The sequence below is a fragment of the Solanum verrucosum genome, unplaced genomic scaffold, assembly GCF_900185275.1.
Source record: "Solanum verrucosum unplaced genomic scaffold, falcon-dt-bn FXZP01000003.1, whole genome shotgun sequence".
NCBI classification, from domain to species: Eukaryota; Viridiplantae; Streptophyta; class Magnoliopsida; order Solanales; family Solanaceae; genus Solanum; species Solanum verrucosum.
In genome coordinates this window covers 1821125-1893213 of record NW_026020120.1, presented here as the reverse complement: position 1 = coordinate 1893213, position 72089 = coordinate 1821125, and the positions used below count along the sequence as shown (strand labels likewise).

General features: G+C 37.5%; 2 protein-coding genes across 4 annotated transcripts; one reads left to right on the top strand and one right to left on the bottom strand.

The window, feature by feature from the left end:
* Positions 1–36690: 36690 nt before the first annotated feature.
* Positions 36691–45043, bottom strand: LOC125825718 (SNF1-related protein kinase regulatory subunit beta-3). 3 transcript variants are annotated; one of them, XM_049505030.1, is made up of 4 exons: positions 44873–45043; positions 44623–44741; positions 37338–37446; positions 36691–37265 (listed from the first exon to the last, which is right to left on the bottom strand). In XM_049505030.1, exons 3-4 carry the CDS (start codon positions 37368–37370, stop codon positions 36942–36944), a joined length of 357 nt encoding a protein of 118 aa, XP_049360987.1. In that variant the 5' UTR covers positions 37371–37446; positions 44623–44741; positions 44873–45043; the 3' UTR covers positions 36691–36941. The 3 variants fall into 3 exon arrangements, with proteins under 3 accessions (XP_049360987.1, XP_049360988.1, XP_049360989.1); XM_049505031.1 differs by having other exon boundaries at positions 44863–44880; XM_049505032.1 differs by lacking the exon at positions 44873–45043 and having other exon boundaries at positions 36691–37253; positions 44623–44844.
* On the top strand, positions 40077–41384 carry LOC125825747 (uncharacterized). Its single transcript, XM_049505058.1, has 4 exons — positions 40077–40099; positions 40691–40940; positions 41058–41192; positions 41295–41384. Exons 1-4 carry the CDS (start codon positions 40077–40079, stop codon positions 41382–41384), a joined length of 498 nt encoding a protein of 165 aa, XP_049361015.1.
* Positions 45044–72089: the final 27046 nt, after the last annotated feature.

Sequence of the window (72089 nt, the reverse complement as noted above, 5' to 3'; positions counted from 1 at the left end):
AAGGCAGAAAGTAAATTGACACGAGAGTTTTATACTGGTTTGAAACACTGGTGTGGTGCCTACGTCCAGTTCCCTTGGGTTTCAAGGATTTCCTTAAGAACAGTTGAAAACTTGTGAGATTACAGAGTGTTACGGATAAGTTCCCTGTCTGATATGCAAATCAGATGTTCTATTTGACACAACCTCTACCTGTAAAATCTACACTCAACTTTTTCTTTTTCTTTTCTTTTTCAGTTGTATACTCTCAAGAATACAATGCTTTTATGAAAGATAATAGAAGACAATCGTACAAGTTCAAGTGAAGTGTGTGCTTCACAACTATGGCTGATAGAGGTTTATATAGCTTTGCTTTTTACAGAAACCTAAGGGTGTTTTAAATCAAGGATCATTAATTTTATCCTTGATTCGATTCTGATTGATTTGCTGAGTCATGTCCATATCAGATATGTGCATGAGAAAATCGAATCCTTCCTTGTATGATGATCTCTTTCTAAACTTGATTCTTGGCTGATCTTATCATCTGGACTTCATTCCTTGATTTCGATTCTCCTTAGAGGTCTTGGATTGTAACACCCCTCAAAATGAAGTAGGATAAAGTAGAGCCTCGCATGGGTTTTATGCATTAATAACTTGTTAAAATAATGAAGAATAGCCTTTTTAGTCAGTTTAAAGAGTTTGGAAGTCAAACGTCAAGGGACGACCAAGACGTTCGAAAACTAGTCTTTTACATGTTGGTGTGTTCTAGTATGTTGTTCATGTTTTTATGTGTTGTTTGGAGTCTAAAATCAGTGGAGGTGACTCTAGTGTCTTAATAAATGTTTTTAGGGTCAAAACGTTCGGATACGACGCCCCGAGGGCCACCCTAAGGGTCCCCGAGGAGGACCCCAACCTTGGCCAAACAAGCTGCCAAGGCAGCTTGAAGTTGTTCTTGGAGGGAGCATGTCCGCGTCGCGGACTAGCTCCACCAAGGGCCAAATGTTTGGTCCACGTCGCGGACTCTTCTGTGTCGAAATTTAATTTTCAGAAACTTGTGGGAACACCTCCACATCGCGGACTTATTTCCCGACGAAAGCTGCCAAAATAAAACTCAAGTTAGACTTGTTTAAAAAGGTCCAACTAAGTGAGGAGTAGTTTGGGTAATATGTGGGTTATTGTTTTAAGTGTTTTTAAGTATTTTAAAGGTATTTAAACTTGTATATTGTATTTTAGAATTCATTATTCCAAATCAAACCCCTTCTCTCCCCAAAAGTTCTCTCTAGAACTCCATTGGAGGCTAGGTCAAGTTAAAGCTAGGGTTGAAGGTTTCAAGTGTTTTCTTCTCAAATTTCGTGGGACTCATGAAGGTTAAGGTATGGGGATCCTTTATCCTTGATTCCTCTTCCATTCAAGGAGCCAAATCAAAGTGTTTTCAAAGTTCTCTCAAAATCCTAATTTCAATTCTAGCATGGGTTCTTGCATGGAAACCTTTTAAATGGTGTTTTATGTTGTTATTAATGATTATTGATGGTTTTAAGAAAGAAATCTTCATGAACCCATGTCTTCTTAAATTCTCTAAATTTGGTCTAAAGTGGGTCTATTGATTTTGAGTAATTGATGAAGGATTTTTGAGTGGTTTGATGTGGGCTGTTCTTATATGATATTAGCTATGTTGAATTGTTATTGAATTGTATAATGTGAGGTAGTAGCCTTGAATGGTCATAAATTGGGACTTAGCCTTTATGTTGGTTATTGGATATTGTTTAGCTTAGCTTGTATAGTTGAATGTTGTTATTATCATTGTTATTGTATTGTTAATTGTTGGAATATGAGGATGATGAAGATAGCCATGGAAAGAGGGTAAGTTGACCTAACTTGATGAATATTGTATAAGTGACATGGAATTGAGTATTGTGCCTTATGGCCTTGGAAAGGTGGTAAGATGACTTGATCTCTTAATATTGCTGTAATTGCTTCTTAGGTTGGATCCACCTTTGGTGGAAGTGTTGCTTGTTGCTTTTGAATTATGATTGTGGCCATGAAAGGCATTATATGAGTATTGTTGTATTATTGTGTTCATATATAAATGAAGCTATATGTAAAGTTCTATATGAAGCTACTATGTAAAGTTCTATATGAAGCTATATGTAAAGTTGTATGTGAAGCTATATGTGAAGATATGATGTGAATGAGTTTATGTGATCTTGAGATGATCCTATGTAAAATGGATAGCATTGTGATTTAAAGTATGATTTCTCATGATGTTGGATTATGAAGTGTCCTCAAATGATAATGTTATGACTTGATTAGTAGACTAAAGTGTCTCTTCTTGTTACTTAAAGTCTTGAATGCATGAATGTGTGAAGTGGGCTAGAACTAAGAAATGACGCCCTTTCTATAAATGCTAAAAGAAGAATTCTAGGCCCAAACTTGAATCGGCAGAACTAAGAAATGGTGCCCTTTCATAAGTCTAGCTTTCCTAAGTAAATGTATAACCTTGAAGGATGGGCCTTAGGGCGATGTTCCCTTCTTGAGTGAAATGATAGACTTAGAGATGGATGGAGCCAAAAGGGCATGAGAATCCTTATCTAAGAAAGTTAAATGAGCTATCCTTATGAACCTTGATTGGCTATGAATAAGAAATGGGGCCTTTTTTGGGAAGGGGTACTATGAGTTGGTTGAACTAGAAAAGGAACCCTCTTTAGTACATACGTGATTGAATATTCTATGGGAAACAAGGCTAGCACCGTGTGGATGTGGTTAGAAAGGTGGCCTAGTTGAGTATGGGATTAGGCACAATGAACTTCCTTAGACATCCCCCAAACCATGTGCCTACATGGGTTGCTTACTAGTTCTACCCTTGGCAAGTAGAACAACCTCGACGGAGTAGGATAGACTTCAAATTCCATGCCTAACTAGTATGGTCTATGTCGGTTATGCATATTCCCATCATGTGGGATGTGCACTATAATTATTGGATAGGTTCTACAACGTGTAGGTAGTAGTATGGGATGCTATCTACACATGGCACGAGTAGGCTTTGAAAATACTAAAGTGAGTTCCCTAAGTCTAACGACTATTATGTGAAAGTCCCCTTATGTGCTTGAAGGTCTCCTAAGTGGTTTCTTAAAGAATGTTGGTCTATTGATGTTATGTTGTAAAGGAAATGTCCTTATCTAAGGTAATCTTGAGAAACACTTAAGTGTGCTTGAAGAGGTTGTATGGGTGGTCACTTCTTGTCTCACTCAAGCATGTCTTAAGGTTATATTAGGTAGAGGTCCTATGGTAATGAAATGGCACGTGTTCTTCTAAAGTTAAGCATGGGTTGGATATGGATATGTTGACTATGTGTATGGTTGGCTATGGTCTTATATGCGAATGTTGACTTGTATTATATCTCTTATACTTGTGAAGTGAAGGTTTTATCAAAAATGATATGAAAGCATATATTCCTTGTAAATATCTGTTGAAGCATGTTTTTGCATGGTCTCCATACTTAGTACTTAATTGTGCTGACCCCTTTCTTTCCCTTTTTGACTAAAGTGTAGGGATTGGGAGATGGTGACATGTCATGGCTACTTGATAGGTTTCTAAGTGTTGACGATGAAGACTTTGTGAGTCCTCATAGATTCGAGGACAACACCCTACATGTTCCTTTTGATGTATTTCTAGTATTGTGTTTAAGTCTTGTATGGGCTTAGTCCCATTGTTGTATTCAAGTATTAGATGGTTTTGAGACATCATGTATAAAGTCTAGAAAGTCTTCCGCTTGCTATTTTTAATGAAATGTCTTCTTTGTAAGGAAAGTTTTAAATTCTTAGTGACTTTTATGATCTATGCGATGAATGAATGCTAAGGCTTGTATGAGACCTCCGAGAGGTTGAATACACATGTAACGGCTAGGGGGTGCTCTCGGGTCGTTACATGGATTTTGATCGATTTTACTTCCTTGAGTGTGTCCTTTGATTGATGCATATTGTCCTCCTAGATTGATTGAGAGTGTAACACCCCAGAAAAGTTTTGAACTAAGACTCGAACCATCATTCGTTGTGAGTAGGATTTTACCGAGGAATTAAAATTTTCTTGAGTGTTAAGGCCACTAGATGTAGCACCTTGAGTTCCAAAAAGAACTAAAGAGAATTCATTCAAGCCATTCCTAGGTTCCTTTAAGGTTTGGGTCAACTTCAAACGACCATAGCCTTCAGTACATGATGAGTTAGGTGGCCCATAAGATATCAAATGAAATATCTTTGAATAATCTTTCTAACGCCACCGAGTTTTCTAAGTTTCAAGTTCGTATGAGTAAGATATGCCCTTTTGAAGTTAGGTTGTCCAAATAAGGAAGTTACCCAAAAATAGTAAGGGGTAGTTTGGTCTTTTCCTTACCCAATCAGATTTAATTCATTTTTAGTAAGATTTTAAGGGTCTAATCCTATTGGGTTCAGTTTTATAATCCTAATATACGCCTAGGGTTTTAGTTGAGAGTTCAAGAAGAGAAGAGAAGAGAAAAGAGGAGAAAAGAGGAAAGGATCAAGGCGTTCGTCGAGGTTTTTGAGTTTTGTTGTGGATTTTCTCCATGGGTTTAATTCCTAAGAGGTATGTAAGCTTTCATAGTGCTGGGTTTGTCCACCCACACGCCAATCATGTTAATTTCAGCGAAATTCGTTCTAGAAGTTGAAGGTTTGGTGTTCTTGAAATTGGCTTTCGTTCTTGAGTTTAGATGAGATTGATGAGTTCTTGGGGAAATCATGTCGATTTTAGAGTTGTGTTTGATTAGATTCTTGTGTACATATAGTGGGTATCTGAATCTAAAGAGAAATTAAGAAAAAGAATCAAATTTAGGCGAATTGGGGTTAGAAAACGAGGAAGAAAAAGTCAGACATGAAACAGGTACCAAGTCCACGTCGCGGACCTGTTCCTTTAGAGTGAACTTTATCCTCGCGTCGTGGAGAGATTGCGAACCCCACTGGCTTAAAAATTATTTCGACCAAACATTAGAATTCATCTCCGCCTCGCGGACTTGCTCCCTAGACAATGTTTTTTTAAAACTATTTCTCATGATTAACTATCTAAAACACTTTTAATCATCGCGATATCTTTCCTATCACAAATCATAACCTTGAATTCATAATTCAAATTCAAGGTAGAGCTAAGAGTTAAGTCTTGGGATTTCTTTCGAACATTTTGAGAAAATCCCTTTGAGTCTTTTGAGGAATCTTCTACAATTTTTAATGGTATGAGAATGAGGAGAATGTATTCATGAGTCTACTTTATCATCACGAGATCCTTTATATCATAAATCATAACTCTTGAATTCATAATTCACATTCAAGAGAGAGTTAAGAGTAAAGGTCAAGGAAGTCTTTGAGTTCAATTGTGAATCCTTTGAGATCAACTATCGATTTGAGCTAAGTTTTGAGAAAGTAAGTATGACAATGAAAAGAGTCGTATACATGAGTTTCATATTGTTATGTAGACCCTCGAGTCGAGTTGTTTCATTTCCATAATTCTGCATGAACTTCATAAGTTGAGCATCTTTGAGATGAGTAGTATCTTCAAGTTCTAAGTCTTGAGTATTGAGTTCCTAATCCCTTTTGAGATTATATTCCTAATCACGGGACTATTACATATTACTGATGATGAAGTCCTTGAGTTGAGTAGTTCATGCCCATAATTCCGCATGAACCCTATAAGTCGAGTAGTCTGGAGATGAGAAGTATCTTTGAGTCCTTGAGTTGAGTAGTTCATGCCCATAATTCCACATAAACTCTCTGAGTCAAGCATTCTTGAAACGAGTATTACCATTAAAGTTCTTGAGTTCTGAATATTGAGTTCTATATATATGGTTATTGAAAACCTTGAATTGAATCGTTCACGTCCATAATTCGGCATGAACTTTATTCTGAGAAGTTTTTTACAAATTTTTCTAAACCTATTTTACGACTTGAGCACTTGAGTTGAGAAAAAGTAGAGTCGAGTCATTTTCTTTAAAATGATATATGGGAACTAAGTATTCCCAAAAGTAAATGTTTTCACATTTAAATGAGGAGGAAACTGAGATTTCCAAAAGAGTTTTGAGCAGTTTGAGTAATATCTCTTTTTAGAGAAAGATTCTGAGTAATAATCTCAAACCACAGAAAGAGTTATATTTTTAAACATATGAGCTGAGTATATTTTGGTAGTAGTATTGAGCACCGATATGGGGGAGAGTTCATACAACTCACAGCCCCCATAAACCATGTAGCCAACGTGGGTAGAAAGGGTCATACTTTTTAGATGATTCCTTAATGCTTTTTAACATAGACTAGTGGATCCACTTAGTTGAGAGGTCTTATGCCCTGGCAAAGTATAGGACAGCTCTGGCAGCGTGGGCGAGACGATGTATCATCACATAGCTCATAGTGATGGTTGTCAGTTAGAGAAACTTCCACAGAGTTATATTAAATTTTATTATATACAAATTGAGTTGTTATTGTATTCTTCAATACATTGAGTTGTTGTCTACTTTTGAAAAAGATTTCCATATATTACATTTTTTATTGTTGCTTTAATCTTGATTATATTGAGTTGAGCACCTTTGAGTTGAGTATCATATCATTGAGTTGAGTATTTAATCTTTGAGTTAAGTATCTTATCATTGAGTTGAGTATCTAATCTTTGAGTTGAGTATCTTATCATTGAGTTGAGTATCTAATCTATGGGTTGAGTATCTTATCCTTGAGTACTTCTAAGTTGAGTATCTTATCCTTGACTACTTCTGAGTTGAGTAAGTTTAGTAGTTTAGAGTATCCTTGAGTTGAGTAAGTTTGAGAAGAGGTAAGTATGTTCCTTTTTATTAAGTTCAAGCTTATGCTTATGTTTTAGAATTCCCCTTACATACTTGTACATTCCACGTACTGAACCATTTGGCCTGCATCGTTTCATGATGCAGATACAGGTATTCAGGGTCATCAACAGGAGCTTCGTTGATACCACATGGAGTTCGAGTTAGCTATGGTGAGCCTCCTCGCTTCCAGAGGGTTCCACTTTTACTTTAAGTTATATCAGTTGTCAGGATGTCGTGGGTCTTGTCCCGACTTCCATCTTTTTCATTTAGAGGCTTCATAGATAGGTAATAAAGTTTGAGGAGTCTGTTTCATTTATCTTGTTAAATGTTTTAAAGATTTGAGTTGCCTAGTTTTAGCTAGTTTAATATGCGATTATATTCTGAGTTAATTATTTGAGTTTCAATGAATTTTATTCTGTTTTAAGCTTTGTATGCTTGAGTTAGTCTTTCGCTTGTAGTCAGCCAGGATGAGGGTTCACTTGGGGACAAACAATTGTTCTCGACTGCCGACCACGTCCAGGGTGTAGGCTCGGGTCGTGACAGAGAGGATATTTTCTTCTTTGGCTAATCTTGTTTCCTTGAGTATATCCTTTGATTGCTGCAAAATGTTTCCCTTGATTGATTGAGCAAATATTCCCTTTCCTTTCTTAGGTGCTTTGTGCTTGACTCATTCAACAAATTATCTATTTCCATCTTTAAGTATTTTGTGCTTGAGTCGTTTCTCTTTCTTTTCCTTCACCAAGTAACAAGTCAGTTAAGTGTTTTCATTACTAAAACTTATCGATTATATGAATCTAACAATCTCTCCCTTTTTGATAATGACAACTAACTTCATAAGCTTAAAGATATAATGAGACTTCCATGATATGTTGAGTGTTCGTTGAAGCTCCCCCTGAATTGATTGCATCTTGTTTAAGTGAGGAACATTCTCCCCCTTTGACATAATAAAAAATAAAGCGACAACACAAACTATATAACAAGCATTAACAGAACCAAAGAAAAGCAAAGTAGGAAGGCAGAGAGCCTTCAAAATACAGTCCAAAAGACACATACACAGGGACAGACCCCTGTTAGAAATTGTTGAGAAAGTTGCAAAACAAACAAAGAGCTAACGATTTTGACCCCAAAAGTACTTCAGAGTATTGATAGCCTTTTCACTGAAGGAGTTGTAGGAGCGTTCCACATTCTTGGACAAACTGGAGTAGGAATTCTGGACAGAGATGGCAAGCTCTTGTTGGAAGAGTCAACTCCACTCTTGAGAGAATCGACTTTCCTGATTAGCTTGTTGACTGTTGTGATACCTTCCTGTTTTATCCTAGTCATTGCAATTTGTAGCTTACCTACATTAGTACTGGTATCTTTCTGAAGCCGGAATACCTTCTTAACAGCATCGTGATGAGTTTCCAGCCCACGTTCCATAGTAAGGATGCGAGTTTTCAGTTCATCAGATTCTTGAAGCAGGAGAGTAGATGACTCTGCAGAGATCTTAGTTGGCTTGGCAGTATCATCCCTTTCTTGTACAGATTCCTTTTTAACCCATATGTTTCCCACCTCCACATACCCCATGCCGGAGAATGTACGAGTATCGTAAGTAGCACTAATTTCAGTGGGTTTGAACATGGAGAGGTCGACTAGTCTATCCACCAAGATTTTGTGAAATGAGCAAACCATAGGGTAAACTGGCAGAAGGATTAGATTCCTCAGAGCTTTCCCACATGTACTCCTTAAACCAGATAGCCGAGTTAATTCGATATTTCTTAAGCAAACAATAGAGTACAAACACATCTTTGTTGGAAATGTTGCTCAGAGAACCTTTCCTGGGTAAAAGAGTAGCAGTAATAATATGTGCTAAAATACGATGTTCAAAACATAGAGATAAAGGACCGAAATCAGACAACTTTGCACCGGGTTCATCCACGGTTGACTTGGCACCTTCAAGGGATACCTCAAAATCATCAGGCCAGGAGCCATTCATGAATGGAATTACACCAACAAATTTAGTACCAAAGAAAGACATCCTCAAACAACAATTCATTGACAATAATACGATTTCCCATAACAAGAGTTTCCAACTCACCACTGTCGCTCGACATATGGAGATTTGCATAGAATAAACGAACAACCTCCTCAAACAATTCAAGTCGACAAAGGCTAAGTAGCAATGATAATTTTTGAGCCTTGAGAAAAGAACTTACCGGACAATGAGAGTCTCGCAACTGACTCAGATTGACCACCCTGCCAGGAATGTTGGGTCGAGACTTAAACCTTTCATACCTGATCTTTTGTTCCATGCCTCAGAAGCGATGCATGTCCTCAAGAGAGGGAGTTCTAGATGTACTAGGTTTTGCTTTCTTCTGACCCTTCTTCATTGTTGCAGTAGCCTTACGCTTAGAAGACAGAGACGGGGAAGCAAGTTATTCATTAGATGAATTAGATGAAAAAGAGAGAACAACTGGAGAATTGGAGGAAAGAAGATCAGAGATTTTAAGAGAAGCCATCGATCAAGTCTTAGGCATGGTGAGAAAGAGGAGAAGAGAAGAGAGGGAAGAAAGAATAAATAGGAAAAAGAAGGAAGAGGAGGGGTTTTTTACGGAGAGAAGGAAAAGTCAGAGAGAGAACAGAAAAGGAAAAGATTTGAAAGGATGGAAAGGAAAAGACATTTAAGGGGAGAGGAAAAGGCGGGGCACAATAAACAAGGAAGAAAAATAAAAGACAGAATAATAATAATTAATACACGAACAAGAAAGAGAGCAAGTACGGGTAAAGATTAACAATAAAAATAGCTTTAAATAAGGAAAAAGTCAATTTATGCAGCAAATACGGTAATACCCAAACAATTTCGAAGGAAACAAAATCTTTCTTCAAGCAGGGGTTTTGTCAAAATATCAGCTAACTGATTTTCAGAATCAACAAATTCTAACAAAAAATCACCACTTTCAACATGATCTCGAATAAAATGATGATTAATGTCAATATGCTTAGCCCTGGAAGGATGCACATTATATTTAGACAGACTAATAGAACTGGTATTATCGCCAAAAATAGGAACAACTTCAAAGCATAAATGATAATTAAGTAATTGATGCATGATCCATAATAATTGGGTACCACAGCTCCCCACCGCAAGATATTTTGATTCTGTGGTACATAGAACGATGGAGGTTTGTTTTTTGTTGTGCCAGGAAATTAAGGATTAACCCAGAATTTGGCATGTTCCACTAGTGTTTTTTCTATCATTTTGTCACCTGCAAAGTCAGCATCTGAATAGACAATTAAATCAAAATGAGAAAAGTGAGGGTACCATAACCCTAATTCAGTAGTTCCGATCAGATAGCGAATGATTCGCTTTACTGTAGTGAGATACGATTCTTTTGGAGCAGCTTGAAATTGTGCACATTTGCATACACTAAACATGATGTCTGGTCAGCTTGCAGTGAGATAAAGTAGTGATCCAACCATTCCTCGATACATTTTTACATCCACATATTTTCTTGGTGCGTCTGTTTCGAGACACGTCACGTGGAAGCACTCATTGGAGTTCCAAGGGCTTTTCCCTTTTCAAGTCCAAATTTTTTAATAAGCTCTTTGGTATACTTGGCTTGACTGATAAAAGTTCCATTAGTTGACTGCTTGATTTGTAATCCAAGGAAGAATGTGAGTTCTCCCATTAGGCTCATTTCAAATTCACCTTTCATAAGATTTGCAAAATTCTCACACAAAGAGGGGTTAGAGCTTCCAAAGATAATATCATCCACATAAATTTGAACTATAAGGATATATAAACCAGATCTTTAAATGAAAAGAGTTGTGTCGATTTTCTCCCTTTTGAAATTATTTTGAAGTAAAAAGGTACTCTATCTCTCATACCAAGCTTTTGGAGCCTGTTTGATACCGTAAAGCGCTTTAGAAAGTTTATAAACAAAATCGGGGAAAGAAGGATTTTCAAACCCAGGGGGCTGTTTGACAAATACTTTTTCTTTTATGAACCCGTTTAAAAAGGCACGTTTTACCTCCATTTGAAAAAGTTTAAAGCGCTTAAACGATGCGTCTGCAAGTAAAATGCCAATGGATTCTAACCTTTCCATAGGAGCAAAAATTTCATCATAATCAATACCTTCCTGTTGGGAGTAACCTTGAGCAACCAACCTTGCTTTGTTACGAATGACTTTTCCATTTTCATCCAACTTGTTACGAAACACCCAATTGGTTTCGATTACCGAGCAATTCTTTGGTCTTTCGATGAGAGTCCACACTTGATTTCTTTCGAATTAATCAAGTTCTTCTTTCATTGCCTGTATCCATGACTCATCTTCCATAGCTTTATTTATTTGTTTGGGTTCCATTTGAGATACGAGAGACAAGGAAGCTTGTTTTCTGAAGGAAGACCTTATCTGGATTTTGTCATCAGGCTTCCCGAGAATAAAGTTTTCAGGGTAGTTGGCATTATGTCTGCATTCTCTAGGAATATTTGCTTTGTCAGCTGGGGTAGTCGACTCCACCTCTGTAATAGCTGACTCATCAGTGTTAAGTTCAAGAGTGACTTTTGAGATCTCTTCAGTTGGTTTAAGTGAAGTAATTTCATCGTCACCAGCTTCAGTTTCCTGTACTCTTGGATTAATGTCATGAAAAACTACATGAACAGATTCTTCGACACTTAAGGTTCTTTTGTTAAAAACTCTAAAAGCTCTGCCAAGAGGTGCATAACCCAAGAAAATACCTTTGTCACTTCTTGGATGAAACTTACCAAGATTGTTCTTACCATTATTGTGGATGAAACATTTACAACCAAAAGGATGAAACTAGCTAATGTTAGGTTTCTTTCCTCTCCAGAGTTCATAAGGAGTCTTCTTTAGTATGGGCCTGATAAGACACCTGTTAAGAATATGACAAGCAGTACTTACAGCTTCTGCCCAAAAATGACCAGGAAGATTTCGATCTAGTAGCATGGTTCTGGTTGTATCCCGTAATGAACAATTTTTCCTTTCTACCACTCAGTTTTGTTGAGGTGATCTGGGTGAAGAGAAGTTTTGAGTGAATCCATTTTGAGCACAGAATTCTTCGAACGCTTTATTTTCAAATTCGCCACCATGATCACTGTGAATGGTTGTGATGAAATAACCTGCTTCTCTTTGCACTTTTCTACAAAACACTTTAAAGTTTGCAAAGGCTTCACTTTTGCGAGTGAGAGAGATACCATGTAAATCTTGAAAAGTTATCAACAATTAAGAAAGAAAATCGTTTACCTCCGATGCTAGAAATTCGAGTTGGACCAAAAAGGTCGATATGAAGAAGCTGAAGAGGTTTAGAAGTACTTACAATATCATTTCCCTTGAAGGATGAACGAGTTTGCTTACCCATTTGACACGCATCACAAATGTGATTTTTCTCAAAATTTAATTTTGGTAATTATTAACGTTTCAAGGACACTTCATCCAATTCTAAGTGTTAACGATATCTAGTCAGTATAAAGCCCAACTAATGGAATGCCGGACACCCCATTTCTTTTGCAATTTTCACAACTTTATTTCACAACTTTTTCATTCTTTTTTTTTCTTTTTTTTTTTCTCTTTTTGTTTTGTATGGAGGGGTTCCATCTTTTTCAAGACCATGGATAAAGGGGACTTCTTCACACTTTTTGATTTACCTTCTCTTTTCACCACACCCCCAACTTAGGCTTTTGGCCTAAGTTGGTTATTCAAACAAACCACACTTCATAAGGATTATGGGTGAATTGATAAAGAGGGGTTACAATTGCATCAAGTTTCTTCCAAGAAAAGGGTAAGGCTCAAAGGGGTTCAAGTAAAGTTCACACATCTCACAAGGTTGGCCACAAAAGAGGTATATTATCAAATTATTTCACTCTTCAAATTTGTTGCCTAAGATCATTTCAGGGGCTTGCATCACTTAGTCAACCAGACCAACGGGGCAAATTCTAAGTGTCATCACACAAGGTTCACGGGAAGCTCATCACACAAGGCATTGATACCAATATCAAACAAGACTCCACACTTTCACTAGTGTTCAATATTCATCACAAGAGACTCATTCGATAATCGGCTAGTCACAACGAGATGCAAAAAGTTCACATATTGTCTATGCAACTTCATTTGGCCTTATCGCAGCTGCACATTCATTTTTGTTCGATTAAGAGCACTATTCAAGTCATCGGTATTGATCATGACCGATACTCAAATTTAGACAAGAACAGCCACATTCAAACACAATAAGAGGTGGCAAAATTTTTCAAAAGGGTAAAAAACGTTTTGCATTCATAATGAGGAGCCATAAGCTCAAACATCCACAACACAATATCAAAACACAATTTAAACACAAAAACCCAATAATATATACAAAAGATGTAGTCATAAGAGGTAGGTATGAAAATACCTCACCCCACCACAAATAAAAAGGTAGTTGTCCTCATATGCAACAAAATAGTAAAAGTAAATAAAAATGACAGAGAGAGGTAAAGAAAGGTCATGTCTACACAGTCGCTCCATCTGTCAGGGCATCAGTTCCCGGTGCAACAGCTGCACTAGCTCCACTAGAGCCTGCCATAGACGTCTCTGTCAGCGATGTCTGCATAACCGACTGTTCAATAGTCTCCTCCAAATCTGGCAGGTCTCCATAGATGGTCTCCTTCTGAGCATCCAGCTGCTCCTCATCCATCTCAGCCTCTGACTCATCAGCAACAACTTTCTTCATAGGTACATCTCCGGTGGTAGCTGGAGGTAACTCAGAACTGCCTGGGGCACCCTCAGTTTCAGCTGCCTCAAATAAAGAAGTGAAGTCTGTAAACTTTAGATAGTCCACATCCTTCCTCGAGTCTGCCACCTCGGCTTTCAAAGTCGTCATCTCTGAAGTAGCCCTATGTCGACTCTCACAAGTCTCTACTCTCACCGTGAGAGCGTCAATAGATGTCCGGAGGGGTGTCAATGCAGCTAGGATGGCCTGTTTGATCATCCAAGGTACCGCGGCCTCTAATCTGGTAGCCCGCACATCAGCAGAATGGGCTAAGTGCCCTATCTTCAGGATCATGACCTGAGTAATAGTGGTGGAATGGGATGTAGTGGATGAACCAGGAACCTGGGATGAAGTGGAAGCGGGAGTACCTGAAAGCCCGGAGATCGGAGTAGGCTAAGATGCCTCTGCAGGTATCAAATCAACATCAACCTCCGGGTATGTATCCATTGGAGCTGCTCTCCTCCTGTCTACCTCCTCCTGAGTGTACTCAGCCTCTATGCGCCGGATGTCTATGGAGGATATAGGGGTGACCTCGATGTCCCTCTTCTTGTCACGAGAAACTCCAGCATACCGACACAACTCTGTAATTAGGATCGGGAATGGAAGGGACATCTGGCACTGCTTGGTGCTTATGTCCATCTCCTTCTCAATGATGAATCCTAAGTCAATGCTCCTCCAGGCTATTATTAACCCAAGGCAGGCCACCTTTGGATGGACTCATTCTGTGAAGACATAATGGAGTTGCTGATGAATCCAAACCAGTACTGTGCAGCTACATTCAAGTCCTTCTTCTCGATTTGGACTCCTGCCTTAACCCACCTCGAGGTGGTCTTAGAACTGAGGGGGGGCAAGTGATGCTTTTCATGACTAACGACACTAACCTAAGGTACGAGTGTCTACGACTACGATCGTCGATAATATAGTAACCCAACCAAGGGTTGGGGTCGTGTCCCAAGGGAGTGGTTTTGAGAATTAATAGAAAAATAAAATTTAGTTCTAATTAGTTGTAGCTAAAGACATTAACGAGTAAAAACATAGTAAATTAAAGGGGTGACACAAATGTGTCAAATATCTAATGGGGTTTGTCACAAGTGTAATAAAAACAACAAAATTTAAAAGGGAGAGCAAGTATGGGGAGAAGTTCTTGGGGTGTGACCGTAATATAAATTGATATAAATCGTTGAGTACATGCTTTCAATAGGAAATTTGCAAGCTAATAGTGACTAGGCTAATATGGAAATAAATTCTCTCTCGGGCAACTTACCCCCTTTCAAATGAGTTCCTCTCGGACACCCATCTGCCACATGAAGGCTAGCCTTTACCCCACTCACTCTCTCGATCTGAGTGTTAGGATATGGGACTAGGGCTCACCCTTTTGGGTTGAACCTCATGTTGACCCACTCCTTAGGCCATCAATCTAGCAGTCTTGGTTTCGCGACCTCACTTTCTTGAGCAAGCCGAAAACACATGGGTGGTTTTGTATTTGCAACTACAAACCCATTAAATTAAAACACAACCCCTAGGTGAAATCACTATTAAAATACATCTAACTTATCAGCAAACAAGATCCAACAGTAATATCAACACATATTTGCTAAACCACACCCCAAGAATGGGGGTTTTAGCTAGACATGAACAAGAGATAGAACTTTATACCTAAATGAGTTTGCATTGAAATGGGTATGAATATTTAAGTCTTGTTACAGGCAAAGAATGAAGAATCCAAGAGACCCAACTCCAAATCTTGAAGATGAAAACCCTCTTCTCCTTCAAGTCTCCAAAACCCTCTCAAGCTTATAACAAAAATATCAAAAAAGTACTATTCTATTGTGAAAATTATAATAATGGTCCGACTCTCTAAAAATTAATAAAATTTTTAGTATTTATAGACTTCAGAAAATAGTGCTGGCGGATCGCTCGACAAGGTTAGTCAGAATCGCCGATAACTTGGCGATTCGCCCTTTGGTTTAGTTCGTCGCCGTCTTGCACTAGCCTTCAGCATCGTCGTGCTCTGTGTCATTGAGCGACATAGTACTGCTTCGCGAAACTATTCGGCGAAATGTCGACTGCTCCTTTCATCGCTTTTTTTTATCCTGCTCCTTCAGGGCTTCGCGTACTGGAAGAAAAGGCGGAGTGCGTCCCATCGGCGAATCGCCAAGCGTACTTGGCGATGCTCAGGCTTCAGCTTCTTTGTTCTTTTCAGCCTTTTTGTTCCTTTTTGCGCCGAAGTGTCCATGCTTCCACTAAACCTTCAAATACCTGAAACATAAGTGTTTTCATCAGATATTTAGAATAAATAAGCATTTAAGGACACTATTTCTAATAAAATAAAGCCCTAAATGAGTCCAATTTGTGGACTCATCAACACCCCCAACTTAAACTTTGCTTGTCCTCAAGTAAAACTCAAGTTCAGCAGTTCAAATAGGATGTCTCAAATAGTGCTACACAAGACTGAATCATGAACATACACAATAAAACTCAAATTACTCGTGCAAAGATCAACTATGTACTCAAAGATTCAAGTTGTGACACACTATTACCAAAGATTCTTATGTTCGCAATACTTGCTACTTATGCAAGTTCAAGCTCAACAAAAAGTATCTAAATACAGTCACATAAAGAATGATTCCTTATTCACACAAAGAGGTTAATCAATTAAATATCAGGAGTCAGATGCAACGCTCACACTAAAAAAAAAGGAACACAATGCATGTTTTCACCCATAGGCTTGCCCTTATTTTCCAATTGATCTTCGGTTCGGCTCACTCAAGATCAAAAAGGTCTTTGTAAGGCTTGTAATGGGCTGAGTGCAAAGGTATGGTTGTTTAGGCTGAGTGAAATTTCATCCTCGTGAGATGTGGTGTTCTCAAGGAATTCCCTTATTTTTCTTTATCAATTGTTTTTCTAGTACTTCTAAGTCACCTTTTTATTCACCTTCATGGATTGCTTGGAAACTAGATTTCTTCTGTATTTATCCCACAACTGTTTTTTTTTTTTTTAAGGGTTTCCATTATTATGCAACACCATGGGTTAAGGGAGACTTTTCTTGCACTTCTTGACTCCTTCTTTTCCTTTTTACCACACCCCCAACTTGGGCTTTTGTCCTAAGTTGGCTATTTGCTAAACCACAAATCAAGAGGATTTTAGGTAGTGGCTCAAGTAAGGTTTAGGGTGAATCAAGGTTCTTTCAAAGAAAGGTAAGGCTCAAAGGGTGTTCAAGAGAGTTTCATACGCTCACGGGTAGGCCACAAAAGAGGTATATGTCAAATTTGGCTCACAATCTTCAAAAGTTTCCTAAGATCATTTCAAGAGCACACCTTACTAAATTAAGTAGACTAATAGGGTAAATTCTAGGTTTATTCATGCAAGGTTCAAAGTAAGCTCATCACACAAGGCATCGACACTTAAGTCAAACAAGACCACACACTTTCACTAGTGTGCAACGGTCATTACAAGAGAATCAATTCGATAAATGGCTAATCACAATGAGATGCAAGGAGTTCATGTATTGTCTATGCAACTTCATTTGGATTCATCGTAGCCGTACATTTATGTTCGTTCAATTGTAAGCACTATTTAAGTCATCGGCCTTGACCGAAACGAGACTCAAATTTTTGCAAAAGAATAGCCATATTCAACACATGAGAGGTGGCAAAAATGTGTGAAAAATTCAAAATTAACAAAATTATTTTGAACTTTAAAATAAAGGAAGCCAGGAGCTCAAACATCTACAGAAAAGCAGTGTTTAACACAATTTAAAACAGAACAACCCAAATCTATACACAAAACACAACTACTAGCACAAAAGGTGTGGGCCTCACCCCACCACAAAAAAAGTATTTGTCCTCAAATGCAAATAAAAGTATCAAAAGTAAATAATATAATAAGACAGAGAGAGGGTGAAGAAAGGTCCTGTCTATGCAGTCTCTCTCTGTCGGGGTCTCAGTGGCAGATGGAACAGTCTGTATATGGCCATTAGTACCTGGAGTAGCCTCAGACTGAATAGCAGTGCCAGATCCGCTAGAAGCTACTATGGATGTCTCAGTCGGCAATGTCTGGATCACCGACTGCACAATCGTCTCTATAAGATCTGGCAAGTCTCTGAATATGCCCTCATCTCTGCTCTCTTGTGTCTCCTCAACATACACTGATATCAACTCATCATCGGTCTTTGCATTCGACTCTACATGTGCTGTGCCATCCCCCTGCACATCTTCGGTGGTCTCAGGAGCATCCTCATCATCTACCCTCTCTATTAGTGAAGTGAAGTCAGTAGGCTTAAGGTAGTCTACGTCCTTCCTCAAACTCACAATCTCAGCTTTTAAAGATGCCACCTCAGAGGCCCATGTCTGCTCTTGCAAGCAATGACTCTCATTGTCAAGGCATCAACAGAAGTTTGAAGTGGGTAAGTGCTGATAGTATGGCCCTGTCGATCATCCCTTGAACAGACCTTTCCAGTCGGGTAACTCTCACATCAGCTGAATAGGCCAACTACCCCATCTTCAGGATCATGGCCTGAGTGATCCTGGCAGGCTGGAAGGATGACGAAACACCTGGAGTCTGTCAGGAAGAGGGAGAAGGAGCGGGCGTACCTGAGGGCTCTGAGGCCAGAGTGGGCGAAGGTGTCTCTACTAATAATGAGTCAACATTGACCTCTGGCGAAGTATTTGCTGGGGCTGATCTTCTCCTATCAACCTCCTCTCGTGTGAATTAGGCCTTTATACGCCTGATATTGGTGGAGGAAGATGGGGTGACCTCTATATCGCTGGCAGGATCTCGGGGTATTCCAGCACGCCGGCATAAGATTGTGAGTTTGAGGAAGGTAGAGACGTCAGCGTCTGTTTGACACTCACAGCCATCTCCTGTGAAACCAACAGTCTAGGTCGATCTGCCTCCTAGCCATGATAGAACCAAGGAAAGTCGCCTTAGGATGACGCAAAATGGACTCGTTCTGGGATGGCATGATAGTGCTGCTGATGAAATCAAACCAGTACCGAGAGGCAATGTTCATATCCCTCTTCTCAATAGGATCTCCCGTGTCCATCCACCTCGGGGTGATATCAGAAATCATTGGAGCTAACCAACCCTTCAAATCAGCCAGGGACGGAACAATAGGCAAACCCTGGTAGGGCAGTACCGAGTGCAACGGTCGACCCAATACAACATTAATATGCTCGTTGTGATACTCCACCTCCTTGCCTCTAACCATAACCGACTTCACTGATCGGAACTCACTAGCCTTTTTCTTATTTTTCGGGACCAACTCCCCATAGGCTAAGTAAAATTCCCGGATCCAGGAAGGATTGTAAGGGCCCCGTGGCCTAGTGAACTGCTCAAACTCATGATACTTGAGCTTGTCAAGCACCTCAACATGCTTACCTTCCAAACCCTCCACAGATAGTAACTTTTCTTCTAGAATGGTTCGTAAACCATCTCCTTTCAATCTGTTCAGCAATTTGGGTGGAGGTGGAGCTACTGGGAGTGCAGGGGCCACTAAAGGTGGTACCGAGGCTGGCACTAATTCAGTAATCGGAGGAGTTGCAACTAATATAACTCTGGTAGGTGTTGATTGAGGTCTGTCTCTGAGCCTATTCTGTCGGTGAATCAAGGGTTGTTCATCTTTCGGCTAAAAAAAAATCTGTTTCAATAGCTGACCCCATTCTAGCGATATGCTTCTTTCGTTTGCCTTTATCTCCTGGTGGGAGATCTTGCTTTCTTTTCTGTGAAGGACGTGATCTTCCTTCATTGATCGTAATTCCCTTTGACTTTTTCTGAGGTGGCTCGTTTAAGTTTGTGTGTACCATATCTGCAAAAGATCAAGAGATTAGGTGAAACTCAACACAAACACACAGAATCTTATTGCAACAAGACTCGCCGATCCAGTCGGCGAATTGCCGAACTTCTTTGGCGAACTAGATCGCACTCGCCAAAGGGTTCAGCTTGCAAATTTTGGCTATTCCGTGATAGGTGAACCTGGTCGGCGAATCGCCAAATACTTTCGGCTAGCAAATGATTATCCACCGAAAATAATAGTGCAACACAGACTCAGGAGTGCAAACAAAGGGCGACAAGAATACTTTCGGTGAGTCACCGAGTGCTTTCGGCGCCCGATGATTCCTCGTCAAAAGTTACCGTATCAAATATCAATCAAAGCGCCAACTTATCAGCGAGATGGGGACATTAGGCGATCCGCCGAGTCGTTTGGCGAGCTCAACCTAGCTCACAAATCAACCCATCGTGCCTATTTTCAACCCATCTTTCCAAATCTAAGTCCGCAAGCCCCGAAAATAAAATCAAAGCATGCACTCATGGAATTCAAACAAGACCCATGCTACCCATCACCCCAGAATACTTAGACTTCTTTCGGTATTGCCAAATTTGGCCATTTAACGATTTTTGCTCTTAAGAGTGATGTTACCCACTCCATCCTTGAGCAAATTCATGACATCTAAGCACAAATGTGGGCTACTCAGACTTCACCCAAACAATCTAACAACAAGCAAGCACACCCCAATACAATTTTCTTTCTTTTAAAAACATTAAAATATGGGCATCCGATGATCAAAACACTTCAGGCAAAGGTTTCAAATTAAAATCAACATCAAAGCAATCTACTCCTATCAGAGAGGCCCAACACATATCAATACCATGCAATTATTGCAATTGAGTAAAAAAAATTCAAAAATAAACTTGGGGTTTTAGGAACTAACCTTTTATGCCGATCATAATATGATTGGAATGCTAGGCGACAAAGTGATCCAAATTCCAAACACCAATCACCACTATAATACTATTCGAAAGGTAGAAGATTGAAGATAATACCTTGGTGTGAACTTGAGAGGTTTAGAAAGCGAGGGAAAGTGAAGAAGTTCAAATTATGAGATCTTTGGCCATTATAACCGTTCAGTTCGTATCTATTCAGCGATGTTAGTCGCACTCACCGACTTATTCGACGATTCGTCGAGTGGTCACTTATCCCACCTTTTCCATAGAATTTTCAATTTCTTGGGGATCAAGTAGGTGGTCTAGGTCGATATCGCCGAACAGGTCGGCGACCCGCCGAACTGTTTCTCAAGATCGTCGAGTTTTACAGTCTTTAGATTGCACTTTTATTGAGCTAAACGGCGAATTAATTTGGGTATGTCAACCTAGTTAGCGTTTCGTGGAATGGAACTTCTGTTCATCAACCTATATTTTTCAACACTTTCCTCATTTTAACGTACAAAACCAACACACCATTATTCTAACATAATAATTAAAAGCAGTAAAACCTTGGGTTGCCTCCCAAGAAGCGCCTTATTTTACGTCGTGGCACGACGCAAGTCCTGTCTCATTCTCTATTATTGGGGTTAGCCCTAGTGTCACTAGGTGACCCCAATATGTCATTTGAGTGAAGATGAGGCACTGCAAAACTCAGGAGTGACGTGATTAACTAGATTGATCTAGAGTGAGATCAAATCATTTGATTCAATACTTCAATTTTCTCCTTCATTTCTTCCAACACCCAATCTTGATTGGTGATCTTTTAAAGAATGATTTGAAGTGTGTCCTCGACATAATTTTCCCCTCATCTCTAGACTTTCTCCGCTCATGAGGGGGAATATACCTCCTCTTGTTGTTGCATTGGACTTCCACCTCTGAGATTTTGGTGGCCAAGTCATTTAGCGAGATGCTAGTGCGGTCAGCGTGAGGTCTTTTTAGACTCCTTGGCTCAATTCAACCAATTTGTCACTACTCTGCTCAGCCATGCTCATCTAAATGGCCAACTCAATGAAAAACAAAACTAAAAGTAAAGTTAGTGACACTACAGCTAAGAAGAACAAAAATTCTACTTAATCTAAAAATTCTCAAATAACACCACTCCCCGGCAGCGGCGCCATTTTGATGCTTTTCATGACCAACGACACTAACCTATGGTACGAGTGTCTACGATCGTCGATAATATAGTAACCCAACCAAGGGTTGGGGTCGTGTCCCAAGGGAGTGGTTTTGAGAATTAATAAAAAAATAAAATTTAGTTCTAATTAGTCGTAGCTAAAGACATTAACGAGTAAAACATAGTAAATTAAAGGGGTGACACAAATGTGTCAAATATCAAATGAGGTTTGTCACAAGTGTAATAAAAACAACAAAATTTAAAGGGGAGAGCAAGTATGAGGAGAAGTTCTTGGGGTGTGACCTCAATATAAATTGATATAAATCGTTGAGTACATGGTTTCATAAGAAATTTGCAATCTAATAGTGACTAGGCTAAGATGGAAATAAATTCTCTCTTGGGCAACTTACCCTGTTTCAAATGGGTTTCTCTCGGACACCCATTTGCTGCATGAAGGCTAGCCTACACCTTACCCTACTCACTCTCTCGATCTGAGTGTTAGGATATGGGACTAGGGCTCACCCTTTTGGGTTGAACCTCATGTCGACCCACTCCTTAGGCCATCAATCTAGCAATCTTGGTTTCGCGACCTCGCTTTCTCGAGCAAGCCGAAAACACATGGGTGGTTTTGTATTTGCAACTACAAACCCATTAAATTATACCACAACCACTAGGTGAAATCACTATTAAAATACATCTAACCTATCAACAAACAAGACCCAACAATAATATCAACACATATTTGCTAAACCACACCCCAAGAATGGGGGTTTTAGCTAGACATGAACAAGAGATAGAAATTTATACCTAAATGAGTTTGCATTCAAATGGGTATGAATATTTAAGTCTTGTTACATGCCAAGAATGAAGAATCCAAGAGACCTAACTCCAAATCTTGAAGATGAAAACCCTCTTCTCCTTCAAGTCTCCAAAACTCTCTCAAGCTTAGAGCAAAAATATCAAAAAAGTACTATTCTATGGTGAAAATTATAATAATGGTCCGACTCTCTAAAAATTAATAAAAAGTTTAGTATTTATAGACTTCAGAAAATAGTGTTGGCGGATCGCTCGGCGAGCTTAGTTGGAATCACCGATTAACTCGGCGATTAGACCTTTGGTGTAGTTTGTCGCCGTCTTGCACTAGCCTTCAACATCGCCGTGCTCTGTGTCATTGGGCGACATATTACTGCTTTGCGGAACTATTCAGCGAAACACCGACTGCCTCCTTTCATCGCCTTTTTGATCCTGCTCCTTCAGGGCATCGCATACTGGAACAAAAGGCGGAGTGCGTCCCTTCGGTGAATTGCCAAGCATGTTTGGCGATGCTCAGGCTTCAGCTTCTTCGTTCTTTTCAGACTTTTTGTTCCTTTTTTCTGCCTAAGTGTCCATGCTTCCACTAAAACTTCAAATACCTGAAACTTAAGTGTTTTCATCAGATATTTAGAATAAATAAGCATTTGAGGATAGTATTTCTATTAAAATAAAGCCCTAAATGAGTCCAATTTGTGGACTTATCAGCAAGCCAGCCCTTGAGATCATCCAAAGGTGTCGTAGTGGTGGCCAAATTTGGGTAATCAAAGACTGACCCTCTATCAAATACAGCGTTGATGTGATCGCGGCTGCAACTCACTACTATCCCACGTACCATGATGGACTCTACCGGTATGAAAGTACTGGCCTTCTTCTTGCCCTTAGGTACTAGGTCACCGTATGCTGAGTAAAACTCCCAGACCCATGTAGGAATGTATGGGCCTTGGGGCTAGGTAAACTGCTCGAAGCGATGGTACTGGAGTGTGTCCCTCACCCTAGAATATCTACCCATTAGGTCCTCTGTGGACAACAGCTTCTCCTCTAGAATCATCCTCAGTCCCTCGGCCTTTAATCTATTGAGTAGCCGGGGAAGAGGACCCTAAACTGGTGGTGCTGGAACCACCGTATGTGCCGGAGCTGGCACTGTATCAGCAGCAGGAGGTGTGGCCTCTGGGACCCTAGATGCATTTTGGGGACCTTGCACGAATTTCTGCTTGCCGGGACTATAGAGGTCGGTCATCCTCAGGCTTATAGAATGCAGCCTGGTAATCAAAGGAATACCCCTCTTTGCCAGAGTTATGCTCCGGTATCTCAGATGCGGGCGTCTTACCCTTGCCTTTGCCTCCTTTGGGAGGTGTCGTCTTTCCTTTTTTAGGAGGGTTAGTTGCCCCCTCATTACTTGCTATGCCCCGTGCTCTTTTGCGGGGTGGCATATCTAGGTTGGTTCTATCCATATCTGTAAAGCACACCCAAAAGAGTTAGAATCAATCCAAGAAACATGCAGAAATCATATTGCAGACAAACTCACCGAATCACTTTGTCGAGCCAGATCGGGCTCGCCGAAAGGATTGGCGCAAAACTTTCCCAGAAAAAGGCATGTCGGCGATGGGAAGGGCCTTTCGGCAAATTGTCGACCTCATTCAGCGAGCACAGAAAAGTTTGTCGAAAGTTACAGTGCATTTTAGGGGTTAAGGGGGCAGAAAGGGCGATCAAAGAGGACTTTCACCAAGTCACCGAGTGCACTTGGCGAGCTCAGGCTTCTCGCCGAAAGTTACAGAATCAAAATAAACCAAAGCATGAAATTATAGGCGATCAATAGGGATTTTAGTGAACCGCTGAGTGGTTCAGCGAGCTTGACCCAGCTCACCAAACTGCCCAACGTGCTTATTTTCAACCCCAACTTCCCAAATCAACCCCGCAGTCCCCGAAAACAAAATCAAACAACACACCCACTCAATTAGGCTCAGACCCATGCCACCGGGGTACTCAGACTTTCCTTGGTTTGGCCAAAATTGGTCATTTGACGACTTTAGCCCTTAAGAATGACGTCAAATGTTCCATCGTTAGGGAAAACACGTCATTTAGTACAATTTGGGTCACTCAGACTTCACCCGACTAGACTCAACAACAACTAAGCACAACCCACAAGATTATGATCAATTTTAAAGCACAATATTTGGTAAATTAATAATTTAGGCAATTTAGGCACAATATCAAAACTAAAATAGTTACACAAGCACACATATACAAGTTGAGAGAGGCCCAACACACATCAACACAATTTATAACAATGCATTTGAGTTTAACCGCTAATTAGGAGCATGGGATTTGGAAAACCAACCTTTAATGTTGAATTATGATTTGAAATGCTAGGCGACAAAGATTTCCAACTCCGAACATAAGATCAACGACCAAATAGAGGTAAAAAGAAAAAATATAGGAAATATAGAGTGTGGGTGTGATTGTATAAAGTTAAAAAGTGAGGGAATGTGAAGGAGTTTGAAATTATAAACCTTTGGCCTTTTAAAACCGTTCAGTTCGCACCCTTTCGGCGATACTATTTTTCCTCACTGAACCACTCGGCGTCCCTCACCTAACCACTCGTCGACACGCCGAGTGGGTACTTACCTCGCCGGGTTTTACAAGACCTCCAGTTAATTTGGGGGTCCAAACAGCGGGCAAAGTCGGGCCTGTTGACTTGTCCATGGGCCCACCGAGTTTTACAATCTTCATTTTCATAATTTCTTGAGTACAACGGTGGTCCAAGTTGGGCTCGCCAACCTCTTCGGTGAGGCAACAACTAGACATTTTGCTCACCAACATGCACTTTTCAAACACATTCTACACTTCAATCTGTACAATCAACACACGATTATTCCAAAAACAAAAAGAAAGCAAATAAAAACTTGGGTTGCCTCCCAAGCAGCGCCTCAGTTAATGTCGTGGCACGACGCAAGTCCTCGCTCAAACTTCATTTTTGGGGGTTTTCCATAGTATCACTAGGCAACCCCCTTGTTGTCTTGGGTTTAAATGAGAAGAGATTTGACCCATTTGGGTCTCTAGCTTCTTGATAGAGACGGAATGAGAGGTCACCGTCTAGTCAAGGGTCGATACATCTTCCTTCATCTCCTTCAGAATTTTGTCGGACCCCTCAACCTTGTTGAGAATACGAGAGAGCATTTCCTCAAACTGGCCACCCTCCAAATCTTTGGGCTTCTGACGCTCATGGGGAGGAACATACCTATCCTTCTCCCCAGCTCTTTCCTTCCAAGTGGCATTCCGATCCCGCCACTCTCTATCATGATCTATCCAGCCCTCATATCTGTTCCAACCTTGGTTGCCACCCGGCCTTAGGTAGTTAGAACGATAACATCCTCATTGGTTGGCTAGGAAGTTCACTTCCTCATTGTACAACACTTCAAACTTTGCCTCTTCGGGGTTTACACAACCCACACCCACAACATTGACACTCCTCGCACCAGATCCCATGACATTTTTGGTCAAATGTCAACTTGGGTCATCATCTTTGCCATGTTTTGGTCTCTCTCTTGATCTTTCTCAAGCTGCTCCTTTGTCAATTTAAAAGTGAGATGGGAGACCTGATCTTCAAGGGTGTACCATGCCCTGTTAATTTTGGTCATACCATCCAAGAGCTGGGCTGCTATAATGTAAGGTTGTTGCATCAAACCTCCCGAAGAAAGTTGATCAGCTACTTCCTTGTTCACCGAATCAAGGCTTCGGTAAAAGTATTGCAGCAAAACGTTGTCGGGCAAACCATGAGTTGGTCATTGCAGCACCAACTTCTTAAATCATAGCCAAGTCTCATGGATTGGCTCACCCTCCAAACGCTTGAAGCTTTGGATGTTGTCCCTAAGTGTCATTATCTTCGAAGGAAGGAAAAATCGCACTTCGAATGCAGTGACAAGCTCTTCCCACAAAGTAATAGAATCTCTTGGCAATTCAGCCAACCACTTACATGCTTCTCCCATTAGAGAAAATGGGAACAACCTCAACCGAACCGACTCTTGGGATATGTTCTTGAAGGAGAACGACCTGCAAACATCAACAAAGTTCCTTATATGCTCATGGGGATCCTCATGAGCCAACCCACCAAACAACCCTTTCAATTGCAAGAGTTGCAACATGGTGCTTGTAATGTGGAACACAACGTTCCCTTCAGGCGGAGGCAAGTGAATGGCACCAACTCTACCCACAAGATTTAGGTCATTGACATTCGGTTCATTGACATCATTGAGCTACCATTGCTTCCGTTGACACTCATCTCCTCTATTATAAACAACAACACATAAACCAAAATAAAAGTAAGTAGATTCAACTATGACTAAAAAGAACAAAAATTTAACTTCGCCAAAATAATCTCAAACAACACCACTCCCCGGCAACGGTGCCATTTTGATTAATGTTTCAAGGACAATTCATCCAATTCTAAGTGTCAGTGATAGCTAGTCAGCATAAAACCCAACTAAATGAGTTGGGGTCGAATCCTACAGGGAGCGGTACGTGTTAGAGTCAATCGAGAAGCATGAACATGATCAAATCAGTCATAGGAATATCGAATAAAGACATCATTCAAATCAAGGGGTGACACGAATGTCAAATGGAGGAATTTGGTTTGAAATTGTCAACTACAAACAATGGCAAACAATACGAAATAACAATAATGAGACGGGTTCTTGAGATGTGATTCGATTATAGGCTAATATAGATGAATGAGTAATTGCAACTATTAGAAAATCGCTAGATATTAGTGAGTAAGCTAGGTTGTAGAGGAGATAAACTTTCTCTAGAACAATTTACCCCGAATCAAGTTGATTTCTCTCGAACATCAACAAGCATGCAAAATAAGAATAGCCCACACCTTAGTCCATTCACACTCTCGAGCAGAATGTGTGGGATTGGGTTTAGGATTCACTCTCTCGAGCTGAACCCAGGTCAACCCAATACCCACAGACCATTAATCAATAAGTTTAGTTTTAAAACCTCTCTCTCGAGCAAGCCAAAAACACAAGGGTAGAACTGCATTTGCAACTACAATTCTTAAATTAAACCACAATTAATGATTTAAATCACTTGTAAATAGCATTTAAACTAACAATTAGCAACACCCATAAACTAAATCAGCCCATAATCACATAATCACACCCCAAAAATTGGGGTTTTAGCTAGACATCATAAAAAGGTAAAAACAGTTACCAAATTGATTATCCATCAACTGGGTAAGTGTATATTCGTCCTTACAATGCTCCAATTTGAAGAAAGTCAAAGACCCACTTTCAATTTCTCAAAAGTGAAAAAACTTCAATTCTTCAAAACTTAGGAAAAACTAGAGAAAACTATTTCACCAGTTCAAAACTCAATAATAGACTAAAAATGCATGAGCCAAGATACTAAAATAAATGTTCAAAAATTATTTATAGTCGCCAAAAATGTGTTGCGAAGAGTCACTCGGCGAAGTAAGTTGGGCTCGGCGAGCCACCCTTTAGTCATTTCCATCGCCCTTCTGCCTTGGCATTCATCATCCTCAAGGTCTGTAACTTTGTGCGATCCAACACTGTATCGCGGAACCACTCGGTGATCCGCCGACTGCTCTTTTCTCTTGCCAACTTGGTTCTTTCCTTCTAGGTTTGGAACATTGGAACTTTAGGCGGTCAAGTAGCCATTCAGCGACTCGCCAAGTGGACTTGGCGATCACCAGACTTGCCTTTCTTCATTCTTTCAGCTCGCTTTGTTTCTTTTTGCAAATTAGTGTCCATGCTTTGTTCCTCAATCCATATACCTTGAAATCAAGGGTTTTATATCAGTTATTGACACAAAATAAGCATTTGAGGACACTAAATCTATATAAATAAATCCCTATATGAGTCCAAATCTTGGACTCATCAGGTAAGCCAATGACTAGTTCAAGTTTAGATAGTTTTTCAAGAGCATGCATGCTTTCGTGTCCAAACTTTCGATGCCATAGCCAAGGGTCACTTGTGACTGCAGTAAGACAGGTAACAGAAGGGAAATCAACATTATTTAAAACATATATATTATTTACTCAATCTCCGATGAGAGTGAGATTTTTCTTAGGATGTTTGATGATGTAGTTTGCTGTGCTGAAAGTGACTTGAAATCCGGCATCACATAGTTGACTAACGCTGAGAAGGTTGTGTTTGAGTCCTTCAACCAAATACACTTCAACTAGATCACATGAAGAACTGAGAGTAATGGTTCCCACTCCTGTTACGTCTCCTTTAGCATTGTCCCCAAATCTTACAAAACCTCCATCAATTTTGTTTTATAGTTTTGAAATTTTCTTTCTTTCCGCACATGTGTCTGGAGCATCCACTGTCAAGTACCCACATTCCCTAGGTTTTCTTAGACTGCTCCTACAAACAAAAAAGATTAGTTTCTTTTAGGTACCCAAGTATTTTTGGGTCCTTGATGATTAGTAACTTTTGGTCTCCAAATCCACTTTCCAGAGGAATATTTTCTACAGTTAAAAGATTTGTGAACGAGATCACCACAAGTATAACAAGAAATTTTAACAGATTTTCAAGAGAGTGAGAGTTAGATATAGATCTATTTGATCTATTATAACTATGATTAGGAGATCTTCTCATGTTAAAGGTAGTTTTGTTAGATATGACAGAACTATGACTTGGAGATTTCCTGATATTGTTCAGCTACATTTTTACTTCCTCCAATTATTCTATTAGTAAGTCAAATTCAATCTGACTTGCTTCGAGAAGAATCTGCCAATCTTTCTTTTCTTGAGCAATCTTATTGTACTCGTCAATAACTTTCTGTAATTCATCAACAACCATATCCAAAGAGTTTTGTAAGTTATTACAATTTGGATAGTTGAAAGGTCTTACCTCACTTGTTTCTCCTAGTTCCATGAAGCATATGTTGGCAGTTTCATCATGATCATCTTCATTTGTTTCTCCTTGATCCCAGGCTCAGAGACTTTTTGGATCTTCATTTTGTCGATTGTTTCTCTTTCTTCATTCTGGGCAATTTTGTTTGATATGTCCTGGTTTTCCACAGTAGTAACAGCGATCATCATTTCTTTTGGATTCCTGTTGGGGTCTCTGTCTCCATTGTCTAAGCATTTGCCTTACTCCTTGATTTATGAGGGTCATTCCTTCATCTTGATAATCATCGACTTCTTCTCCGACTTTAGATGTCTCGGTTGTAAATGGCACAGTTTTCTTTTTATCATCCTTGTTGTACATGTTAATATGGTTTTATTCATAGGCCATTAAATTTCCTCGGAGTTCATCATATGTCATTTTCTGCAAATCTCCATCTTCAAGGATAACAACTTTAGTCTCCCAAGCTTTAGGAAGACTTCTAACAAGTTTTCTAACTTGTAGTCCATTTGAGTACACCATTCTAAGTGATTTGGGTTCGCAGATAATTTACTGAATCTCGAGAACATGACTTCTACATTTTAATCTTCGGTCATTTTGAACAATTCATATTCATTGACTAGTGAATTGATTTGGGCTTCCTTTACCTTGGTGGTTCCTTCATAAGTTACTTCTAATTTGTCCCACATTTTAAAGCAGTTTCACATGTTGATATCTTGTCATATTTAGCTCCACTTACTGCACAGTATAACAAACTTATAACTCTAGCATTAGTTTGATTACCTCTTGTTGCTCTTTTGTGATATCGAAGGATTCAGGATTGAATGGCTTTTTCATTGCCATCTTTTTATGTCAGTCCAAGAATAGACTTTGGACCTTTCTTGATCACAATCCATGCTTGATGATCATTTGAGGAAACAAATATTCTAAATTTGTCTTTCTAGTGGGAGTAGTGTTGGCCGTTGAAGTATGGTGGTCGAGTTGAGAAGTGTCCATCTTGGAGTAGAGTACCAGGAATCTGATAATGAGCCATTGGATCTTTGCTCACGTGTGGTTAAACACTTTACTAGTGAGACATGCTCTGATACCAATTGAAAGCAAAGAGGGGGGGGGGGGGCCTGAATTAAAATTATTTCTTTAGTCGACTTTCTTATTGATCCAGTCGACTCACCTGTAGGTTAGTATCACAGTATAGAAAAGAAGTAAAGGCAGAAAGTAAATTGACACGAGAGTTTTATACTGGTTCGAAACACCGATGTGGTGCCTATGTCCAGTCTCCTTGGGTTTTAAGGGTTTCTTTAAGAGCAGCCCAAAACTTGTGAGATTATAGAGTATTACAGATAAGTTCCCTATCTGATATGCAAATCAAATGTTCTATTTGACACAACCTCTACTAGTAAAATCTACACTCAAATCTTTCTTTTTCTTTTCTTTTTCAATTGTATACTCTCAAGAATAATCGTACAAGTTCAAGTGAAGTGTGTGCTTCACAACTATGGCTGAGAGAGGTTTATATAGCTTTGCTCTTTACAGAAACCCAAGGGTGTTTAAATCAAGGATCATTGATTTTATCGTTGATTCGATCCTGATTGATTTGTTAAGTCATGTCCATATCAGATATGTGCATGAGCAAATCAAATCCTTACTTATATGATGATCTCTTTCTAAACTTGATTTTTGGTTGATCTTATCATCTTGACTTCATTCCTTGATTTCGATTTCTTCTTAGAGGTCTTGGATTCTGGCCGATTTTACTTCCTTGAGTGTGTCCTTTGATTGATGCATATTGTCCTCCTAGATTGTTTGAGAGTATATTTTCTTCCTTGGCTGATCTTGTTTCCTTGAGTATACACTTTGATTGCTGCAAACTGTTTCCCTTGATTGATTGAGCAAATATTCCCTTTCCTTTCTTAGGTGTTGTGTGCTTGACTCATTCAGCAAATTATCTCTTTTCCGTCTTTAAGCATTTTGTGCTTGACTCGTTTCTCTTTATTTTCCTGCACCAAGTAAAAAGTCAGTTAAGTGTTTTCATTATTAAAACTTATCGATTATATGAAGCTAACAAACAACCCTACAAACAAAGTGAATGGACTAATGGGTAATTGACTACTGTTAGATACTGTTTCACCAATTCATATTCTCTTAACTTTTTCTATTTATTTAGAATTTAGAATAGGATGAATGTTTTGTGAAATGTGATAAAATCCATTCTCTATATCTAATGTCTACCCCCCCTTACCTCCCCTCTCTAAATATCATTTCTCTAACCAGATTATTCAAACTGGAATAAAGCTCTTACCAAGCGTATTTGGCATAGTCAATAAGGAGACCTTTCGGAACTACTATTCCATTCTGCTTGTCGGTCTAGTAGTCTCTGACTTAGTCTTCGAATCCTAAGTCTCAGCCCCTTTCCGGCTTACAACATTTTAATTATTTTCCTAAAAAATGATTTCATAACAAAATAAGTTGGTTTTTAACTTATTTTTTTTATTTGGTTGGTGAATGAAAAATAATTTTAGTGTTTGGTTAGTGAATGAAAGACATTTTTTTTTAAAAAAATTATCTTTTATTTTTAGGTAGAAAGTAAAAAATATTTTCTGACTCGAAAATAGCCCCAATAATGGATCTGAGATCCGATTCCAACAACTGAACCATGCCATGATCAATTCGAGTCTCAAGCCCAACACCCAATCTAGGACCCATCATTCGAATTCTGATCTAATCTCGATATTCTAACCGAAACATGTTCCTGATGATTGATTCAGTATCTGACCCCGAGATCAGATCCAAGACCTAATCCCGACTTTCGAATCAAGAGCCAACCCGACACCCCTCCCAAGATTCAACTTTCGACACCTAACACTGACAATGACAGCTGATCTTGATGACACCCGATTCGGGATTGTTAGCCTCTTCAATGTTTATGGATTTTGATCAATAACAATAAATATACTTTCAAGTGCAGAACCAGACGAAATCTATACAACAACATAATCGAATCCCTCAGGATTCAGTTGAGTGAAAATAATCAGAAGGAAGGAAAGCAAGAGATACTCCAAAATCTAGATTGATTGACGAATCTCCAGCAATCAAGGTATATTGACACTGACAAAGCTGGATTGTAAGATATCAAGGTTAACTAATAAGCAATAACTCATGATTTAAGAAATCCGGGAAGGAAGACGCTTCACCAGAGAAGGAAGGACATCTCGAACATATCTAATATGGACATGATCATAATATTCCTCAAATCAGCCTCAATCAAGAAATCCCTACAAATCCTTGATTGAATGAAATTCCCTTGGGTTTTCCTAAAGAAGAGCAAAGGAACCTCACCTATTTAAGCCAACCTTAGAATCATAGAAGGTCATGCACTTCACTTGAAGTTGTACAATTGTCTTCTATTGTCTTTCATAAAAGCATTGTATTCTCTTGAGCATACAATTGAAAAAAAAAGAAGAGAAAGAAAGATCTGAGTGTAGGTTATACGAGTAGAGGTTGTGTCAAAGTAGAAAATCTTATTTTCACATAAGACAGGGTTCTTAGTCGAAATACTTTGTACTATCCAAGTTCTCAACAAGCTCTTAAGGAAACCCTTGAAACCCAAGGGGGCTAGAAGTAGGCACACCGGTGTTTCGAACCAGTATAAAAACTTTCTGAGTCTTTTACTTACTGATTTTATCTTTACCTTATATTGTTATATATATTTACTAATATGTAGGTGAGTCGACTATCCCATACCGAATGTCGACTAGAGGAATTTTTAATTCACCCCCCCCCCCCCTCTCTTGACTTTCAGGGATTTGACCCGATTCAACTCGAGACCCTAGAGTTGGGTCTCGAATTGAGATCAAGGGTCGGATCTCGAATCGAGGATCAAGAGTTGGATCTCGGATTAATATTGAAAATTATTATTGGAGACTTGAGTTAGGACGGAAAGTTGAAGTGTGAGGTTGAAAAAGAATTTTGGAAAATGTTTTTCTTACTTTTTTGAGGTAAGTAATTTTTCTTAAATTTGAGAAAAAGAAATTGATTTGAAAAATATTTTTCAAAATATTTAAGTCAACCAAACATGAAAAAATTAGAAAACATTTTTCAAAAAATATTTCCTTTATACCAAACACGCTTAAAAATTAAAAAGAAAATGAGAAGGGAAGACGTGAATAATGGGGCCAGCTACTGATTCCATTATTATTTATTTTTAAAAATAGCAAGGGCTCCTTTTCTTATTAATTGTATTTTAATAATAAGTCAATGCTTGGACGGAAAATATATCATAAAGAACTCAACAATTGAATAGCAAGATATTGCGGGATACATGGGAAGTTAATAGAGAATAAATGACAAATAGCATCACTTGCACTTGCAGAGGAGACTTTAGCCTATTTTGAAATTGAGTCGATGGACGAACAAAATCAAATCCAAAATATATCAAATTGTAAATCAAGTAAAAAAAAAAAAACTAGTGATTGGTTTAGCTTAGTTGATATTAAATTTTTTTAAAAAACTATACTCGAGTTGGTTTGATTTTAACTTTAAAAAACCAAATCGAGGTCAAATCAATTCAACATTAAATATATAATTTTTTTAAAAATTCTTATAATATAAAAGTATTTACTTTGATATAATTTACAAATATTTCTTATACTTTTAAAGGTTTTTATCTTTTAATATATTATTTCAAGCTTGACTTATAATTTTGAATGATTCAATAAATGTTATAGGTAATAGATTTTAGCAACTCTAATGAAGCTCAAATCAAAATCAGATCAATACTAATGTTAAAAAAAGAGTTAAATACTAAATGACAATAATAACAACACTAAAAAAACAAAAAAGTTGAAGTCTAGATACACGAATATATAAAAGAAGTTAGTAAATTTTAATAAATATTATATTATTTTAAAATTTAATAAATTAATTTTTAAAAACTCTAAAATACTAAATCATCAATTTATATTACGAATATGCGTCTGCAAATACTAATATACTGTTCCTAAAATTTTGTCTCGGCCAATTATCAATCCATACCCATGTGCATATTAAAAACTAGGGAAAATTGTGCATTATAACAGACTATTAATTCAAAATAAATGTTATAGCTATAGTTCCATTTAATTTTAATTCGTAGCAAGCATATTGTCATTCTTGCCTCTCTCCCATGAATCTCATTCGCCTCCCTCTCACTTTTATACAAACATAAATATATAAATTGTGTTTGTGTTTGTATAAAGCGAGAGAGACTATATATACAAATACATTTCTCTCCGTCCTATACACTTATAATTATACATATACAAATCTTCTCTTGCCTAGTTCTCTTTTGTCTTTCTCTCTCTCACTTTATACAAATACAAATACAATGTACAATTTGTGTTTGTATAAAGCGAGAGAGAGATTTGATATACAAATACAAATGTTTTAACTCGATTCAATTGTATACAATTCAAATTTTATGCAGATATACAAAAACAATCATTGATACATATACAAAGTAGTTATATATAAACAATTATCTAACCGATATACAAATTCACCTCTCTCTACTCTCTGCCCTCTCTTGCTCGCCTCTATCCCCTCTCTCCTAATCTCGCTCTCCGCTCTAGCCTAACACAAAGAACATATACATATACAAACACAATTTTTATTGACACGAACGCCCAATTTATACAAATTGATGCGATTTATACAAATCAAATATCTGCGATTTATACAAATCAGATGCTCTATAGCAAATAGATTGCTATGAGTGCAAATAGCAAAAGTGTAGCTATGAGCTAATATGACTTTTATGTTTGCTATTGGTTAATTTATTTAAATTCTACCCAATCTATGTCAATTCTAGCCAATATTTATTCAATTTTAAAATTGCAAATCATTTCCCAATTAATTCAATCCGGATGACCCATCCTGTGACCCATCAATCCGACCCATGCCCAAATTTGATCACAACCGTCCATTTTACCTTATTCTACGATCCAGATAACATCTCGCTTTTGTTTCCCTTTTTTAGCTACTCATACTCTTGAGTGGACCATTTAAATTCTAAATCCACACTTGAAATAATTTAAGAAATATTTATAAAGTATATTACAACAAATATTTGAAGTATAAAATATCTATAAAAATTATATACATGTAAGTTGAATTCATTAGTTCAATTTGATTTTTTTTTTATAGTTAAAATCAAACTAAATCAACTATGATAAAAAAAAAATTCCCTAACCCCAAACTAAATCAAACCACTAGTTAAATCTTCTTTTCGATGTGATTAGAATTATTAGTTTGGTGCAGGTTTTAAAATTTTCTTTGTACATCCTTAAAAAATTAATATCTAAATCATTGTTATGGAACTACATAAAATAAGCAGAATTTTTTAATTTTCTTTGTACACCCTTAAAAAATTAATATCTAAATCATTGTTATGGTAAGAAGAATAAAGTAGGGAGAAGAGAGAAGACTTCTTATTCCTCTTGAATGATATTCAGGGATTGAGGTATATTCATAGATCAATTACGAGGAAGGAAAACTCATTTATTTATAAGGGAAAATTGACTTGATCCCCAAGTAGATCCCTTACTTTTTTCCAAAGAATTTCACATAATAGACATTCACTATAATACAAATATGTTTATAACAATCATAATATCTTGTAATCCTCATACTTTTTAGGGCATCCTTTACTTTTGTCAGCCTAATCTACGATGTAGCCACTGAAATTATGCTCGGACACGGGAAGACAAAATGTTGTTCCTTTCATTTCAAAAAGAATGACCTACTTTCCTTTTTATTGTGTTTGAAAAGGAACGACTCCTTTTCTCTTTTTGGTAACTCTTTAATTTCAACTTTCCACGTGACATGTTTAAGACCACAAAATTAAAAGGCATTTTGATACATTTGATATAAATTTAATTTAGGATCACAAGATTGAAAAATCTTTTTTTTTTTAACTCTATTGACGATATACAATTGAACTTTGTTGCTTTAAGGAAGCTGTATGGCCTTTTGTGAAATGATCTTTCGACCTTGAACTCAAGTAGGCATGTATTTATCGTAAAGAAAGGAATCTTAAGTCTAACTCAACTCGTTCTAAAAAGCTAGTTAAAGAAGAGAGGATTGCTCAAGATCATCCCTTTTTAATCCAATGTGAGACTTTACAACACTCCATGAAGCGTGGGCAATTTAATATGGGGATCCAACATCTGTAAATAAAATTGGATTGAATCCTACTCTAATATCATGTAAAGAAATGAACTTTTAGCTACCTCAAGAGGCAGAGATTACCCAAGACCATCTAACAACACCACTCGTCCCTTGTAGGACTTTTAACATTGTATTGCGAGCAGAAGGCAACATTTGCACAACTTTCCAAAAGAGTTGTTAGTTTTAAAGAGTGGCTTCAAAAAGAGCATATGCTGCAATTTTATGATAGTCATCTCTTAATATATCAATCAACCAGAATTGCTAATAGGGACATCACTAACTTTCTGCCATATTAGATGTAGTGAACTTGGCTTAAATCTAACAAGGTGTTTAACAGATTTTCACACACGTCAACATTGAAGAGCTACTCAAAAACATAATTGTCAAGGCAAACAAACAGGGACATCACTAACTTTTTGCCATAATACATGTAAACTTTTTAAAACTATTGAACATATAACTTCAATTATTCAAGTCCAAGGGTACCTGATACCATATTTTCCTACTACTAGTAGCTGGGAAGAAATAAACATTCTCCACTGCAGAACTTGCTGTGTATTTACCTCTACTATCATCAGACCACAAGCCAAAGATGGTGTGTACGTTCAGGCATGTCTGCTATGCTACCTCATCTTCTTTGGACGGGTTTGTAAAGCACGACCGTAACATATTTTGAGCGAAAACGGTGTGTTACACCAAGTGCTACAACTGACCTCGGGACTTCTCCGTTCTCAATATACAGATGGTTTAGCACCGCGTTCTGTGGCAACGGGAGGGAGGTTGATTCATCTCTTGTTGCTGGGTGGTTTAGCAAGGTATGATGCAAATATGGCGGTACCATCGGTGGTTCCCTTCCTTCATCTAAATGCCCAGGATACACATTGTTGTAACTTGCATCGGGTGATCTTGGAACTTCAAAGCCCATGACAGTGGGTTCATCCTGTGTGCATAACTTAGATTTAGGCTAAGTCAAAAACATGCCAGAGCTATCACCTATCAGTTACTACAAGAATTTATGACTTACATGATCTTCACCATATGGATGAGGGTGGTTCATGTTGCTTCAAAAACAAACAGCACGGTCTAGCTAATAAGATGAAAGTTTTGAGCAGATAAAACTTTCCCAAGTTAACCTGAAAATAAAACATATCCTATTGTAAACAAGAAATAGAACCAATTTCGGGATTAGGCACTGCATGAAAAATCTCTTAGATGCGCATATTCCACTGGCGGGACAATTAGGACATGGCCATGACTCATAAGGGTCTTTATGAATCAAAATACTATATTATCACAAGCTATTTGTATGACGTCTCTCCAATTATTAAAGCAGGTATACATAGAAGTGCTAAAATAGAATCCGTATTGCTCATAAGATAAACTCACCAAATGATAAATGATGTCTGCAACTTAGATTAAACATCATGATATTAACAATACAGATATCTTAAGCAGAACTGATGAGAAAAACAAATTTAAGTGAAATATAGTAGGAAAGGGTGGCCCAGTGGTTTGGGCTTGAGACTTCCACGTTGGAGGTCTCAAGTTTGAAACCCCTTGCCAGCGAAAGCAAGGGGTTTGCCTTTTGGGTCGAGCTCGTCATACCGGGCTTGCCTAGTGCGGGTTACCTCTCCTATATGATTTGCGAGCTATTGCATAGGAGCGAGGGTTTTACCCTGTGCACACCCAAAGGGTAGCGGCTGCGGGTTTCCCTTGTCATAAAAAAAAATGTCAGATAAGCATACGTGAGATGGAAGACAATCGTCTATTCAGTGATAATTGCAATTTGAGAGGACAAAGTTCTGCGGGCTCAAGCTCCACGACATTGGATTACTCTCTAATCGAATAAGATCAAGTTAAGAACTAAATTAATTACGGATTAAAGACTAATAAGTTGATTTCTTTTTGAGAACACTATAATTTCATCGCCAAATCCAGGAATAAATATAAAATAACAAATTCAGGTAAGTTTCAGATGTGGTTAAATGAAAACAGTAGAAGAAATGAATTTTAATAGCAAAAAGATAATGGAAAATGAGAATTTCTATTGAATGACATTAATAATTTGGATTACATTATCTTAAAGTAGACTTAGTTAAAATGTGTAGATATTTATTAAATCAGATAAATTGGAGCAAAACTATATTCCCTGTTACACTTTAAAAATTAGTTAATGCTAATAGCCTGTGCTGGACTAAGATGTTTCATCGAGCTTATTCCACTATATTTTTGTACACCAACTTATACTAAATAAAATATAGACCTCACAACAAGTTTGTTGAATCCAGAAATTATATAGACGATTAACACCCATCTGACCTCATTATTGAGATCGGCAATGGCACCATCTTTTGCCATAACATGGTGACATCTATTAATAGAATTAACGAAGTAGATCCTGGAAAACCAGACTCAAGCTTGACTCTCTGTTTAGGGGACTAATCCAAGCGTGACTGAGTTTCCAACCCTACACACTTAGCAGTGAGCTAAGTACCATCACTACCCATACTTTAGCAGGTTCGCTAACAATATTCTTCATAAAAACCATAACCGAACCATTTTCATTCCTCCTCACCGCTAAGCAAAAAGGTGGGCAACCATGTCAACATTGGAACAAATAGTGATCATTGAAGGAGTAATCTTACAATATGAAAGGAAACTACGCTTGCAAAAGGAATGGTAGGAACTTCTATCAGAGCATTAATTATGCATAGTCTCGTTAGGTTGAGGTTTTTCTGGAGGTTGGTATTAGTATATAATTAAAGCTACAGAATATTATCGTGAAACAAGTATGAGATATGGAACCTGAAATCTGAGTAGGAATCAGTAACAACCTAGAAAGAGATTCTCATTGGGTCCCTAGGGAGGTGGACTAGATCTTCGATATCATTTTTTGGAAGGCACTTTCACCCAGTCAAAGTAGATTATGTGTAGCTAGATTTATCCGGTACTTGTGTTGGTGAGAGGTTGCAGGTACCTAATAGAATAGTTGAGGTGTGCACAAGACAACTCAGACACCGTAGCTATCAAAAGAAACAAAAGGGTAGGGTAGGTGTAGTCGACCTCCAATTTCCAACATCCCTGCACTGAATAGGCATTTTTCCCTTTTAAATGGTCTTTCTTTAAGATATAGGGTAACTACAATGAAGAAAGTTAAACTTGACCTCCTTTCTCCAAAAGCACCATTCTCTAATCCTAAAAAGGAACTACTTCTATTGAAGAGACGAGTAGGTAACTGTTTCATGATCAGTATTGAGCACACCCTTTAGATCACAAAGATATAGGGGAGATCTATTAATATTCATATTTTCACAATTCTACATAAATGTAGAGGCAGTGCTCTATTTCATTAGCTATTTACATAGTCAGTGAGGACTAATTTTTTGGTTGCAACTGTTCAAAAACACCAGCAATCACTTGATTTTGGTGTTATATAAAAATTACCTCATTAAGAAAATAGAAAATTTCCCACCAGTTTATCCCCCACCCAAAATCCAAACAAAACAAAACAACAGAATAGGCAGAGAAAGCTACCATCATCAATTTGTCATAATAAGTCATCAAAAGTAAGCATTACAGTGCACCTCGTTATTTAGGTATTAAGCCAAAGCTTCTTATCTCTTAATCGAAAAATCCATCCTGACCCAAGGTTTTGTTCACTCTAATATATCAACTTTGCTAACATACCGAGGGTCAAATCTTCAATACACTTGAAGAACATACTGGAAATCTCCTAAATTTCTTGTAAAATGCATAGGCTGTCATGGTCAAAGCTGCAAACTGCAAGTAAATTTGATTTGACATGTTGTGATGTATGGGTTCTAGTTGTACCTTCGCAAATAAATATATAATATTTTCTTTACAATACTCAAAAAGTGGAAAAGGCACCTAGTCCAGATGGATTCACAATGGGGGTTTTCAGAGAATGTTGCGAAACACTCAGAGAAGACTTGATGCAAACAATTCACAAATTTCACCAAAATAAGTTCTTTGAGAAACATTTCGATGCTACTTTTATTGCTGTGATTCCAAGGAAAAATTATGCAGAAGAGTTAAAAGATTTCAGACCAATAAGCTTAATAGGTGGAGTTCACAAGATTAGAATCTAAAGTCATTACAGAGAGATTGAACACAGTAAGGGGAAAATTAGTTGATGCTCATCAAATGGCCTTTCTGAGGGGAAGACAGATTATGAAATGTTGTTCTGGCAAATGAGTTGGGGGATCTAGAACTAAATCTGATAAGCCAGGGGTTCTATGCGAGTTGGATACTGAAAAACTCTATGACCATGTTAATTGGGGGTTTCTTTTGAAAATACTCAAGGATATCGGATTTGGTGATAAATGGGATTAAATGGATAAAGTTTTGCAATTTCAGTATTGAATTCTCTGTTTTGATGAATGGTAATCCTGTACGTTTCTTCCAATCTCAAAGGAGGCTTAGACAGGGTGACCCAATGTCACCTTTTCAATTTCTTCGAGCAATGAAGGGCCTAAATCAAATGATTAGGACAGCTAAGTCTAATGGCTGGATTAGAGGTTTTGGAGTCCTAACAGAAGTTGGTGTTGCTGGTGAAACTTCTCATTTGTTATATGCAGATGATTCTCTTGTGTTTTGTGAAGCTGAGGTGGATCAGATCAGACACCTTAGGGAAATCTTGTCTATTTTTTAAGCTCTTTCTGGCTTAAGGGTTAACTGGAACAAAAGGTCTTTATATCAAGTAAACCAAGTAATAAATCTACAGAGTTTTGCAAAGAATCTAGGTTGTCAGGTGGGGACTCTTCCAACAAAGTACTTGGGGATACCTTTGGGGGCAAAGAGAAAATCAGTGGATAGCTGGAATGAGGTTATTGAGAGATGTGACAAGAAGCTTGGCAAGGTGAAAAGCCCAATATTTATCCTTAGGGAGAAGATTGATACTAATTGACTCAGTATTGGATGCTCTTCCCAATTGTATGATAGTTGTCTTCCCAATTCCTAGGGGGTAGAAAAGAAGTTAGACAAGCTAAGGAGTAACACGGAAAACAGAAGCATCAGTCAGTCTGGTGAAATGGGAAGTCCTAACTCTTAGCAAGAAGCAAGGTTGTAGGGGAATAAAGCTTCTGAAATTACACAATAAAAGTCTTTTACAAAAGTGGTTATGGAGGTTTTAAGCAGAGATGACATTATGGAGACACTTTGTCGCACAGTAATATGGAATGAATAATGAGTTGATTACAAATGAAGCTCCCATGGTAGTAGTGTCCGGAAAAACCATTAGGAATCAGTAGCGTGAATTCTGGGGAAGTGTGGAGATCAAAGTGGGTAATGGAAGAAACACAATTTGTTTTCTGATGACTGTGGTGTCCGGGCCGAAGAAACACTAAATTTTGGAGAGGACCACTCGATTAGACTAAATAGCTTAAAGTCCACCTTTCCTAATATATACTCAATTATCCTTCAAAACCATGGTAGATAAACCATATTTGGAATCAACATGGTTGAGATTTGATCTTCAAAGGAGCTTTAAATGATTGGGAAATTGAGGGTTTTACCTTTCTGCTTCAGCAACTGACCACTTTTGGTGGCACTACTAAGTTTCCAGAAAAGTTTAAATGAAGGTCAAATAGCAGATGGAAATTCACAATTAAGTCTGTACTGAAATTTGAATCATAGAACTCATCAAAATGTGCCCTGGTCCTGAAAGCTTATTTGGAGAGTCAAAATTTCAGTAAGGGTTTCTTGATTTGAGTGGTTGGTTGTCAGGAAAGCATGCCACTCAAGAAAAGTTACTGAGAAGAGGTCTTCAAATTTGTTCAATGGGCCTACTATGTGGTCAGGAAAGTGTAACTAATGAGCACCATTTTCTACATTGTAAGACAACTATAAATTTGTGGCACATGTTCTTTTGTATATTATGGATAAATTGAGCTATGTTCAGTTCCATAGTGAAACTTCTGAGCAGCCGGAGAAATGTGGGGAGAAGAAATAGTGAGGAGTACTGGTGGAAGATCACTCCTACTTGTATATGGTAGATAGTTGGAAAGAAAAGAACAAAAGACATTCTGAAGACACTACCAATCCCATCCAGAAAATTAGGACAAATAATTTCCTCTATTTTAATTAGCATTCTTCACTTGGTAGATACCGCTTTCTTTGGATGACCAATAAATCTGTTCGGGCCAACCCTTATAGCATTCGAAACTCGGTAATAAAGGGGCACCCTCTACCCTTCCCAACTTATATACTAGGTTTAATTGGCATGAAGCAGGACTCAAAACCATGACCTTAGTCACAAGTCCCTCACCCTTTGCCACTTTGACTAAACCCTTGGGTCAACTTGACAGTTACTTTTTGGTGCTCGTTCTAATTCAGAGGTTCAACAACAACATACCCAGTGCAGTCCCACAAGTGGGGTCTGGGGAGGGTAAGATGTATGCAGACCTTACCCCTACCTTTGCGAGGTAGAGAGGTTGTTTCTGATAGACCCTCGGCTTAAATTCAGAGGTTCAAAGATAATACTTATGAACAGTATCAATTTGAAAGTGGACTTCATCTGGGAAAAGCCAAAACAAACAATGGAAGTAAAGGTAAAGGAAAAGGAAGAAGGAAAAAAAGGGACACAAGGAGTAGCAACAAAAAGAATAACTAGTAGAAGACACCAACAAAAACAGCATACCTATTGTTATCCCACAAGTGGGGTCTAGGGAGGGTGGTTGTGTGTATGCTGACCTTACCCCTACTTTGTGAAAGTAGAGAGGTTGCTTCCAATTGACACAGTTCAACCAATTCACCTTACATGGAAGTGGATAGCTCAGCAAAAGAGTTGCTTACCAAACATCTTGAAATCTTTGATCTCCCGGAAAACCTCAGACTCCCCTCTAAATGACCACTAAGTTGTTTCCTCACTCACTATATCTTGAAGATAGATAATTTGCAGACAATGATCCATATTTATATTCAAGTAGCTACTGATGCACTCTATTCATGCAGAGTAATATGCGTACACGTCTCAGAGGCCACCGCTCATTAGACACATATTACCAATATTGACAACTGGTTTTGGAAGCATCCGGAAGCATGTGAACAACGTTCAAATCCAGACAATTCTAGTAACAACTATGTACTGTTATATTTGTTCTATTCTGCTTTCCACTTTAACCATTAAAATAAATTTATCTTTCGATTACAGACATATTTGGCCTAACTACTATTTAGGACACAAGTTCTCATTCCAGAATTGTTTTAAGCAAATGGTAGTCTAACATCAAGCTAACTAGAATATACATAACAGTGGGTAGCAACTTCACGCCAGCTTTAAGAAGTCCAGAAAGATTATGTGGACAAAGAGCTTTATTTGAATTAGAATCTGATTCAACCTAACCTCTGATGAAAATGATCTAGAATTAAATGCAAGATCCAAAGCCTCAACAAGAGAATTAACTTCACCTACATGAGCCTTGAACACTTGGCCAAAGTCCCCGATTAAGGAGGAGGATTGAGGTAGGTTGATGGAGTGAGAATACATTGTACGGTAAAAAGGGGGGATTCACATTACACATAGTTTAATGCTTAGGCCTTGCCGTCATATATGTTCCAAGATCTATGAGTCCGTACTACAACTAATAGAGGTAATAATACTGTTGCTTTCAAAATAAACTATTCTTTGCCATCTATCTTTAGCTCTAAATGGCATTTCCTACTCCTAAGAAGATAATTAAGAAAGAAGGGTCCATTTAAGGAAATTCATATTGATTACCTAATTTCAGCTACTTTCAAGGAACACACCGAAACTAGAGTCCAAGCTTTAGTCAGTAGGGGCCTACTTCTCTTTTCTAACCGCATCACTTGATTTGAGGGAAACCAAGCTAAGTGCCTAGAATATGAGAAGCTATCTACTTCGATCAACTGGCGAAAGATTTTCATAGAACGAAATTGTTGGTGCTTGATATAGTAAATTTTTTGGTAGTGATTCCACTTTCCTCTGTAGGAACTTTAATAAATCCTCTAGAACATTTAATTTAATGGACAGGCTCGTGGAGAGAAATGCTCCCTATATCAACCGGAACGAACAGAAATACATAGGATTTATATAGCAAACCCCAACTAACGAAGGATTAAAGGGTAGGTAATTGATTGAATTAACCATTTGTTCCCTAAAGAAATAAGAAACCTCATTGCAAGCACATAAATTTCTCATAATTGAAAGCTCATAACTTTACACTAATGAAATTGTAGCTCCATCTACTCCATAAATGTTAAATATGTAAATTCAAGATTTCATGGTTTAGTTAACAGAAAATTATAAATTCGAAAAACCGAAAACATACCTAATTCAGCTGCAATGATCTAATAAACTTTCCCAGAAAGCCCTCGTCTTGAGAAAACAAATAATGGCAAGGAATAACAATCAAATGCTAAATGAATCCCAGCAGAACCAGAAAAGCATCTGCAAGAAAAACCCAACAAATTAAACTGTGAAGAACAACTATTTATACAAACTAAAACTTTGATTTACAAGCAAAAATGAATCCAATCAAGAATTTTGTAAGAAGATAGGAGAAAAGGACCAATATTCACCTGAGATTGGGTAAAGTGGAAAAAAAGCGCACAAAGATATCAAATAGCTATGGAGGAAAATGAAGGTGAATGTCAATTTGTTACTTAGAAAATTTCGCCGAACAATCAAAATTTCAAATGAATTATGTTTAAGGAAAGAATATGATGTCTCATTACTTCAAAAAATGGTTGTACTCTCAACAAATTAATAAAACCCTCTTCTTCTTTTTATATTCTTTTTAAAAAAAAAAAGTGAGGTAGAAAAAGGGGAAATTGGTGAGGTGCTACTAATGGCCCGTTTGGCCATGCGATATGGTATCATGATATGGAATCATGAGATGAAATTGAAGGTTTGTTTGGACATGTGATATTGAATTTTTGTGTTGTATATTTTCTCATAAACATAAAAATTCCATAAGTTGTAAAACTATTAAAATAGCCCAAATTGTTTATTCAATCTTATCAAATAAACAAAAATTATAAAATCGCATAATAAATTATTACAAAGTTATTTGTTCTTCAGTTAAATAATTGTTTCATCTAACTTTAATTTAATTAAAAAAATTAAACATAAATTGTACTTGATATACTCATATCTCTCAACTAATCTTACAAATAACCTATAAAGTAGAAAAAAAACATACATTAGTGAGTAAATATTAACTTAGAAGTGAGATAAAAATTAACAAACATCACTAACTTCTAACTATTTACAAGAAAAATCAATAGTTAAATATTATTGAATAACAAAATTTTAAAAAGTTACCACAAGTTTGAGTCAAAAACACTTCTAATAAAATTTAATCAAAAAATTTATAACTAGTCTACTTGACTAAATATTAATAACTAATTGATCAAATTTTCCCAAGTCCTCAATCAATTGGACTTGATATCCTTCAGTCATGTGAAGGAACATTTTACAAATAAGAAAGTGCGGCACCACCAATGAAAATTGTCTTTTATCAATAATATGCTTAGTCATAAGATTAAGACGTTTTTTTTTATTATGAAAAATCAAAAAAGTATTACTCCCTTCGTTCTCATTTATATTCACCAAATGAATTTCTACTTTATCATTTATATTTACCAAATTTATATCTACTAGTATGTTTCTTACCGTGTTTCTTATTATCCATAGCTCTGATACCAAATTTAAAGTGATAATAAATTTTATATTGGTGAGAATAATAAATTTTAAAAAGTAATGATGTGATTATAAATTTTATTTACATATGAAACAAATGATTAGTAGATATAAATGTGGGGTTGTTTTAACAAAATATAAACTCATGGATCAATTATTGTATTAAAATATCTCAAATCATGATATGGAATCACATGGTGATTCCATATCATGGTTTTTGGAGAATATGGTATCACCTCTCATGATATGGAATCATGAGATGGAATCAGCGTAAAATCGCATGTCCAAACGCTGATTCCATCTCACGACACCATATCATGATATGGTATCGCATGGCCAAACGCCTACTAAGTAACACCAATAATATTCTCCAATAAATTATGCAATGGGACACCTTTAATCCTCTAAATATTCAAATTTTTAAAGTTTGATCTAGAAATGTCTATAAGTAATAATAAGGACATTTATCAAACTATTAAAAGAGAATAATTTTGTTCAATTTTATATAATTTAAGATTATTTTTTTTCCTTATTTATTTTTAAGTTGGTGGATATGTTTTGTTTATCATATATGGGTAACATTAATGAGTGCTTTATATGTCTTGATCAGTGTTTTAAAAGACATTTTTGGGGTGATCCTTGAGACGAAGTGTAGTAAAAATCCACAACAATAATTTGTGCTGGCAAAAGTGTTGTGAGACATAAGCCCCGTCAATTTGGACGCATGTTTACGTATATACAACGTGTTTTTATTTTGGAGTGTAAGCCCAAAAAACCTTTTCTAATTAAATTAGAATTGCCAAATATAAATTAATAAGAAAATCACAATTCAACTTGTCATTGAAATTTTAAATGTTAACAAACATAAAAATCTAAATATTTTGTTCTTAGCCTTAATTTTTATTGTTTCTCTTTGTCTTTCACCAGATAAAAAGGAAAAATGATCAACACGCAAATTACAAAGTAAAAATGTATCATTATTCATTATTTACTCTGATTTGATTCTTTTGATGCAGTTTCTTCTACTTAATTTTTTTAAGAAGTCAGATTATTGTTTATAGATGAGTAATTCTGATTATTTATTTTAGTGAAGTTAATTAACATTTTAAGATAAAGCACTTCTATATACATTTACACTTATTTTATATATTTATTTATTTTTGAAATTTCTATATACATTTGCATTTATTTTATATTTTCTTCAAATTTCTACGTAATTTAATATTTTATTATATTAATTTATAAAATATGAAAAATTAAAGATTCATCATACTTACGCTTCACCTCATATTAGGTTAAACGACTTGTCTCGCGCCCGTACCTTTTAAAATATTGATCTTGTTTGGCTTGCAACAACAAATCAATAATGTTATGATTTTAGAGTGCTTATCTAACCTCTATATTAGTTTCTCTAAAAGTTAATATGGCATATGTTGGACAAATTATGCACATATTTTGTCAAATATCTCTTCCTTCAGTAAGTAATTACTAAATTATCATACTGGATTAAACTTTGCAAATTTAGTATTTAATATCTACTTTCAATTACTGATTAGTGAAATATAAGAACCTAACTTGAAAATTTTGAATTGAATACCAAATGTTCATCCCTAGGAAAAATACAAAGATTGCACGATGTAATAGTCCAAATAAATCACTTATAATACAATTAACTTTATTGAGCCATCTAATACCCTTATTCATTTTTGAAGTAAATTCCCTCTGAGGAGCATTTTGCTCAATATTTTTGACACGTATTTTCCCATTTTATAAGCATCAAACAAAAAGTAAATAACTTCCAACAGAAAAAAGGATTCTCTCCCACCAAATTTAAAATGATCTTTTCTATCAGACAAGCACAAAAAAAAATTCTAATTTAATCACCCTTAAATTTTGACGAATCAGACACAAATCTTTATTAAGCTCAGATCATTGCAAGCAAAGGTAAATAAAATTCTGCCTTATTTTGCTTGTTTGGTAACTTCATCTATTTTGTTATTTATGAAGTATTGTTTTGTTAAATTTCAATTTTTATCCTTTTGTTTTTTCCAAAATCATGTTCCAATTTTTTAATTTTTTTTTTTGAAGATGAATTGTCTTTGATTTGCTTTTCTATGGATAATGAATCTTACTATTCTTTTTATGTGGCCAAATCTAACTTTGGGCAGGGAGTAACTACAATGCCTTTGAAAAGCTTGAGTAGGTTTTGTACGAAAAGGCATGATTTGAAATAAGAAGTATGATATAACTATGAGTATGTGTTACCTCTAATGATACCTTAAGGAACCTTAGTAAAAGATGTTGAGTGTGTCCTATAATATTTCAAACCCTTAAATTTAGTTAAGCTATTTCATTTTATTATTTGTAATTTTTTACAAGTCAATAAAGGATTACTCATGCTAATAAACCCGTATGAGCCAAATCATCCATTTTTATCATAATTCTAATGAGTCACTAGATTACTAACTAATGGAAAGATAATATGAATATTATGATAATTTGAATGGGTAAGAAGAAGGTAAATTAGACGAAATAATCAATAGTCTAGTTATAGAAGTTCCGACTCAGACTGAGACTCAATCTCAATCTAGATATCTTCATTTTCTTCTTGGGAAAGGTAGGATCAACATCTAAAATTACATATTTTTAGTGATAGCACGCCTTGATAATAATATGGATAGTGAAAGACTTTAAGCTTAGAAGTTAGAAAGACAGAAGGATTGATTATTGCGAGAGAAGAAGACAAACTCGAATATTTGATAACTGAAACATTATTTAATAGTAAAATAAACAATATCAATTAAGAAGAAAAAGAAAAGGAGGGATCAAAGAAATTGAAGCTATGGTTCTGTCACAATCCAAAAATGGACGTGATGACACTTATCTATTTTCACCAAGACAAGGCAGCCTCAAACCCAACGAAACGAAAGAAAAATGGAAAGATAAAGCAAGAGCGAGATAAGAGCGGAAAAACTTATTCTTTCTACTAACACCCCAAAACCTGGTTGTCACGTGTACAAGCCTCTAATACAAAAGTACGGAAATGAAATAATTACATAGTCTAAAGTCTTTGTTTCTCAAATAGAACAAATCATAATACAAAGGAAAAAAAGGTCTGCCGAGATGACAAGCAACTACCTCTCAATAGTCCTTTTACAAGCCTCGAAAAGTAGGAGAAGAAGGACGATCACACAGAAATGGGCTCGGAACCTACACAAGTGTAGAAGCAAGGGGTGAGTATCAAAACTACGTTACCCAACAAGCAACCTACTAAAAAGCAGCTAGCTAGAAATCGAATACTCCTTTCATCCCAACCAGACCTCCTCAAACTACAACCTGCACAAAAATCAACCCTACATAACAATTATACTATACACAACTCATAAGGCTCAATAATTATAGTTCAACGGTCACAATTCAATAACCAACATGAATCAACTAAGTCAACCTGAATATCAAGTAGATAAATCACACACAACGAGTGCATCAATCGCAGTTAACAAGCAAGTCACACATAATCATCAAAATACATCAAATCACAATACTCAATCTCTCACCGAAAACATTTCTCATCGGCACAATGTCACTAGCCGGAGCCATTTTTCTTTGAATTTATATCAAATCACTAGCAGGAAATGACCTTGGCATCACAAACACTTACAAAAAATGACCTTAACATCATTGCACTTGCAAGCAATAACCTCGACATCATAAACACTTGTCGAAAATGGCCTCGGCATCATACCACCTACCGGCAATGACCTCGGCAGCATAACTCTCACATGTCTCATCAACGTGTTCAACAATCAATGCACACAAGAAATATCACACCACATGGAAGAGACAACATTTTATATAATTCAAGTCCACATTCATGCTATCAAACATTTCATCAATCAATCAATAAGGGCCACAACAAGACAATTCACATCATCATGATCATCACATAGCCTTTTCATTTCAACCATTTTTATTCATTAAGATTTATCAAGTGGAAAATTAACCCTTCACCTCATCCTCATTACTCTCAATACACAAACAATGAAGGGAATATACAAATTCTACTAGAATACAAGGTTTAGGAGATCACTTGCCTCAATGCAATTAATTAATCACTCCAAGAGTTAAGTCTTCCCCTTCCGACAAATGTCCAAAGCCACACAATCTATAACAATCAATTATTCATAATAAATTTCCGAAAAAAACAATACGCATATCAATTTCCTTGAAAAATGAGCCAATCAACTCAAACCCCAATTCCAAAAACAAGGTTTGAATCCGAAACAACACTTGAAAAAATTATTCAAGGCCTTAGGAACTCATTGGTGAAAATCATTTTGAAAAAGGACTCAAAATCAATTCTCAATCTCCATTTTAGTTTAGAAATTGAGTTCTTGAAAAATCTTGTCATTTACCAATCGAAATCCCAAATTTTGATGTTTAAATCCATAAATATCAAAGTGAAATGAAGTTTTAGGATCATAAAAGCTTACCCAAATGATTTTTCACAAGAAATCCTTTCAAACAATTGCCTTCAAGGGTTTCCTTAGCTCAAAAATGGAAAATGAGACTTAAAAATCTGAAAATGAGACTTAACCCCCCTTTGATGTCGCTTTTGCAACCATGAGTTCACAAAAGAGAACCACGTGAAAGGCATGACCAATATTTAAAAATTTAAGACTTAAATAAGAAATGAAATGTGAATCATGAAATATGATCAAATACATTAACATGAAGGATATAAGGAAAACTTTGAAGAAACGCAGTTATTTTGTGGGATATTAACTTTAACCGATAATAAAACCATGAGGGCTATATCATAAAATCAGGTATATCCCTCATACCGAAAGAAGGGGAATTACTTGCCAAGGTAGAATATGTACATATCATCTTTTGCTAAGTGGATCCACTAGCTAGGTCATTTAAGACAATCCTACGGGGGAACATAGTTTGGGACTGGAAGTTGCTACTGGAGACTATCCTATATGAGGCTCCACCTCAAATCCCTCTTGGTGCTAAGTCAAAATCCCAATAGAATAGGTAAAAGTCAAATATCAATATAACATAAGAAAGACAATGATCTATACCAATCCACATCTTAAAGATCAAAACATAGAATAACTCCTTAAAACACAATTCATGCATAGGTGAGAAAACATTTCACCTATGTGAATTCATATGTGAGAAATACTTTTCACAATCATGATCATATTCATATGTGAGAAAAAATTTCACAATAACATTAATACTTTCATAAAAACTACCCTATCATCATAAACATCATTTTCATAAGACATCCATAATTCTTCAAAATTCATAGTTCATGGGTTCATCAAAGGTTCGTACTTGAAAATCATAAATTAGGCATGGGTCAGCCTAATTTTAACTAAATATCATGTATTAACATTAAATCATGCATTAGAAGACTTAATCAACAATACTAAATCATAATTTGATGAAACCCATAATGATTGAATTGAAACCCTAACTTGATTATTTGAAATTGAATTGAGAAATTGGAAACCTTGGGGACCCAAGGAGGAATGGACTCCACGGGTGAATACCCACATACCTTGATACTCAAATCCCGCAAAAAAAAGAAGGTGAATTGGAGACTTGGATTGGATCCTAGAGTCTTCTTTTTCTTCATTAGGTTGAGAGGAAATTAGGGAGTGAATTTGGTTAGATTTTGGGGAATTAGGAGAATGGGGTTGAAGTGGGTAGTTTTAGGAATTAAAAGCTTCATATAGGGCTTAGGGTAGAAGATAAAATGACATAGTATTGGTTTAAAACAATTAGGAAAAGACCCTAAATCCCTTGAAAATTAACTATCGGACTCGATCTACGATTGTGACCTTTCTACGGTACGTACTAGTCAACCGTAGACCATGTACTGGAACATGAAATAACTTAACTTTTTACGAGACCATTCTACGGTCCTTAGGACTTTCTACGGTCCGTAGACCCTAACCCTAAGATTTAAATTTTGGCCTTAAAATTTCGCTAAGTCTGGATTGTTTCTATGGACCCTATCTACGACTCATAAATTGATTGAAAAACCGTCTTAGTGAACCATAGAAAAGGTATTGGGACTTGATTTCAATAAATTATTTCCCCTCTTTCTGTGGGTGCCATCTACGGCCCGTATGAGGACCCGTAGAACCTGCCTACAACTCAGAAACCCTTTTTTCTTTCTTTACCAAATTCTGAGGTGTTACACCATACATATTTTGAAAGGCCATCTTCGGAATGTCATCCTCCTTCACCCTCAACTGGTGATAACCTAGCCGGAGGTCAATCTTAGAGAAGTAGCTTGCACCTTGGAGTTGATCAAAAAAATCATTTATCCTTGGAAGAGGATACATATTCTTAATGGTAACCTTTCTCAATTTTTGGTAGTCAAACACATGTAAACTGAACCATCTTTCTTACGAACAAACAAAACTGGAGCACCTCATGGAGAAATATTCGTCCAGATGAAACCCTTATCCAACAAATCTTTCAATTGCCCCTTAAATTCCTTAAGTTATGTTGGAGACATTTGGTAAGGAGGAATAGAGATAGGTTGTTTATCTGGGAGAAGGTCAATACCAAAGTCTATTTCCTTTTTGGGAGGAACACTGGGTAAATCATCGGGAAACACTTCCAAAAACTCATTTACAGTGGGGACTGACTCAAGAATAGGGGTTTCAAAATTTGTATCCTTAATTCGAACAAGATGATATATGCAACCCTTAGAAATCATTTTTCTAGCCTTAAGACAAGAAACACATAGAGTTTACCGCTTTCAACTCTAGGACATGCTCATTTGGAAACTAAAACTTGACCATTCTCAACAAAAGTATAACAAGAATAGAGTCAATCCATACCAATAATATCATCAAAATCTAACATATCAAGCTCTACAATATCAACATAAGTGACTCTATGGGATATGGAGAAGGGACAACTTCTATAGACTGTGTTAGCCACAATAGATTCACCAATAGTAGTAGAGATAGAAAAAAGGTCTAACAACACATCCAGAAGATCATCAAACCTCATATCCACATATGGCGTCACAAAGAAAAGGTAGCACCGGGATCAAGCAAAGCATAAAGATCAAGATAAAAGACTTTTAACATACCGATAACCGCATCAAGAGAACCCTCTTGATCATGTCGAGTTTGAAGTGCATAAAATCAGTTTTGCTTTGGAGAACTTGAACCCGAACCCGAACCACTAGGCGGAGCTTTCCTACTATATTTTACCTTGTCGACCCTTGCTGGAAAATCTCTCAAGCGGTGGCCACTTTTACCACTGCTAAAACATTTATCCGTACCCTTTAAAAATTTCCTCGAATGACTCTTGCCACACTTTTGGCATGCAGGAACCAAAGATCCATTAACACCACTATTTCCTCCTTGAGGCTTAGGGTTAGACACCCTTTCTTTGTTGAACTTACGAGCAAGAGCATTGAAGGAACCTTGACCGGAAAACCTTTGTCAGTTATTAGAACTACCATGTCCATCGGACCTTGAATGTAAAAAATCACCATCACCAGTCTGCCCTATTTGGCGCCCTAGACCTTGCCTTAAGATTCTCCTCTTCAATTTGTTGAGCATGAATCATTAAACGAGAAATGTCCATTTCCTTAATAAGCATAGCAGTACAACATTCATTAACCACCATTTCAGACACTCCCAAAACAAACTTGCTCATCTTTGCCGTAGGATCGACAACCATAGTAGGAGCATATCTTGACAATTGTATGAACTTCAAGACATACTCCCTCACACTCATATTTTCTTAACAAAGAGGTTAATAAATTCAAGTACCTTTGTCGCCCTCATCTCAAGGGGAAAAAATCTATCAAGAAAAGTGACCTTAAACTTCTCCCAATCAAGAGGACATGTATCAACCACCCTCTCTTTGTCACGACCCAGGGGTACCTCTAGATTTAACAAGGCACATAGAACCCCGAAAGGCACCATGTAAGACACTTAGCATATCATAACATAAGCATAAAACAATAAAGAGTAAAAAAACATTTCAAGTAAAAAATTTCATAAAGGAAAGTGGAAGTGTGGACTTGTCTCAAGTTAGCCATCTATTACAATACTTGAAAGAAATAGGGTCACAACCCATACAACATAGTTTGGAAAGGAAATACAAGAAATGAAAGTACTAAGTAGAGACATCCATCCTCGAATCATGAGGACTCACCAAAAATCTAGGAGAAATGAGCAAATCCAAGCTTTAGCCACAATGAGGACCACCTTGAGAACCGGACCCTACACTTGGGGAAAATGTAGGAAAATATGGGTTAGTACAAAAATGCACTAAGTATGATAGCCATGCATAAAAACCTTGAAAACATGCTAAAAGGGACATTTTAGTTGAATGCATGCACTTTACTAAGTTAAAGCATCATTTTGAAGATAATGGAAAAGCATAAGTCATAAGCATAGTCAACATATAGATCATCATAACATAAGTGGAATACTTCATAAATACCTTCAAAGCATACTTGTGCAATGCATGAATAAGATCCCATAATAAGTAAAGCTTCTTGAGTAGACATAATTCATAATTCATATTCTTGTTCATATTGTTGTCATAGTGGGAATAAGCCTTAACCGACGTAGACCGTGTGAGCTTAACATGGAATCCGGTGGATCCACTAGCTAAATACCTATGAGGGAACATAGTTTATGGGATAAGGAGATTGCTACTAGAAACCCGAAATCAACTAAGGTAGAAGGTCTCCATCTAATAAGATACATACTTTGGGAACCCAGACTTAACTATCGTAGACGGAACCCATTTGGAAAGCCGGACTCAACTAGTGTAAAAGATTCGATCTCATGTTCAATATCCTCTCGGTGCTAAGCATTAATTCCCATGGATTACATATTAAGTCTTGACTTAAGTTCATATTTATGGAAGAATGTCTTGACACTCAATCCAACATAATTCATAAGATAGCTCATAGATTCAATTGGTGAGAATAGCCTATCAACCTTAGAATCATAATTTTGTGAGAAAACCATTCACATCATACCATAATCATACATAAGTGTGTCAATGAGAATATCCTTTCAACAACACACAACAAGATCATAAACATAATCACTTCATTCTCAAATTGTTCTTAAAGCATATAAATAACCTTCATAAAACATGCATAATATCATATATTGCCCTTTCAAAGGTCAAAGCTCATATCAAATCAACACACCTAGAATTACTACACTAGACATGGATAATAATCATAATTCAAATAGCTCAATTACTATAAGCAAAATCCCATAATACTCTTCTATCATCAACAAACCCACATCTTAAGATCATAATTGGGAAATATGGGGGAATTCATGGATTCTTAGTAATTTCAATAGAAAACCATAATAAATCACCAATTTAAACATAATATAACATAATTCAATCATTATAAACGATTTTGAAAGGAATCCATGAGTTTGGAATCAAACCCTAACTTTTGGGGAATTACTAGTTTTGAAATTGAATCGGAGGGACTCCATGGATGAAGGACTACCATACCTTAGCTATGAATCTGCAAAGAATTTGAGTAGAAAACATTGCTCAAAACCTAGCTCTAACTTCTTCTTCTTCTTCCTTGAAGTTTTAGAGAGAGAATTTTTTTGGAAAGGATGAGTTCTTTTGGAAATTTAGAAATAGTGATTTGGATGACTTAGTTTAGGGGTCTAAAATCCTTTTATAGGTGGTTAAAAATAGGCTAAAATGACACCACTTATTATTAATTAAAACCAGAAAACCCCAAAGTGCCCCTAAACTTAACTGCCAAAAAGCATTTCCAGGCCTCACCCATGACCCACCACTGACGGACCGTGGTTAGACCCCGGCCCGTGCTGGTGAACCGTAGTTTGGTTCTGGGACTTGGTTACTGGGGCCTTGTTCCACGGATGCCCACTCTCGGGCGTGGTACAGGACGTTGGTCCCCTCGTGGGGCACTGTCCATGCCATTTTCTAGGGTCTTCCTCAAGGACCCATGGTTGGTCCTTGGAGGTTGTACCTTGATATTCTAACACAAAACCCTATAGTTTTAGGTACTAGGAGGTACGTTCATGACTCTAACCCTCACGTCAAGCTCTAGTTGAGCCTACTAGTTTCCGGGGTGTTACAATATCTCCCCTTTGGGAACATTCATCCTCGAATGACGATTTAGACACCTTACGAAAATAAAGACTCAAGACTAGCAGCCCATCATGCATGAAACATCAAAATAATGCACAATTCAAAGGAGGAAACTTCAACTCTATCTCAAATATAATCAATGCAACATAAGGAAGTAAGAACTACATCTAACGACCCATTATGCATGAAACTCAACATTTCTCATATTCATAGGAGAGATTACCTTCTCCAACTAAAAGTATGCTCAACACAACATGATGAAGCCAATATGTAATTACTCTCACAAGCATACTAAAACATGTTCATCAATTCATCTCATGAAGTCAAATAGGCAACTCTTACTCAATGCACAACAACATGAGGAAAATCAATCATAAAAACTCATTTTCTTACTAAACATAAATTTCTCAAGAACATGCATAACATAAGAAAATCATGGAAAAACACCTATAACACACATGACTCCTAAAACTGGAGAACTCAAGAGGAACTACTTACCTCAAGCTGGAATAGGAGTAGAAGGAAAGAGATGAGGATATCCGGATTTCATATTGACCTCGGCCTCCCAAGTAGCACCCTCAACTAAGTGATTTCTCCATAAAACCTTCACGGAAGCTATTTCCTTATTTCTCAATCTCTTGACTTGCCGGTCTAGGATCTCTACCGGAACCTCTTCATATGAAAGACTTTCGTCAACTCCCAACCCTTCTAGGGGAATAATGGATGCTGGATCCCCAATACACTTCTTAAGCATAGAAACATGAAATACCGGATAAATCGGGGCCAACTCATTTGGCAAGTCCAACTCATATGCAACCTTCCCAATACGTTTCAAAATTTGATATGGGCCTACATACCGGGGACTAAGTTTCCCTTTCTTGCCAAATATCATCACACCCTTCATGGGTGAGATTTTCAAATAGACTCAATCATTAACTTGAAATTCTATTTCCTTTCTCCTCACATTGGCATAAGACTTTTGTCTACTTTGAGTTGTTCTCAACCTCTCTCTAATGAGTCAAACTTTTTCAATAGCTTCATAAACCAATTCGGGACCAATGAGAGCAATTTCACCTACTTCAAACCAACCAACTGGAGACCTACATCTCCTACCATACAAGGCTTCAAAGGGAGCCATACCGATACTTGAGTGACAACTATTATTGTAGGGAAACTATATTAATGGCAAGTGGTCATCCCAATTACAGTTAAAGTCTATAACACATGCCCTCAACATATCTTCCAATGTTTGGATGGTACGGTCCACTTGCCTATCGGTTTGGGGATGAAAAGCCATGCTAAGTTTAACTTTAGTACCAAGCGCTTTTTGGAATGACTTCCAAAAGTGTGAAGTAAATTGAGTACCTTGATCCGAAATAATAGATAAAGGAACCACATGCAACTTCACTATCTCTTTTATATACAATTTGGCATAGTCTTTCGCTGAAAAAGAAATCTTAATGGGAATAAAGTGGGCTGATTTTGTCATCCGATCTATAATGACCCAAATAGAATCATGTTGCCTTTGAGTGCGAGGCAAACCCACAGTAAAATCCATATTCACCTCTTCCCCCTTCCAAGTGGGAATACCTATATCTTAAGATAAGCCTCCCGACCTTTGATGCTCAACCTTAACTTGTTGACAATTCAGACATTTGGCCACAAATCCCGCAATGTCTTTCTTCATACCATTCCACCAATAGACTTCTCGTAGATCACGGTACATCTTGGTGGCTCCTGGATGAATAGAATACTGAGAAATATGAACTTCCTCTAAAATTTGTTCCCTCAAACCATCAACATCCGGAACACATAACTGACCTTGGTACCTAAGCACCCTATTCTCCCCCTTGGGAGAAAGCCTCAATAGACTTCTTAAGTACCGACTCTTTCAACTCAACTAATATAGGATCAAGGCCTTGCTTAGGCTTCACATCCATCACAAATGACGATTTGGAACCATTATGGACCATGACACCACCCTTGGTGGAATCCACTAGTTGAACACCTAGCCGAGCCAACCTATGCACGTCACGAACCAATTCTTTCTTTTCATCCTCTACACGAGCCACACTACCCATGGACAATAATCTACTAAGTGCATCCGCTACAACATTAGCTTTTTTGGGTTGATAAAGGACACTTACGTCATAATCCTTTAATAATTCTAACCACCTTCGTTGGCGAAGATTTAAGTCCTTTTGACTAAACACATATTGGAGACTTTTATGATCGGTGAAAACATCCACATGGACTCCATACAAATAATGCCTCCATATTTTCAAGGTAAACACAACCGCCGCTAATTCAAGATCATGGGGTAGGATAATTCTTCTCATGAACTTTAAGTGGCCTTGAAGCATAGATAATCAATTTACCGTTTTGCATTAGCACACATACCAACCCCACTCTAGAGGCATCATAATACACCACAAAACCATCCGTACCCTTCGGTAAGGTCAACATAGGAGCAGAAGTAAGTCTATCTTTCAACTCTTGGAAACTTTTCTCACAAGCTTCCTACCACACAAACTTAGCCTTCTTTTGAGTCAAAGCCGTTAAAGGAGAAGCAATGGAAGAAAATCCCTCAACAAACCTTCTATAGTAACCGACCAAACCCAAAAAGTTTCTAATGTCAGAATGAGTTAGAGGTCTAGGTCAACTCTTTACCGCATCCGTCTTCTTAGGATCTATCTCAATACCCTTGCTTGACACAATATGACCAAGGAAAGCTACAAACCTTAACCAAAATTCACACTTGCTAAAGTTTGCAAAAAAGTTGTTGGTCCTTTAGAACTTTCAACACAATTCTCAAATGGTCCATATGCTCATTCTCACTCCTTGAATAGATCAAAATATTGTCAATAAACACAATCACAAACATGTCTAGGTATTGCCTAAACACTCTATTCATCAAGTCCATGAATGCCGCCGGAGAATTGGTCAAACTAAACGACATCACTAGGAATTCATAATGATTATACCGAGTTTGGAAAGTCATCTTTGGGATATCTTCCCCTCTCACCCTCAATTGGTGATTGCCCGAACGAAGATCAATCTTAGAGAAATAACTAGCCCCTTGAAGTTGACCAAACAACTCATCAATTCTTGGAAGAGGATATTTGTTCTTGATGGTTACTTTATTCAATTGATGATAATCAATGCACATTCTAAGAGACCCATCTTTCTTTCTAACAAACAACACGGGAGCACCCCATGGTGATATACTCAGTCGGATAAAACCCTTGTCTAGCAAATAATTTATTTGCTCTTTCAATTCTTTTAAATCTGCCGGAGCTATTCTATAAGAAGGAATAGAGATAAGTTGCGTATCTGGAAGAAGGTAATTACCAAAATCTATTTCCTGCTCGGGAGGAATACCGGTCAAATCATCGGGGAAAACTTCTGGGAACTCATTAACCACCGGGACGACTCAAGAGAAGGGGTTTCAAAATCTACATCCCTCACCCTAACAACATGGTAAAAGCAAACTTTCAAGATCATCTTTCTAGGTTTTAGGTAGGACACAAATTGACCTCTAGGCATGGAATTTCCCCCTTTCCACTCTAAGATAGGCTAATTCGGAAATTGAAATTTAACCACTCGAGTTATACAATCAATAGAGGCATAACATGCATGCAACCAATCCATACCAAGAATCACATCAAAGTCGAACATGTCAAGCTCTACCAAGTCAACAAGTGTAACTCTATAGGACAAGGAAATAAGACATCCTCTATAAACCCTCTTAGCCACCACAGAATCACCAATCGAGGTAGAAACCGAAAAAGGTTCTAATAACTCTTCAGGGAGCATATCAAACTTCATGGCCACATAAGGTGTCACAGAGGACAAAGTAGCACCGGGATCTTAGAAGGCATATACATAAATAAGAAAGACTTTAACATACCGGTCACCACATCCGGGGAGCTCTCTTGGTCACCTCAGGATTAAAGAGCATAAAAGCAATTTTGCTTTGGGGCATTGAAGTTTGAACTTCTAGGAGGAGCTTGCTTATTTTCCCTTCCCTTAACTTTGAGAATCGGACAATCTCTCATTTTGTGGCCACTCTTTCCACAACCATAGAAACCATCCGTGCCAGCTAGGCACTTACAATCATGCTTCTTCCCACATTTGGCACAAGTAGGCCTTACCATAGAAGATCTATTTCCATTGCCTCCTTGATGTTTGGGGTTAGACACCCTATCTTTGTTGACCCTTGAGGAAGCATTTGAGGAACCTTGGTTGGAGAACCTTTGTTTGAACCTTGGTCAACCTTGTCCATCATTTGGAGAAGTTCCCATCACTAGTTCTAGCTTTTTTCACCTCCGTATTCTTTTCCTTGAGTTTTGAATCCTTACTTTGTTGAGAATACACCATAATCCTTGATATATCCATGCCATGGAGGAGCATTGCCGTACGACACTCTTTTTTAACTAAGTCGAACACACCGACATAAGCCTGCTCATCTTAGCCCTTGAGTCCGCCACCATGCTTGGAGCATATTTGGAGAGTTGGGTGAACTTTAGAGCATATTCCTTAACACTCATACTTCCTTGATGAAGGTTGATGAACTCTTGTACCTTAGCCTCCCTCAACTCTAGGGGGAAGAACCTATCAAGAATGCCGATTTGAACAATTCCCATTCTACCTGGCCCGATCCTATGGGTCTCTCACCCTTCCACTGATCATACCATACTTGAGCAACATCTTTCAATTGGTAGGCGGCTAACTCCGCCTTCTCTTATGGAGACACTCTCATAATATCAAGTACTTTATAAACCTCATCGATAAACCTTTGAGGATCCTCTTTCCACTTTGGATCCATGAAATTACAGAGGGTTCATTCTTGAAAATTCCCTAACCCTTGAAGTAGCCGAATTCACATTAGGATTCACCAGAGCTACAATGTAACGACCCTAAAAATGAACTAGTGAAACTAGAGCCTAACGTGTGTGCGTTTATGTTTTTCATGAGATTTGATGGTGTTGTATGTTGTCTCAAGCTTTGGTTTAGGAGTCAACATAAAGGCATGTGTTAGACTCCGTAGTTGAAAGACCCCTTTTGATGATTAGTTAAGGGTTTCAAGGGCTTGTGCCAAGCCACAGGGGCAAGGCCTAAGCCAAAGGCCAAGGCTGCCCAACCTTGGCCAAGCACTACCTTATGACCACGGACCACTTCACGATCAGTGGTCTTGACCACGGTCCATAGAAGTGGCCGTGAAGGTCACTTGGTGGAATGGCAAGCAAGGCAACTTGGCCAAGCTATTGCCCAAGTTCCACGGACCACTTCACGACCAGTGGTCTTGACCACGGCCCGTAGAAGTGGTCGTGAAGATTACTTGGCCATGTGGAGGTTTAGCAAGGTCGAGGGAGCTACTGACTAGGGACCACAGTCACCACTATGGGCCGGGTCCCCCTTCACGGTCAGTACAAGTGACCTTGGTCACTGACCGGGCTGCCTAAATGAGGGTGCTTTTAGTAAATTCTTATTTAAGTTGTATTGATGTGGGGTCATTTTAAATAGATGTATATCATACATATATATAGTTTTAAGTCTTTAAACACCTATTTCCCCTCATTAATCAAAAGACCCAAATCAAAACCCCCAAGTTCTTCCTCTCTCAATATTTCTCTGTCAACTCAAATAAGAAGAAGAAGTGGGATCTAGGGTTTGGATTCAAAGCTTCTTCATCAAATTTCGTGGGGAAATCTTAGAAAAAGGTATGGTGATCCTTCATCTAGGGTTAGTTTTCACCCTAGATTCATTTTCAAAGACGTTTCAAAGGTTTCAAGTTTCATGAAAAACCCTAAGTTTCACTCAACCTCATGGGTTCTTGCATAAAATGTTTTCAAATGATAAACTATGATTATACTGATGATTTAAGATGAAAATACTCCATGAACCCATGATTTCTCTCAATTCCTATATTGTGCCTTATGAAGTGGGTTTGTTGATTATTAATGAATGTTGATGGAGTTGTGCCTAGATTGATTTAGAATGTTGACTTGTATCATCATCTATGCCTAATTATGGTGAATTGTTGTAGTAGACTTGTATTAGAGATGTTGATCCACTTGAAAGGTGGATGTGTTTAGTTATGATGTAGTTACTTGATGTTAGTATAAATCTGCATGTATTCTTGATTAACCTAAGATTCTAGGGTTATGTCATGAAAGAGGCAATTGAGGGTTTAAATGTGATACTCCAAGAATGATGAATTTCTCAATTTAATGCCTTAGACTAGATCACCTAGACTTGAATTGGTTTAGGGTAATGCTTCTAAACATGAATTGACTTGATCATGATATTATGTGCATGTTGATGAATACTTGAACTATAAAGTGCCAATCATGATGTGATAAATGTATTGATGAGTTGTCGGATCATGGTATTCCCTTATCTATTGTATTATTGCTATATGTTGGGATGAGTTGATCCATAACCCTTGAAGGGCATATTGTGAAGGTTTGTGCATGTTTGCAAGATTGTGTGTGGACTATTGATTTACTTAGAAGTTGAAAGTCCTATGACTATTGAGTATATTGTGGTATTGTTGAAAGGCTATTCTTTCATACCTCTACACTTGATATTGTATGAATGGTCTAGGATGATTATAATGTTGTTGATTGTGACATTGTAAGGACAATTACACACACACACTCCATGCATAAACATGATCTGATGTATCAATGGTGTTAATTGAAAGTATAGTTCTCATATGCACCTTTACACATTATTATGCATTAAATGTACATAACCATGTTGATCCTATTGTGTTGATTGAAAGTCCATTCTCATGAGAACACATGATCTTGGTGAGATAGTTATTCTCGCATTCTAATGTTGATTCTAAGGTAGTTCTCACTTGAATGAATCTATGAGCTATTTTAGTGAGTTGTATTGAACAAAGGGTAAAGTATGCCTTCACAAATGTAGATACAATTCCATGGTAATTATGTATAATTGGGAAATAATGCCTAGTACCGAGTGGATATGGACAATGAGGAAAAAGGCCCCTCCGCTAATTTAATAGGTTGGGTCATCTATAGTAAACTCATGAGATGGAAGCTCGTCCGCTAATGCAATAGGTTGGGTTTCTATTAGCAATCTCCCTATCCCATAACTATGTGCCAAACATAGGACTTAGCTAGTGGATCTACTTAGAAGCTAAATATAATTAGTTCTACCTTTGGCAAGTAAGAACGCCTTCTTTTGGTGTGGGGTTATATGACACCGGATTACATGTAGCTCACATGGTCTATGTCGGTCATGACTAATATTCCCTAATAACAATAAGATAATGAATATGATAAGAACTATACTATGACTTCTTAATGGGTTTACTTGGTAGAAGTGGGGGTGTGGGACTTCACTTTTACATTGCTCAAGGAGACTTATCAGGATGTTATGGAATGGTTTTCTTATGGTATGATAAGATATGAATAGATGACTTTCCTTATGGTTAGTTCATGTACGTGTATAATTCCTCATTTATGACTATGGATTATGGTAAGCTTGAAGATTATGGAAATGAATATGTGGCTTCAAGGAATGCTTAGTAAGGTTGGTATTATGGGATGCCAACCATACATTGCACAAGTGTTCTTAGAGGTTGCTAAGGTATTGATACTACTATGTTATGAGTGTATTGTGACTATAACTTGTCTTCTATGTTTGAAAATGCATATCGACTTTCCAAACTTAATGTATGAAAGTCCTCTAAATGCATGAATGTGTCCTAAATGAATCTAATGAAGAATGTTGGTTTAAATGCTTAAATGTAAAGATGCATGCTATATTTGGATTGTATTATGAGTTACTTCCTTGTCACGTCTATTCTATATGAATGTGCCTTGTCTATGGTGACTTCAAAAGAGTACTTAGTGTGAGTAGTAGTATGGGATGCTACTTGCACATTGCACAAGTATGACTTAGAGTTGTCTTAGATGTTGATCTTAATGTAATGATGTGATTCATATAATGTTTATGTCTCTTAAATGCTTTATTGTGTAAAGGTGGAAAGGATGAATGGTAAGTTCACTTTTTGGGTGACCTTAAGGTGGTGTCTTAGTGTGGGTGGTGGTATGGGACGCTACCCATACATTGTACAAGGCATAGCTTGAGGGTTACTTGAGGTGGAGGCTCAAGTTGAAGGTAAATGGTTATATGTGATTTTGCTCAAATGTGAATTATGTGACTTTGTATGTTGGTTGTGACTTATATTATGCCTCTTGTATCAATGTTCTTGAAGTTTTACAAAAATGGCATAATGCATGACTTTCAACAAAATGTCCCTTTTTAAAGCATGTTTTCGCATGGTCATCATACTTAGTACATTTTTGTGTGCTAACCCACATTTTCTTATTTTTACTACAAGTGTAGGTTTCGGCAAGTGATTGCTTTCTCTAGGGAAGCTAGGGATTAGAGTTCTCTCAAGACCTCTTTTGGTATGTCCTCATATGTCGAGGACAAGGATTTTATGTTTAAGACTTTGTTAAGACTTCGATTGTAAAGGGTCGTGACCCTATCTTGTTAAACTTTGTCCAAGATGGCCATGTCAGACTTAGTATTCCGTTGCTTTATAAATGTATTTTGATGTTGGATTTATTAAAGAAAAGTTTTAAATTCCGCACTATTTCTATGTATCTAATGTTATGAATGCTAAGAGGCTTGTATTAGACCCCTTCGGGGTCGAGTACGCCGTGTTACGACTAGGGGGTGCTCTCGGGTCGTGACACAACTTCTCTATTGGCTTGAGCCGCACGACTTGAGCCAACATTTGTAAAGTAGACCTAAACTCCGCATGGGTCACATTCTCAATCACGGGATCAACCATAGCTTGATTAGTTTGAGGAGGAGCTCCTTGATTCACATTGTCATCCTCCACCCTTCTAACATTAGCCCTTCGTGTATTCATATCTTGAAGACACAAGAGAAAGATTAAGAGAGGGACTTTATAGAGTTAAACTCTATGGCACGACTTAAGAGTAATGACAAAAATGTAGTTTCCATTCATCTTATAGCCTCTCATTCATAAATGTGGCGCGCTTCACACTCATGAACAAGACTCTACTAGACGTGGCTTATGAGACATCATCCTAGAGTTATTCTAAATCTTGTGCTCTGATTACCAAGTTTTGTCACGACCCAGGGGTACACCCTAGATGTAACAAGGCACATAGAACGTTGAAAGACCCCATGTAAGCCACTTAGCATATCATAACATAAGCATAGAACAACAAAGAGTAAAAACACATTTCAAGTCCAAAATTTTCATAAAAGAAAGCGGAAGTCTAGACTTGTCTCAAGTTAGCCATCTATTACAATACTTGAAAGAAATAGGGTCACAACCCATACAACATAGTCCAAAACGGAAATACAAGAAATGAAAGTACTAAGTGGAAACACATGTCCTCGAATCATGAGGACTCACCAACAAGCTAGGAGAAATGAGAAAATCTAAGCTTTAGCCACAATGAGGACCACCTTGAGAACCAGACCCTACACTTGGGGAAAATGTAGGAAAATATGGGTTAGTACAAAAATGCACCAAGTATGATAGCCATGCATAAAAACCTTGAAAACATGGTAAAATGGAAATTTTAGTTGAATGCATGCACTTTACTAAGTTAAATCATCATTTTGAAGATAATGGAAAAGCATAAGTCATAAGCATAGTCAACATATAGGTCATCATAACATAAGAGGAATACTTCATAAATACCCTCAAATCATACTTGTGCAATGCATGAATAGGATCCCATAATCTCACCCATACTAAGTAAAGCTTGTTGAGTAGCCATAGTTCATAATTCAAATTCTTGTTCATATTATTTTCATAGTGGGAATAAGCCTTAATCGACATTGACCATGTGATCTTAACATGGAATTCGGTGTCTACCCCACACCGAAAAGGGGTTGTCCTACTTGCCTAAGGTAGAACCATACTCTTAGCTTAGGTGGATTCACTAGCTAAATACTTATGAGGGAAAATTGTTTATGGGATAAGGATATTGCTACTAGAAACCCGGACTCAACTAAGGTAGAAGGTATCCATTTCATGAGATACATACTTTGGGAACCCGGACTCAACTATCGTAGAAGGAACCCATTTGGAAAGCCGAACTCAACTAGTGTAAAAGATTCCATATCATGTTCAATATCCACTCTATGCTAAGCATTAATTCCCATGGATTACATATTAAGTCTTGACTTAAGTTCATATTTATGGAAGAATGTCTTGACACTCAATCCAACATAATTCATAAGATAGCTCATAGATTCAATAGGGTAGAATAGCCTTACAACCTTAGACTCATCTTATTGTGAGAAATCCATTCGCATCATATCATAATCATACATAAGTGTGTAAACGAATATATTATTTCAACAACACACAACAAGATCATAAACATAATCACTTCACTCTCAAAGTGTTCTTAAAGCATTTACATAACCTTCATAAAACATGCATAATATCATATCTTGCCCTTTCAAAGGTCAAACCTCATATCAAATCAACACACCTAGAATTACTATATTATACATGGATAATAATCATAATTCAAATAGCTCAATTACTACAAGAAAAATCCCATAATACTCTTCTATCATCAACAAACCCACATCTTAAGATCATAATTGCGAAATATGGGGAATTCATGGATGCTTGGGGATTTCAACATAAAACCATAATAAATAACCAATTTATAAATAATATAACATAATTCAATCATTATAAACAATTTTGAAAGGAATCCACGAGTTTGGAATAAAACCCTAACTTTTGGGGAATTACTAATTTTGAAATTGAATTTGGAGGGACTCCATGGATGAAGACTATCCACAGATGAAGGATTACCATACCTTAGCTATGAATCTCCAAAGAATTTGAGTAGAAAACCTTGCTCCTTACAACCCTAGCTCCAACTTCTTCTTCTTCTTCCTTGAAGTTTTAGAGAGAGATTTTTTTTGGAGATGATGAGTTCTTTTGGAAATTTAGAAATAATAATTTGGATGATTTAGTTTAGGGGTCTAAAATACTTTCATAGGTGGTTAAAATAGGCTAAAATGACACCACTTAATATTAATTAAAACCGAAAAACCCCAAAGTGCCCCTAAACTTAACAGCCAAAAAGCAGTTCCAGGCGTCACCCTTGACCCACCACTGACGGACCGTGGTTGGACCCACGACCCGTATTGGTGAACCGTGGTTTTGTTCTGGGACTTGATTCCTGGGGCCTTGTTTAACGGAGGCCCACCCACGGGCGTGGATGGACCTACAGAGCGTAGGTCCCCTTCGTGGGTCACTATCTATGCCATTTTCTAGGTTCTTCCTCAAGGACCCATGGTTGATCCTTTAGGGTTGTACTGTGACGTTCTAACATGAAACCCTATATTTTAAGGCATGAAGAGGTACCTTTATGACTCTAACCCACACGTCAAGTTCTAGTTTAGCGTACTAGTTTCCGGAGTGTTATACTCTTTCTTCAATTGGTTGAACTAAACTTGAGCAACACCCTTAAGTTGATAAGCGTCCAATTTCGCCTTCTCCACCGACATCACTCCCATGATCATCAAAACCTATACACCTCATTAATGAACTTTTGAGGATCTTCCTCAACCTAGGAACCATGAAACTCTGGGGGATTTATCATAGTGAATTCCCTCACCCTAGTCACCTCCGTACTTGGTATACCGTGAGTTTACAATATTTTTGATGCGTTTCACTTAGAGTTTGTGTGTCTTGGGCTATTTTTTATTAGAATTAATCTTTAGTGTATAATGTTTGCAGGAAATAGGCTTGGATGTGGTTGATGAAGATGCAAGTTGAAAAGTGCAGAAGTGACCACCAACGGAGCCACCCACATACCGTAGGTCCATCGACGGGTCGTGGATGGGCAGTCGTAGGTCTTGGTCTGGGAGTTGAAGTTCCAGTACCCAGTCCACGAAATTCCAGGACGGACCGTAGTCTAGTCCATGGACCATAGGTGATGCATCGTAGGGGGAACATCAGGGAAGTCTGACCAAGTGTTGAACCACAACCCATCCTGTACAACCGTCGATGGTGATCTGTGAGTTGAAGGTTCCAGTACATGATGGATTTTTCCAAGTGTTGAGCCACGAAAGGGACCTATGGACCGTAGGTCGACCCACGGTCCGTAGGTCGAAGTGTCAATCGAAACTGCATCCTGACAATTCGTTTCCTTGTTTTGTTTCCTGTTTAAGTTATGATTTGTTTTCTATAAATAGGAGTTATAAACCTCATTTTTTAGGGTTAGACATTATTGTAAACTTTTAGTTTTTGGTGTTTTGGGAATTAACTTGCAAACTTTAGCAATTTGATTTCTGGAATTCGTTTTATATAATTTTCGCTTTGAAATTCAATTGAAGATTTCGGGTTTCCTCAATTTTAGTAGTAAGTTCATGAATTCTTCTTTTCTAATTGTGAATTGTGAACTCTCAAGCATGAGTTCCTAAATCCACAACTAGGGTTGTGGGAACCATGAAAAATTAACAAAGTATGAATTATAATTAAGTAATTCTTGAATAGTGTTTATACATGTATTGTTAATTCTTTCGTTTAGAAGTCTTTTTAACGGTGGCCAACGTTAGAACTCGCCTCGTTTCTACTTGCCGGACCAAGGAGGTAGTGAATGAGAAAAGAATTAACAACAGAGATTTAGTGGATGCTATCTAATAGTCTAATGTCAGTTGGAGTGAGGGTGAAAACTAAGCCATACATTGATGTGATGTCTAATCTGGGGTAAAGGTAAGGGTTAGCAAAGCATACACCCGTAGCCGGACCAAGGTGCATGGTAAAATTCCTTACTTGGAGAACCAATCACTTAGGGATACCTAACTTACCAACTTTGCATGTAAAACACTAGGAAAGTATTACTATTATTAGGATTACCACGTGAAGATATTGTGGGGAACACACATACCCTAGTTTCTCTCTCATATTGATAACTCAAAGTTTGAATCTTGGTTAGTTATTACTTAATCAACAATCTGTTACTTACAAAATTCCCCCTTTGTTTACTTGTCTCAGAAATAGTTTGACTAAACGGATATAATAGTAAGTTAAGTTTAAGTCTGAACCATATTTCTCGTGGGATCGACCCCAACTTACAAGTTGGGTTACTTATTTGACAATGATAACTTATACTTCTTTGGGGAGGTGTAATTTGAGTGTATCAAATTTTGGCACCGCTTCAAGGGAATACGACTTTTAGATTAAGTTTAACTACATTATTGAACTTTAGTCAAGTATTTGCCAATTTTACGTTTTGTTTTTGTTTTTGTTTTCTACAGGTTTCTACTCTAGTGTATGCCAAGTACACAAAGTCGAGGTGAACCATTGACCCCCTACGATCCTGAACTAAGAAAAACTTTGAGAAAAATGGCAAATCTAGGGGTCCATAATAATCCAATCATAAAGGAACATGAGGATGGAGATGAATTGCAGCTTCCTGGAGTTGGTAATGTGAACGCTCAGGTTCGTGGTGGTAATCTAATCGAAGATGTAGAGAGAGTACTGAATCCGCCAGCACCTAGGTTGCGTGATAACTATAGGGTTGAATACAATACAGTTGAACCAGAAGGGCCCATTGTTCTTCCTCATCTACCTTCAGGGCATACATTTGTGGTGACTAGCAGTCTGATGCAAATGCTCACAACAAGAGGGTTATTTTCTGGTCTAGCTTTGAAAGATCCACATGGTCACATGGCTAAGTTAGAAGTGTCTGTAAGAGTTGTGTGGGACGACCGAAATTGGATATGAATGTCATAGGTTGAAAGTCTTCCCTCTATCATTGACTGGTGATGCAGCAGTGTGGTTTGCTGAGATTCTATATAATTTGATTCATACATGGGACCAATTGCATAGGGTGTTCATGGCGAAGTATTTTCCAGTGTCTAAGAAGTTGAGTCACAAGGATAAACTAAACAACTTCGTAGCACTACCTGGAGAGTCTGTAAGCAGTTCATGGGATAGGTTCACTTCATTTATAAGAAGTGTTCCGAATCACTGCATAGATGTTAGGATGACAATGGAAAGGCTGTGTTAGATACTATTGCTGGAGGATCATATGTTGAGTGCACTTTTGAGGAGATCACAAAAAACTAGAGAAGATTTCCCGAAATAATAAGGCATGAAGCACTAGAAAGGCGAGCACTAGTCGAAACACATTTGCAGTTCCAACTACACCTAGCCAAGCCAATAATGATATTCGTGAAGAGATGGCTCAAATGAGGACATAACTGGGTTTGGTATTGAAACATGTGAGTGAAGGTGCAGAAAAAGTGAATGCAGTAAACTACTTAACTAGAGCTCCACCACCACAAATTGAGGAATGTTACTATGAGGAGGATGCATATTTGGTTAATGATCAGACGGGGGGTTTCCGAACCAACGCCCAAGGTTCCAACTCGGATAATTAGCACCATGATCAAGGAAACCAAGGTCGGATCTATGAAACCTACAATCGTGATAACAACCACAATCGGAACAACTATGGCAACATAAATGAGAGAGTTGGCCCTATGTTCCACCTGGTCATAGGGAATCTGGTAATAAAGAGGTTTGTGGTAGTGATATACCGCAAGTTTACAGTATTTTTGATACATTTCACTTAAGAGTTGTGTGTGTCGAGGGCCATTTTGTATTAGAAATAATGTGTTTTGTATCATGTTTGCAGGAAATAGGCTTGGACGTGGTAAAGTTAGATGACAACTGAAAATCTGTAGAAGTGGCCACCTACGGAGGGACCTACGGACCGTAGGTCCTATGATGGTCTATCGATGGTGGGCGTAGATAGGAGCTTCAGGGAAGAATGACCAAGTGTGGAACAACGGAGCAATCTACGGACCGTAGATCGACCTATGAGCCGTCCTGCACATCCGTAGAAGATGAACTGGAGTCGAAGTTCCAGTACCTAATGAAAATCCTAAGTGTGGAGCCACGGAAGAGGACCCACGGATCGTAGGTCAACCTACAGTCCATTCTGAACATCCCTTAGTGATTAATTGGGAGTTGAAGGGTCCAACTATTGTAGAAAAAGTCTAAGTGTTGACCCACGTAGGGGACCTACGGACCGTAGGTCGACCCACGGTCTGTAGGTTGAGTCGTTGATCAAAGCCGCGTCCAGAAAGATTATTTCCTTTTTGTTTAGGACATTTTCTTCTATAAATAGGGTATGTGAACCTCATTTTTAGGGGTTAGACACCATTGTATACTTTTAGTTCTTGATAGTTTCTTGGGAATTAACTTGCAAACTTTCACAATTTGATTTCCTAATTTATGTTTATAAGATTTTTCTTTGGAATTCAATTCTAGATTTTGGGTTTCTTCTACTCTAAATGTAAGTTCATGAATTCTTCTTTATCAAAACATGAATTGTGTTCTTTCAAGCATGAGTAGCTAAATTCACAACTAGGGTTGTGGGAACCATGAGCAATTAGCAACATATGGATTTTCACTAAGTAATTCTTGAATAGTGTTGATGCATGCCTACCTCCTCCTTTGCTCATTCGATACGTGCCTGGTCGAAATCTTGCTATAATTCTTTCGTTTAGAAGTCTTTTTAACGAGTGCACATGTTAGAACTCGCCTTGTTGCTACTTGCCGAACCAAGGAGGTAGTTAATAAAAAAAGAATTATCAACAGAGATTTAGTGTGATACTATCTAATAGTCTAATGTCAATTGGTGTGAGGGTGAACACTAAGCCATACATTGTTGTGATGTCTAATCTGAGGTAAAGGTAAGGGTTAGTAAATTATACACACATAGCCGGACCAAGGTGCGGGGTGAAATTCCCTATTTTGGAGGACCAATCACTTAGGGATACCTAACTTACCAACTTTGCATATAAACCACAAGGAAATGATTTCTATTATTAGGATTACCGCGTTAAGAGATTCAGCGGAAC

Coding starts and splice junctions, on each gene's coding strand:
- LOC125825718 (XM_049505030.1), bottom strand. CDS start 37,370: ATGAACCACCCTCATCCATATGGTGAAGATCAT. Junction 37,266..37,337: donor ATCCATATGGTGAAGATCAT/GTAAGTCATAAA, acceptor CCTAAATCTAAG/TTATGCACACAGGATGAACC.
- LOC125825747 (XM_049505058.1), top strand. CDS start 40,077: ATGGTCAAAGCTGCAAACTGCAA. Junction 40,100..40,690: donor GTCAAAGCTGCAAACTGCAA/GTAAATTTGATT, acceptor TTGCAATTTCAG/TATTGAATTCTCTGTTTTGA. Junction 41,193..41,294: donor GTGACAAGAAGCTTGGCAAG/GTGAAAAGCCCA, acceptor CCCAATTCCTAG/GGGGTAGAAAAGAAGTTAGA.